Below are 68,724 nucleotides of genomic sequence, written 5' to 3' on the forward strand. Positions count from 1 at the left end.
TGCAGCTGGGGCTGGAGTGTGGCTGGGGGCGCAGCCTGAGCCCAGCAGGCCCAGGCCCCGGTTTGATTCCCAGAACTACAAGATTAATTCATTAGCTAAGGTAGCAGGGTGGCAAGCCCCTCTGGGGGGCTGTGGTTTGTCCTTGCAGCCTGGCTCAGGGCACACACTCCCTCTCCCACCTGGCCACCGTCCGCATCCAGGAGAGCATTCCATTTGATATTTGGTCTTTGAACCCAGTTCCCCACACAGGGCCCCAAGAACTCTGTGATTTCCTGGGTGGCAGGAGCTCCTGGGTTCTGTGAGGTGACTCTGGGTGGGCCCTGGCCACCAGGGACAATCATATGACCAGAGGGCTGAAGTTCAAGCTGACCACCAGTGCCTGGTGGCCTGATCCATCTTGAGAGCCCAGGAGCACTGGGCTTGGACGGCAGCTGGTGGTGGCATCCTGTGCCAGGGGCGGCGTGCCCTGCTCTCTGCCCCTCAGGGAGACGCTGAGCTCTGCCCGCCCACCCGCACGCTGCACATGGCTCCACCTGGCTGGTCACCTGTGTCTTTCCCAGCTCCTTTATGACAGACCAGTAAGTGTAGGTGTCTCTGAGTTCTGTGAGCCGCTCCAGCAGATTAATTGATCCTGGTGTGTGGCCAGTCGTCAGAGTGGAGGGGCCGGTTTACTGCTGTCCATGAGCCCCAGGGGACAGACACAGGGCCGCCCCATCCCGAGGCCTGCTCCCACTCCAGGCAGGTCGTGCCAGGATTGGACTGGACTGGAGGCCACCAGCTGGCCCACTTTGGGTTGGGTGGCAGTGGGGTGTGTCTTCTCCATGGCCAGCCTCGAGGTGGTGCCCCGATCACACTGGATGTCACAGGATGGGGAGTGGGCACATCTGAGGTCCTGCCTAGCACAGGCTCGGGGCACAGCCCAGACCAGCACGGGGCAGCCCTGGAGCTCCCCGCCCAGGGTGCCCGCTGGACCTGCCTGGGATCTGCAGCCCTGGGCTAACTGTGTGGACAGCTCAGAGGCCCACGCTGTCCCCTCGAGACAGACAGGCTCCAAGCATTTGCTCCCCGGGCCTCTCTAGAATGAGGCAGAGGCAGGCTTCATGGGTGTCGTGTCCTTGCTGCCCTCCTCCCGTCCCCTCTGAGGACCTTGGTGACCCACTGGTACACAGCCTGTCCAGAGCTAGAGCTAAGGGCCCAGGAAGGCCACCAGGGTCTGTGGGAGGGAATCTAAACCCTCAAGAACCTCAAGGTTTCAGGGAGGCTCGGCCAAGGTGGCCGCCAAGTAGAGACCCCAGGTGTTCAGACCAATGGAGGGGTTGGTGGCAGAGCAGGCCAGCGTCCACCAGGGGTTAGGGGCTACTGGTGGTCAACTTTCAAGTTCTCCATGTGAACCACGACAAATGACCCTGAACTGGGTGGCTCAGGACGACAGGCATCTGCCCTCCACCTGGGAACACACTGTGTGCACAAAGCCCCCTGCAAGGCTGGGGGGGGGGGCGACGTGGCCCCTCCTGGTCCCTGCCCTGGAAGGCGCGCTCCGTCCCACAAGCTGGGGCTGCAGGACCTGCCCCTGGCGGTGTCACTCTGGGAGGTGCCAGCTGGCTGCCTCCCGGGGGATCTGGGCGTACCAGACAGCTCTTCGGCCTGGCCCTTAGAATATCACCCTGAGGGAGAAAGGAACGTGGGCTTAAGGGGACGGTGCTTCCACCTAAGTGACCACTTGGCTGGCCAGGCTGCACCCAGAGATCACACCCTTACACCCTCACGCACACCCGCTCCCCTGTGGGTGCAGAGCCCAGCCCACTGCCCCGCCACCCTGCCCAGGGATGCACACATACCGCATCATCTCCCCCATGCATTGAATAGGCACCATCTGCATGGCACCCTGGCTAGGAGAGACGTGTGTCTTTTGTTTTCCTTCTGAGGAGCTCCCCGTCTTGAGTGAATGATCCTGTTGTTGACGTTCCTAACGGCCGGCCTCCGATCCAGCCTGGCTCTGTAATCTTTTTCCAAATGCCACTTTTGTTTAACAACCTGCCGCGGAGGGGAAGTGGCTGTTCCTCCGTTTCCTTCACGACAGGCCAACAGCGCTGCCTGGACAGCAGCGCTCAGACCAGGAGCCATGTCTGGGGGTTTCGCCCACCCAGGTCCCGGCTGCCCGCCCAGCCTGCCCCTCCTGCTGCGTCAAGAGGGTTTCTGCTCCTGAGGGAGGGCCTGTCTGCAGGACTTGGGCTGCACTGGCTCCGTCCTCCCTGCCTCTGGCAGCCAGAGGGCCCGTTCCCATGGCCTTGGACAGCGCCCACGTGGCCAGGCAGAGCCCCTCTGCTGGGCGGGGAAGGGCCCCTGCTGCTGTCGGTCAGTTCCCGTCTGGGGTGGAGCTGGGTGGAGAGAGGCTCCTGAGCCCTGCTTCTCCTCCAACTGGCTCCTGTCCCTGGGGCCAAACATGGTGACCATGCACCTGAGCAAGAGCGGGTGTCTGACGGCACTCGGCCCTTGTCCTGAGATGTACGGGCCCCAGGATGGCAGTCAGGTAGTGGGTTAGGGCTCCATCCTCTGTGACCAGCTGGACACTCTCGCAGCCTCCTGGCCCGTTCTTGTCTTCTCTGGAAATCCCGAGGCCTGATAATAGAGGCATTCATTCTGTTCCTGAGCTGCTGCAGGCTGGGGGAGCCGAGTGGAGATAATTTGCTCCTTCCTGCGACAGCTAATGATTAGCTTCCTGATAGCAAGTTGTTGGCTCCCATCGATCTGCCTACACAGCCAGGCACTGGAGAAATGGCTTCAAGAAACATAATCCCAAGGCCTTAGCGCTGTGCCTTCCAGAGCAGTCCAGATCTGTGGGGCATTCCAGCTCTGAGTGGCTCTGAGCAGCCCTCCCTGCCTGGGGCCGCAGGCTGTCCATGCTGGAGGCCAGGAGCTAGGGGCATGGGGCTCCTCCAGCTCAACACCTGAGGAAATTGACCTGAGGCGGACTTTGAACTGCCTCTGAACCTGCCCCGGAGTTGACAGCCTGACTGTCAGGCTGCGATTTGGAATAACTACCGCTGAGCAGAGAAGGCAGGAGCTGCGGAGTGTCCAAGTGGACTCAGCCCTGGGCTCGCCCCTCGCCCTCTGCCTGCCCCTTCCCCCAGTGAAGGGGACAGAGCAAACGCTTCTCCTGCCTCAGCTGGAGTGACCCTTCCCCTGAGCTGGAGGCCCTGTCATTCCTGAAGAACCCTTCAGAATCCTGGCTATGTGGCTCCTGCAGGGTGCAGGACTAATCTCCCCTCACAGCCTCTCTCCCTGCAACTCTGCAGCAGGACAAGTGGGGACTGTGAAGTGTTCAGGGACAGCAGACTCCCTTTGTTTCTTGGTGGCGGGATTTCAGCTCCCTGCAGGGAGTGGGCAAGGTCCCCAGGCCCAGCCTCCTCCCCGAGAGTGGGGTGCTGACCCACGCCCTAGGCCCCCCAGAGTCAGAGAGAGATGGATGTGAGGGGAAGGCCATGTGGGAGGAGCCCAGCACCCGGGGACTACCCAGACAGCTAAAGGCCTGACCAGGTCCTTCAGGGTCCTGCTCCTTGCATGCAGTGAAAGACAGGTAAAGGCCAGGGACTTGGGGTGAAATGAGTCTTTTGGTGACGCTGGTTTTCAAACTGCTGTATGTGTGTTCAGGCACCGGCTGACTTGCGCCTCAGGGCATCATTAGAGTCTCTCAGGACAGGGCAGCTCCCTACTCCCCGCCCACCCGCCAGCACCCTGTCCTTCTGTTAAGAGCAGGAGGCTGCTGTGCGCGCCCTCCACAAGGTAGCCCCTCCCCCGGGCCCAGCCCTGCTGGTTCCAAGGCAGCCTCCGCAGGGCAGGGTTGACTGGGTCCTCCCTGACCCTCTGGGCATTGCCAGGACCCCAGGCCACAGACCTGCACGTCTGATCTGGAACCTGCTGACACCAAACCCATGGGGCTGGCCCTTTCCACTTCCAGAGCCTGAAGCTGACAGGCAGGCCGGCCGGGGAGCCCCCTGCGACCCCAGAGCAGAAGCAGAGCTGGGCCTGCTGTGTGTACAGGCTGGGCTCCCGGGGACCCGGGGCCTGGGGTGCGGGTCAGGAGTGCAGAATGGGGTGTGCCGGGCACACAGATAAACCCCACGCCAAGTGTGTGGGAAGCACACGGGTGGTGGCTGCGGGGAGGACCTCCCAGCAAGGCCCCGAGTCACTGCTGCCCTGCCCCATGTCAACCCCTGCCTCTGGGAAGCAGGGTCCCTGCTGCCCCGAGCCTCCTGCTGCCCCGGAGCCTCCTGCTGCCCCCGAGCCTCCGGCATCCGGCTGGTGTGAGGTGAGGAGTCAGCCCCTCCGAGGACGGCCCGGGCTGTAGCCGCCTAGGTGAGGGGGACAGAGGGAGGGGCAGCTGAGAACTGTCACAGCCCTGGTGAGTTACCCAGTGCCTCAGGCCTGCCACCTGTTGAGGGCTCCCAAGGGCCAGGAGGACCCGGGTGCCAGTGCCAGCTGGTCTCCTGGCCTGGCAGCACTGCGGAGGCCGGGGAAGCAGGTGTACTCCTCTGTGTCCAGGAGTGTCCCCCTGCGAGGGCCTGTGATGCGACTCAGACCCTGCCTGCCCTGAGGGGCACACCACCACACAGAGCAGGGGTGGCAGTGTCACCCCAACACACTGCCCTGTAGCTCTCCTCTGCCATCTCATGGCCCTGACTGGCTCATGGCCAGGGTCAGTGCTCAGCTCCTCCAGTGGTCAGTGTCCTGCTGGGTGGCCCTGTTGATGCCCTCACTCCCTCCCTGATCCGTTGTGTCTCTGCAGGCCTCCCTCCCCTGCCTCCCCACAGCCCCTAGGCCCTGTGCAGTCAGTCGAGGAGCCCACGGGTGCTTGGCGCAGCTTGGCCATCCTGGACCTTTGGGGCCCTGTGAGGGTGAGCTGGCATGAGCCTCAGAGTCCAGCTGCCTGTGCCCCGTGGCGCCTGAGTCTGAAGCCCTGTTTCCTCTCCCTGCACACCCCATGGGCTCTGGTGAGATAGCCGCACAGTAACTCAGACTAAAGGGTGAGGGACGGCCAAGAAAGGCAGCTTCTTTGTTCTTTTTACTTTATAAGAAAATATTTCAAAAAGAAAGAAGAAAAACAAAACGAAACAAAGATTTGGATGTGGAGCACCCAGGCGGGCAGGTGTGTAGAGCCAGGCCAGGGCCCTCGGGCAGGACTGCTGCGGCACCTTCTGCTGCGGTTCTCTCAGATGCTGGAGAAGAGGACCTTCAGCCACACTGGGACAGCAGCAGCCAGGAGCTCTGTGGCCCCTGCAGTCTCTGCTCTGCTCCCGAGATGAAGGTCACTCTGCCCAGAGTGTGGCCGACATCCCTGGTTTACAACCAGCCTCTGAGCCCAGAGCCCCTCAGTAGCTCAGATCCAAGAACCTTCCTTCCCAGCCACAGAAGTGGAGAGAGGCTGTGGGGGCAGCATGGGCCAGGAATTGGAGCTCAGAGGGAGAGGGGAGGAGGGGAAGGAGGGAAGGAGGGGAGATGGAGGGGGAGGGAGGGGGAGGGGAGGGGGAGGGGAGGGAGGGGGAGGGGAGATGGAGGAGGGGAGAGGGGAGACTGAGGGGGAGGGGAGGGGGAGGGGAGGGGAGGGGAGGGGAGGGGAGATGGAGGAGGGGAGGGGAGGGGGAGGGGAGATGGAGGAGGGGAGAGGGGAGACTGAGGGGGAGGGGAGGAGGAGGGGAGGGGAGGGGAGGGGAGGGGAGATGGAGGAGGGGAGAGGGGAGACTGAGGGGGAGGGGAGGAGGAGGGAAGGGAGAGGGAGAGAGGAGGGAAGGGGAGGGGGAGGGGGAGGAGAGGGAGGGGGAGGGAAGGCAGTTTTCTGGAGGAGGGCTTCCTGAATGGGAAGGGGAAGGAGTAGGAGGAGGAGAGTGAGGCAGGAGGAGGGGGAAGAGGGAGGGGGAGAGGAGGGGAAAAGCAGGGGAGGAGAGAGGACAGTGAGGAGGGGAGGCATGGGTTGGGGCTGGGCTGGGGGGGTGGGCCCTCCCTGTCTGCCCAACAAGGCGTCTGCTCACTCCCACAGTCTGCTGGGGTCTCCCAGGTGGGGAATCTCTGCTGCGGCCTCCACTGCCCTCCTGGCTGCCCTTTCTCTCGGCCAGCGGCCAGCGTTGGAACGTGGGCAACAATCGCTGTTTCCCCAGAGGACAGGCAGCTCGCCCTGCGGGGCCAGCGTTCTGGAATGCGTGCTGCGGACATCCATCACGGCCCTGGCATAAATCCAATTAGAGGAGAACAATCTGTAAGTCACCGACTGTGTTTACAGCTTCCTAAATTCACTCTTCTTCCTTAAGAACAAAACAAGACAGAAGAAGAGGATCCACTGATGGGCCACAGCAGGCAGAGCAGACTGCCAGCGCCCCAGGCCACCTCCCAGCCCTCCGGGCCACCCACCTCCACCACCTCCAGCCGCCTCCCTCCCCTCAGTCTGTCCCCCGGGCAGCCCCCCCCCTCCTAGATTGCTGTGGAGTCAGAAGAGCCCTCTGGTGCACTCCTGGGCCTTGGAGGTGTAAGTACCAATCGTCATTATTGTGTCGTGCTTTCTGGACACAGTCATTAGCTGCAAACCAGCCCTTGGTGAGAAGTGGAGGACCTGAGGCCAATTAGGCTCCTAATTAGTGACTTCCAGGTGTGGCGGATGGCCCAGCTACCGACTGCTGCAATTAATCCTGGAAAGTCCTAAATTGCTCTTGAGGGAATCAATGACTGGGTGGGGCTGCTGCCTGCTCTGGAGACTTGAGCTCGGTGGAGGTTGGCAGGGCAAGTATCAGAGGCCCTCAGCGATAGCCTTGAGCCGGGGTCACCAGAGACCCCTCCAAGGTTCAAGCCAGGGCAGGCGTCACTGCCCAGCTCTGCCTCAATCCCCTTCCTGTCCAACAGGACAATGGGGACCTTAGTTGTGCAATGCACACTTGCTCTATTCTGGCTGTAAACCAGCTGCTCCAGGCTTCAGCAACCAGGATGAAGCTGAGGCTGTTGCATCAGTGGGGAAACTGAGGCAGGGGTAGGTTAGTAACCCCCTAGGCCCTCCAGGTCTGCCCAGGGCCTAAAAGCCCCCCAGGGCCATGCTGCTGGAGAAGCACCCTGTGCAGGAGGACCGCCTGGTGTTCTGACCTTCCTGCCACCCTCCCCCTGAGAGGCCCCTGGTGTGCCTGAGTCTCATGGAGGGCCTTGTCCTAATTCCAGGGTGGCACCACTGGATGTGCAGTTTGGCTTTGAGGCAGCTGGGGGAGCCAAGGGACTCCTCTTCTCCTGTAAAACAGTGAGGGAGCACAAGTGGTCTGTCCTCTAGTGCAACTACTCAGCCATGGAAAGGGAGGAAGCCATCTGCCACCCACTGGCACCACAGGGACGCCTCAGAAGCCCTGCGATCAGGGAGGAGCCACTAAGCTGACAGAAAGCCCTCATCTATTGATGTGAAGTCCTCATAGGTTCTAGGAAGTCTTCATCCACTGACAGGAAGTCCTTGTCCTTTGACAGGAAGTCCTCATCCACTGACAGGAAGTCCTCATCTATTGATAAGAAGTCCTCATCCACTGACAGGAAGTCCTCATCTGTTCTAGAAAGTTCTCATTTGTTCTAGAAAGTTTTCATCCACTGACAGGAAGTCCTCATCTGTTCTAGAAAGTTCTCATCTGTTCTAGAAAGTTTTCATCCACTGACAGGAAGTCCTCATCTGTTCTAGAAAGTTCTAATTTGTTCTAGAAAGTTCTCATCCACTGACAGGAAGTCCTTATCCACTGACAGGAAGTCCTTATCTGATCTAGGATATCTTCATTCACTGACAGGAATTTCTCATCCACTGATAGGAAGTTCTCATCTGATCTAGGATGTCTTCATTCATTGACAGGAAGTCCTCATCTGTTCTAGGAAGTTCTCATTCTTTCTAGGAAGCTTTTATTCTCTGGCAGGAAGTCTTATCCTTCTAGGAAGACTTCATAGCAGTGGAGAGCCCAGCTGAGTGGTTGGGAGCTAGCAGGACCAGGGCACGGGGTTCCAGTGTCTTTGTGGAGCACTGAGAATGTTCCAGCAGATGTGCAGTGGTCCTGCAACCACAGACACCCAGAACCTGACGGATTGTGCTCCTGGGGTGGCAGACTTGTGTGCCATGTGATATGCATGTTAATAAATCTGTTTTTTTTTTTTAAGCCACCACTCTGGTTGGAGGGGCCCAGACCCTGTCAAGGGCAGAGATGGGAGGAAAGGAATGGAAGAGGGAGCTGGAGGCAGGGCAGCTTCTGCAGGTGGTCCACCCTGTGGGGCCAGGTCAGGGGCTTCTCCCTCAGGGAGAGGATGCCAGGAAGCTGAGTGTCTAGTTTCTGCTTGGGGCTTTCCCTAGACAGGACTTGCTTCCCTAGGCTCCTTCCAGGGAATCCAGCCAAGCGACCTTCTGACCTGGGTGACCTTCCTGGTCACCACGTGGGCTCTGAATAGGACCAGCACTGATTCTCAGCTGTGGTTTCTGTGGCCAGGGAGCCGGTTGGTTTCTTGCTCACAGCTGGTCACAGGCCCTGTCCACTTCCCAGCATGGAGGGGCTGGCCCAGAGCTTGGGGAAGGCCCGCATCCAGCTTAGTGCAGAAACACCTGGGGGGGGGGGCTGGGGGAGGGAACCAGGCTGCCAGCTCCCACTGGGATGGGGGGAGCCCTGGTGTGGAGGGGACTCTGTCCCTGCTGGCAGGCTCAGGCCAGGCCTGTCCTGCCCCCTGCTGCCCACTGGTAGTAACTGTGGTCCTGCCCAATGCTCCTGCACTGGGTGCCCGCTAAGAGCCAGGACCTGGCCCCTGCTCAGAGCCCACAGCCAGAGCTCTGGGCACCTGGCCACTCATCTGTTTTGGCCACAGGGGTTCCATGTGCCCTTTGGGGGCAGGAGCATGAGGTCACCTTTGCTGGGGATCCTCCGATTGGGGATCCACCAGCCTCAAGCTGGGAAGGCAGCACAGCTCAATAGAACATCCTGGCATCCCCAAGGCCTCTGCCTCTGGCCTTCCCAGGGGTGAGAGCTGGAGGCGTCCCTGGAGGAGCAGGTGACATGGCCAGGCTGTGGACCATGGTCAGCCTGGATGTTGGATGAGGGGGCAGCAGGGGTTGCAGACGGAGCTGGGTTCCTGGACAGAGGCTGAGGGGGGCTCTGTGGGAATCCCATGGGACCTGGGGCAGTGTGGCCTGGACTGTGTGGGGTGCATAAGATGAGGCTAGGGAGACTCCAGGACCCCAAAATTTAGGGGCAGCCAGACATCCTCAAGTGGACATGTAGCCTGAGCCCCAGTGAGAGCAGGTGAGCTATTTGTGTTAAAATCTGTCTTAAGTGGAAAGGTAACCTGTGCTTGGGAGGGTGGCTGGACAGATCGGTGGTTCACTGTGTCCTGGGCAAGTGAAGAGTGCCTGTGGGTCAGGAGCAGGAGGCCTGGCCCCAGGGAACACACAGGAAATGGCCAGGTGGCTCTGGAGGAGGAGCCAGGGCGAAAAGCTGCTGCCTGCGCTTGGCCACTCAGGGCACAGATGTACTGTGTCCCCAGAGCTGCAGCTTCTCAGGGCTCACACGGCAGGACAAGCAGCTGCCCTGGAGCCTCCCTGTGAGGAGGCTGACCACAGATCTAAGGCCCTCTCAGAGGCCCATCTCCAAACACACCCTGAGGTGAGGCTTCTGCGCATGAACCCAGGTCGTGGTTCAGCCCTGCTGATGACCAGGGAGAGGTACAGGGAGTGCACCACTTCCAAGTGTTTATGTGACACATAAATTTAAGAACATATTCATACATTTGTTTCCATGTCTTTTGGCTCAGGCCAGCCAGAGTCTAAGTGGGAGCTGGTGTGTCTGTCCTGGGCACCCTCCTTGGAGGGTGATGTGGCCTGGACCTGTGCGTCCTGGGGCTCCCTGGCCCTCCTTGTCTTGCTCTGCCCTGAAGATGTGATTCCCCACCCGCCCAGCCACGCTCCTGAGGCCTGGTTTCCAGGGTACAGAAGTGGACCCTGGGGTGGAGCTGACTCAGGGAGCATCTGTCCTCCCTCTGGTTTGTGGGAGGAGAAGGTGGGCGTGCAGTAGGCGAGAGCTCTGTGAGGAGAGCTGTGCTTTCGCTGGGTAGGTTCCTAGCAGCAGCCGTGGGCCCCTCACCCCCCAGGCCTCCCCTGATAGCCTCCCCGAGTGGCAGAGCCCACTGTCTCCTCTGTCTGTTGGGAGTGCTGTGGTCCTGCACACCGGAGGGCCCTGCAGGCTCCCTCGCACCGTGTGTCACACGGGACACAGACGTGTAGCCCTCCTTGTTAGCAGCGTCTGCCCCCTAACTCTGGGCACGCACAGATGGGGCAGGTCATCTGTGGGTGGGGAGGCAGGCGGTGTGGGCCTGTCCACGCTGGGCCCTGAGGTGGAGTCTGGCCGCTGTGGCTTTGTTCTCAGGTTGCAGGGGAAGGGGGGGTGCCCAGCAGGGCACTGTGGGCCAGGCCAGTGCCAGGGACAGCCTGCACCACAGAGCTACATGAAGAATGGGAAAGCCACCAACCCTTGCAGATTCATGGAATAACACTCAGGTACAGGATGTAAGCTTTAAATATTAAAATGTATTTACATATGCACAGTTTGAAGGGGACAGAGCAGCACTCCTGGCTGACTACTGGCCTCTCCCTGCAGGATTCACAGCCATGGGAGTTGGCCCTGACGGACCCCCTGTGACCAGGTATGAAACATCTATAAATGTGCTTTATGCAAAATGTGGGTCCACAAACATATTTACACAAGTTTCTCCCCCTCCAGTGCAGAGGCCACAGCTCGAGGACAGGCGGTGACAGCAGCTCAGGTGACAGGTCCAGTAGGGGCACCCCTGGCACAGCCTTCCCACAGGTGCTCCAGGCTTCGGAAGAGGCAGGAAGTCAGGGCCAGGCCAGCCGCCCACAGGGTGCGCCGTCCTGAAGGCCCAGCCTGGACACCAGGGCCATCTTGGACAGCCTCCTGCCTTAGAGGCTGCGATCCCCCAGCCGTTGCTGGGTCGAAGCTGGGGAACCCCAGGAGGCCAGGATCCAGGGTGGGGGTTTAGTACTGGCCCTTCCGAGGGGACGTCAGGGAGCGCAGGTGGGGGCTGCAGAGGCCTGCAGCCTGGGGTCAGAGGTTGCTCTGCTGCTGGGGCTCTGTGGGGCTCTCGGAGGCGGAGGAGTGGCTGGGCAGGGAGGCTTCCATGCCATCAGAAGATCCCGACGGGGACTTGTACAGGAAGCAGGCGGCCGCGAAGGAGAGGAAGCCCAGAACCTGTGGGACAGACAGCAGGGGTCTGCTGGACCTGGCCGCTGCCCCCTCCCAAGGACCCTAGAGCCCAACCCCCTCTGGAGCGAAGACACAGGGTTCCCGGGTGACTCCCACCTGTCAGTGAGGGGAGGCAAGGATGGGGCCAGGGAGTGCTGCAGAGGACGTAGGCAGTGTCCCCCAAAGGACATGTGCAAGTCTCAACCCAGACATGTGAGGGGACTTAGAAGAGGGTCTTAGCAGAGGTCATTAACTGAGGGATCTAAGACTAGGCGTCCTGGATTTAAGGTGGCCCTGAATTCAATCACTGGTGTCCCCATAGGAGACTGGTGCACGAGGGGAGGGCCCTGGAGGCTGGGGGTGCGGGGCAGGCATCTGCACCCAGACCTGCTGCACAGAGGTGGGCGGCTCTCCCTGAGCCCAGGGGACAGCTGCTGGCTGCTCTGCTGGCACCTCAGAGCCCTGAGGGAGGTGTCCTGCTGTTGGGGCTGGTCTGTAGGACCTTGCGGGGGCAGTGACCCATGCAGGGCCTCTATTCTGTGTCAGGGTGGAGCTGGGCTTCCTTGCCTGACGCCTGGGGCCACAGGGACTTTGCCAGGTATGAGGGGCCATGTGCAGAGTGCAATCACGGGTGGGCACACCCTCAGGGGATCACCCACCGCGCTTCCTGGGCACCCCCGGGCTGCAGGCCTGAGACAGCACTCGGGAGGGCTGTTTCTAGTGGTCCAAGACCAGTGTTCCCTGGAGTCTGTCTGCACCCCCCATGCACCATCCCAGGCCCACCCAGGGCCTGTCTGCTGCAGGGCCCTGGGGCACCCTGGCAGCAGGAGCAGTGGGGGACAGTGCCCTGGAGCTAACCCCGCTCCTGTGCAGAGCTGCACAATCCCCTCCCACTTGGCTATTTTTATGCTAATCCCAAGAGGAAAACCACAGGTGGCTGAGAATCCTCAGAGGCCAAGACTCCCAGCCTCAACCCAGACCCTGAGGCAGGTTGGAGGCTCAGGGTTCTGTCCCCTAGGGAGGACCCACCGCACTGCCCCCCAGGGAGCCCCAGTGCTGACAGGGAGCTCTCCTGAAGAGCAGAAGAAAGAGGGCCAGGCTGGGACATGAGGGACTTCACCCACGAGGCCTGGCCTGGGAGCGCATTGCTGTCCAGGGGCGGCTGCTCTTGACTCCTGGCCAGGACTCCCTCCACAGCACGCTGGTCCTCCAACCCCAGCTTGTGGGATGGGGAAGACACCCCTTTTGAAAACCAGCTGTGGGAAGGTCTGTGGAGGCAAGAGCTGGACACATGGGCTGGCCTGAGCCCTAGCTCAATGCGGGGAACCACCCTGGGCCCTCTGCTGTAGCCCTGGGCCTCCTTACCTTGTATGTGAGCCCCGCGATGAGCATGTACTGGCTCATGGCCGCATTCTGGTACACGAAGCAGGAGCCCTGCTGGCCACACTGGTCCTGCCAGAGCAGGCAGGCCCTGTCAATCACCCAGCCGAAGGCGATGGGCCCAGGGATGCTGCCTGTGGACAGGGCTGGATTAGCACCCGGCAGAGGACTGGGAGCAGTGGAGACCACGTGTGTGGGCTCTCGGCAAGGCAACTCTGCCCTTGGTGTTGTCAGGGGCGAAAGGGGCGTAAGTGGCCCATTCTCTGCAGACTGGCACCGGGTCGGGAGTGCCCCATCTCCAAGCAGGGGGACTTTGTGTTAATGAGGGAGGCAACCCTCTGGGCAAAAGAAGACCAAGGGTGCCCTCTAGTGGTCAGTGAGAGAAAGGGCCCTTCCTAGCCGTGTCATGCCAGGCGGCCCAGCTTAGGGAGAAGTCACCCAGGTGGGCCCTTGTGCGTACAGGGTACATGCACTCTCGGGTTGCACGGTACCTAGGGTCCTGACTAGGATCCACTGGATTCCCAAGGCAAAGGATCTCTGCTGGTCACAGACGCACCTGCAACGGAGAACCGCAGTGTCGACACACACACAAGTGTGGCTGCACCCAGGCTGCCACCTCCCTGGGTGGTGTCACTCCAGCACTGGCCGGGGTCTGAGGGCAGGTGGCCACTCACCGCAGCGTGGCGGTCAGCGCGGGGATGCTGCTGAGGAAGGTGAAGAGGATCACCAGGAACACGAGGGCCAGCAGCAGGGGCTTGCTCGGGCAGGCGGAGGGGCACTTCCCCTCAGTGGCGTGGCCAGGCTCCACAGAGACGCTCGGAGGGACACAGCTGCAGCCTCGGTACACCTGAGGAGCCAACGGCAGCCCTGGTGGTAGGGAGCAGGCCCGGGCCTCCCCATCCCAGGGCTGGGGTGGGGCAGTGGCCACTTACCTTCTGGCCACCTGGGCCTGTCTCGGTGGCGGGGCAGCCCGCGTGGCAGGGGGAGAAGTACTGAGTGCCGTCGGAGCCGCACACGGGGCTGTAGTGCTCGGGCCGGCAGCGGCAGACAGCGTTGCAGGTGGCTGTAAGGTTCAGGTGGCCTCTGGGCAGGAGGCTGCGGGGAGACCAGGACAGTGGGAGGGAGGCTGGGGCCAGGTGCCCATGGCCCAGGGCAACCCAGAGCAGGCCACACGCCCACAGGTCTGTGCCACCCTGAGCGCCCTGTGAGTCGCTGATCAGCCAGGTGCCTCTGGTTCTCCTAGGGGGCTGGCATCAGTGCCCTGACCCGCGCTGTCTGGCCTCCCTTTCCCTGGAGGGGCCCCAGGGTGTTAGGAAAGAGCGTCAGGCACAACTGCCCGGCCTCGTCTTGCCCCACGCAGGCCGTGCACCCAGGCTTCCCGCCATCGCGAAGCAGCACCAGGCCTAGCAGGGTGCACGCCTTGCTCCACCTTTCCTCTGTCCCCAACTAATAAAGAGTCTTGGTGGCACCTGAGGACCGGCCTCCTCACTCCCTCCATGGAGAGCCCTGTGTGGGGAGGGCACTTGGGGCCTAGGCCACTCGGCAGGCTCCAGGACATCTGCTCAAGGGCTCCCGGAGACAAAGGCTGGGCGCAGGTGTGGGCTGCGTGCGAGCATCTCGCCCCACTGACACCGAGGGACAGGGCCCTGGCATCCCCTCCCCAGGGCGACCCCACCATGCTCCTGTCGGCACAGGGCCCTGTGAGCTGGCACTACTCCACCCCCTGCAGAGGAGACTGAGGCCCAGAGCATGTGACACTTCAGGGGACAGAGCCAGGACCTGGTGGGCAGTGCAGTGGACGCTCTGCCAGGGCCATCCTCACCCTTTCCCGCCTAGGGAAGCCCTCGGGGGACACCAGTGCCCATTGGTGTGGCACCCGCTGCTGGGTCTCACCTTCCACCATAGCCAGCCGTCACGCCCGCCACGGGCACGTTGGGGCAGTGTGTGAGGAAGACCAAGAAGGACAGCAGGCTGATCAGGGTGCACAGCAGGCAGAACCGGACGGTCCCAGAGCCGCGGAGCTTGAACCTGTTCACGAAGTAGCCGCCCAGGAGCGTGCCTCCACCACCCGCCGGCACCACCAGGTACCCTGGGGAATGGGAGGGTCAGGCAGGGCCCAGGTCCTGGCCTCCACTTGTGGGCAGGGAAACTGAGACAGGCCGGGCAGTGCTGGGACTGGCTGAGCTTCCAGCTGCTGCCTGGGCAGAGCCTCTGTGCAGGGTCTAAGGGCATAGCCCAGGGCAGCTCTGGTCACCCTGGGCCCCGCTGAGCCTACAGGCCAACCTGGACTGCGTCTGATGGGAGGCTGGGGTTGCTGGGCACATGGCCTCCATGCTGAGAGGTGCCCCAGGAGGCCTCGGGGCAAACTCAGCCCTTGGCTACGTGACCCAGGCCTGCTGTGGGGGCAGGAGAGAGAGGAGGGCGTGCGGGAGTGGGAGAGGGGCTTGAGGGCGTGACCGGGTGGGTCTGGGCACGTGGGGTAAGCCCAGTGGGGCCAGGTGAGGAGTGATGTCTGGGGAGGGGTCCCAAGTCTGATGTCCTCTCTGGGCCCTGCACGTGGGGACCTGGCCAGTGGGCAGCATGCTGACCCTGGCCCATGCGGCACCGCACCCGGGGCACCTGCTGCCCTGTGTGGGGTCCACGGGGCTGGGGCAGCTGCAGCCCAGGGTGCCTGTGAGCACCACTGAGGGAGCACCCCCACAGGCCCCGGAGGCCAGCTGCCTTGCCACTGAGCGGCTTAGGCTTCCACCAAGAAGCCTGGGGACACCAGTGCCCGGTTCACAGGGACAGACAGTCCCGGATCCCATCTGTGACAAATGGCAAAGTGGCCTGGGTGGTGAACTGGTGGAGCCCGCCCCACCCTCTGGCCTGGAGCGCTGCCCACTCAGAGGGACATGGTCCTTCCACCAGGCTCCAGGTTGCCCTGGGCACTTGCTTCCTGACTAGTGGGGAAGCAGGGTCCCTTTTGCAGAGCACCCCGAGATCCTCACCAAACAAGGTGGCAGCTTCTGAGGCACTCAGGCTGAACTGGGCCTCGAGGAACTTGGGTCCGAACGTGGACATGGCGGCGATGAGTGTGGCCTCGGTAGCCCCTGCCAGGCAGAGCAGGATGAATGTGGGGTTCTTCAGGAGGAGCCACAGAGAGCTAGACAGGGAAGGGGAATGGGAACCAGAGAGGAGACAGAGGGTCAGAGTTGGCCAGATCCACCCTAAAGCCATTGCCCACCCCCCTGAGCACCACGTGCCCCAGTTCTGAGGGGCAGTAGAGTGCAGTGCAGTGAGGGGGCACCCCACATTTATTCCATAGAAGCCAGGAATGGGCCCAAGACTCGGCTTGGAAGGTAGAGGGCCCCTCTGACCCTCTCATCCTGAAAGCTGCTGAAACTGATGGTGCAAGAACCCTGGCTCTGTCACGGCCACATTTCTGGCCACCCCACAAGGAGACCTGAGTGACCAGACACTGCTCAGCCGCTGGTGGTGCCTGCCACAACCAGCAGAGGGGCCTAGAGAATGACAGGGAGTCGGTGGTCACCAAGTCCAGGCTGCGTGGGCCCAGGACAGGGCACGGGGTTGCCAAGAGGTCTCGGCCTCTAGACCTGGGAGAAGGGGCAGGGAGCCTCTGGGGATGGGAAGTCGGTCCTTCAAGGAGCCCTGGGTGGGTTTGGCCAGCTCCCAATCTCTCTTGGCTTGTGCATGGGGACAGTGGCCATGGAGGGGTGGGGTGAAGCCAGGCCCTAGGGCCAACACAGCCTGCTGATGCCACGGTGGATCTGTCTGAGGATGCGGGAGGACGGGGCCTCTATTCGCGGCTTCCATCTGTCTGGCACCCGAGGCCCCTGGGCAGGTGCATGTCCCCCAACAGCTTCCCAGTGGGGAGGCGCCTCAGTCTGCCCCCCTGGGCCAGGATGAGAGCAGGGTGCCCCGAGGAGGCCGCTGAGCTGACTGCTGACCGTGGGCTTCAGCCGAGCCACCCAAGGCACTTGAGAGGGCGGGGGCGGATCCGGCCAGCAGTCATACGCCCAGCTGTCTCAGTAGCCCCATGGGGTCCCTCCCTGTTCCCAGATGCCACTGGTCTCCCGGACAGGGCACAGCACCATCTCCCGGCTCACAGCGGGGTAGGCTCTCTCCCGTTTTTGACAAGAAAGCAACTTCTGGAGAGCCCTAGGGAGGGTGGTTGTGAACCCTCTGCGTGCACGCTGGGCCTTGAGGACTCTCCGGCATGAGCCGCTCTGTGCGTCCTCTCAGGGTCCCACAGCGCCCAGGGCTCCATGGTCCTGTGGCTCCTGTCTCAGCAGGACGGGCAATGCCCTCCTGCCCCAGCCCATGTCAAGGTGATGCTCAACATCTGACACCCGAAGGTCCCGTGTTACGAGGACGCAGGACAAAAATCGCTTCTGAGAAGGAGGTGTGCACTGCGTAGCCGCCGTCGCCTCGGAGCCGACTCTGCCAGCAGGCATCTCTCGGAGCCCAGGCAGGCGAGGGGGTGGCACAGGTGCCAGGCAGGCCCCAGCAGCAGAGGCAGGGCTCCTTCCACGTGGAACAGGAGCTCGCCAGACTTCAAGATTGTATGACTTCAGGGTGAAAAAGGCTTCTCTCCGTCAGCTACTGAGCTCCCAGGGCTCAACACGGGGAAGAAGAGAGTGCTCAGGAGACCCTGTCCCAGAGCAGGTCCAGGTGGGCACGGGGCACGGCCGGTCCTGCAGGTCCAGGTGGGCACGGGGCACAGGCTGGTCTTGTAGATCCAGGTGGACATGAGGCACGGCCAGTCCTGCAGGTCCAGGTGGGCACAGGGCACAGGCTGGTCTTGCAGGTCCCAGTGGGCACAGGGCACAGGATAGTCCTGCAGGTCCAGGTGGGCACAGGGCACAGGATAGTCCTGCAGGTCCCGATGGGCACAGGGCATGGGCTGGTCTTGCAGGTCCCAGTGGGCACAGGGCACAGGCTGGTCTTGCAGGTCCCGATGGGCACAGGGCATGGGCTGGTCTTGCAGGTCCCGGTGGGTGCGGGGGTACGGGCTGGTCCTGGTGCTCAGGGACTGAGAGTGGGTGGTGATGCCCTGAGAGTTGCCCAGGCCTGCCCGGCCGTGGGGGGCCTGGCTGGGGAGCAGTGCTCTGTGCGGAGGAAGGCAGACATCCTGTCTCTTCACCCAGCCGCAGGCTGCTGGGCAGACTCCGTGTTGACTCTTCCAGAGAACCAGCTGTGACCTGAGTGGAGAGTGTGCTCACGGCTGCTCTAGGAAACTAGCCCTGACGCACTGAAGAGGCCCACGGGGCCCATGTCCACCTGGATGAGGCTCACTGCTCTGTGCTAAGCTGGCTGTCGGCCTTGGCTCTGAGCCGTCATTGCTGGGAGTGGGGAGCATGACCTGGCCTGGCCTGGCCGCTCCAGCACCCCTGTCCATGGGGCCTGCTTGGCTATGCCATGGGTCACCCCTCCTCAGTGGACAGCTCCCCCTTCCCTGTGGAGAGCCCCATGGAATGCAGAGTCCTGCGAGATGAGGACCCTGGGTATCAGGGGTCCACAGCTCCCCACTGTCCCTCTGAGGCCCTAGCAGCTCAGGCCTTGTCCCTTTGTGCACAAAGACAACGCAGCCAGACCACAGAGAAGGAGGAGGGGGTGGAGTGAGGACAGGAGCCGAGGAAGTGACTGTGGGGGGAGGCGGGCTGGTGGCCAGGAGGGTGGCAGCAGTGTCCCACAGAACCAGGGCCACCTGCAAGCAGCGGGGCCCAGGCTGTGGGACAGGGCTCTCAGGGGGTCTTGGGGCCCGACGCAGCTTCCTGGAGACCCCTGGGGCACACAGGCCACAGGGAACCTTGCTGGTATGGAGTAGGTTCTCTACAGGGCTGCAAGGTGCACAGGGTGTCCTTGGGTGTGGGCTGAGGCCCCGGCCCCTAGTAAGGGAGCCATGGTGGCCGCAGCCCTCACTCAGGGACGTGACCTTGGCCCAGGAGGCTCTGCCTCATCTTTGCCCATGTTTTGGGGTAGGTGGGTCATGAAAGAGGCTCAGGGGCTGAGGGGTCACCATGTGGCCCAGGAGGGCCTCTGGGGGTCTTGAGGACCAGGCCGTGCTCCCCAGGGCCTTACAGGGGCAGGTCTCGGATGGTCCTCCCGCGGGCCGGGTTGCTCGCTGCCTCTTGGCCGCGCTCTCTCTGCTGTGCTTCTGCTGCCCTCATGGCCACGTAGCGCTGGGAGCCTGGAGGGAGAGTCAGCAGGTGGCCGCAGCTCCCAGAGGGCACAGGCTCTGCGGGCCGACCCTGACTGCTGCTCCACCCCAGGTCTGGGGGCACCTCCTCTGACACCTTCGCAGCGACTCCTCGGAGGGCAGACAGTCCCCCAGAAACCCAGTGCCACCTGGGACTACCTGGGGCCAGCAGGAGCACCAGGGCCTGCCCTGGGCAGGACAGGCTGCTGCATGGCCAGGGGCGGTGGGAGGAGGCCACGGAAGGAGGCCACAGCTACGGCTGACCAGCCTGCCCAGCCTGCAGCACGGTCCCTCCTCCCAACAGGAGGGTCGGATCAAGGACCCTGAGACCCCCCTCGCTCCCCAGCAGTCAGAAGGACCTGGAGGAGGAAGTGGACGGGGAGGCAAGGGGGTAAACCCACCTGGTAGCCGCCGGGGGTAGCCGAGGATAGGGATGGCAATGAGGAAGGCCGCAGCCCCAGCACCCAGGAAGCCGATCCACCAGGCACCAACCCACTGCGGGCTCTCCGTGGTCAGCTCTGTCCTGTCAGGAGGGTGACGGCATCAAGGTCACCGACTGGCTCAGTGGTACCCTCCCCGCTACACACAGGCCAGGTGACTGACTGGCTCCTCCTCTGCAGACCCCCAGAGTCCCTCCACACATGGTCAATAGAGGCCCACACACTGCAGCTGCCAGTCTGTCCCTCCCCTGCAGACTGAAAGCTGGCCACTCGCTGGCTTGGACATCCCCTGGGACAGCTGGCTCCAGGTACAACCTGCACTCAGGACCCGGAAAGGGGGTCTGCAGCCCAGTCCCAAGGGGCCCAGGAGGGGAGGGCTCTCCAAGCAACAGCAGAGTGTCCCACACCCAAGCCAGCACAGAGGGGGACAGATTGCACCCCTGGGCTCCAGAGGGCTCAGCTGGAGTGCACTAAGCTCCGCAGAGACCCCTGCACATGTGACTGTGACCTGCACAGGACATGCAGATTACAGTGCACGGGAAGCATCAAGGGAAGCAGCAGCTCTGGAGCCCCAGGCTGGGAGGAGTCAGAGCAGGGCGGCCTGCCGAGGGGCAGAGGGACACGGGCACCCAGCAGAGTGAGGAAGCCCCAGGCAGCCTCTCTGCTCTGTCCAACAGGAGACACCACGGCTGCCCTGGGGGGACCTGCTCTGCCTCCCACCTTTGCACAGGGAGCTAAGTGTCAGACGTGGGGACATGAGCCCCGGCCCCTCCAGGCCCTGCACTGTCCAGTCACACTCAATGTGTCACCCTACCCTACCGCTAGAGCTTCTGGGAGGACAGAGCTCTAGAGGCCCCAGCAGGTGCCATCGGCAGAGTCCCAAGGGATACTGGCGCCCGAGACACATTGTGCCCTCTGTGGACAGGACAAAGGACTGGAGCCACCAGAGCCCTGTGGCCCTGGGTGGCAAGGGTGGGCCTCCCCCTTCTCTTCCATCCCCATCTCTTTCTCTCCACCATTCTTGCTTTCTCACCCTCCAGCTTAAAAAAATCATTTTTTGGTATTGGGCATTAAACCCAGGAGTCACGTCCCCAGCCCCCGCCCTCATTTTTTTGAGACAGGGTCTCACTAAGTTTCCAGCTGTCCTGGAATTTGACTCCTGCCTCAGCCTCCAAGGGGCGGGAATGACAGGTGTGGCCCTGGTGCCCAACTCTCCTGCTTTAGTCACAAAACTAGCATCACAGACAAGATTTGGGAAACAGAGGGCACAGAGCACCCTGGGCTGGCAGCAGAAAGGGGCTGGACCCAGCAGGTGGGGCACAGGGAAGCCCTCTGCCCTGCCTCCCCCAGGCTGGGCTCCCAGAGCCGCCCACAGACCCCTGAGTCCCTAGCAAGGCCGTCCCCAGCTCCTCCTGCTCTGGCTCTGTGCAGGGACCCAGGTCACTCACCGTTGGCCCAACTCTGTGTACACGTTCAGCATGGCACCTCCAACCAGATAGCCAGCAGCAGGGCCCAAGATGGCCGCGGTGTAGAAGATGGCTGGGGGGACAAGAGCTGGGGGCTCAGAAGCCACCCTGGGCACTCCCAGGGGCCTACAGCGTGTGTTTGCACCTGCTGTCCATCATGGCCCGTGGGCCAGGTCCGTCCACAGCCTGAGCCAGGCCTGACACCTGGGCAACATCACCTTCTCAAGATGCCCCAAGGTGAACCTAGACTCCCCCACGAGGGCAGATGTGCCCAGGACTCACTTTGTAGGTGAGGGAGTCAGCCATGGCCTTGCCCAGGTGCAGGAAGGGCCCAGCCCCCAACCAGGGTTTGGGAGGGCCAGCCAGGCAGGCGTCCACTGGTGGAGTAATGCAGCCCCAGCTTGCCTGGCACCCAGGGTGGCAACCTCTGGGTGGCTGAGGAAGCCTGGTCCCCAAAGTGCCACCCAGCTGCTGGGACCATCTCTAAGCTGCCCCTCCTGGGAAAGCCAGGTCCCAGAGGGGGACATGGAAAAGCAGGCCAGGTGGGCAGAGCGAGGCTCAGGCGTGGGAGGGGACTGGGTCCATGTCCCAACACAGGGACAGCTGGAGGCTGCAGTCGAGGCCCCAGCAGAGGGCCCACCTGGGCAGGGTGGGGAACACGCCAGTCCCGGACAGCTGCAGAACCCAGGAGCTGGCCACTTTGTCTCAAGTCCTGACTCTCCTGGTTCCCTTGCTCTACTTCCTGCCCATGGGGCCGAGCCGAGCAGGGCTGGGCTGGTGGGGAGACTGGCAGGGCGGGGCCTGCCCTCCTCACCTGCCCGCAGGGCTCTTCATGGGGAGGCTCTGCGGCTCCTGCTGGGCCCCGTCCACGTCTAAGGGAGCCCCACAAGGAGGGCAGACCCCATGTGGAGCCTTGGCTGGGTTCCCAGGTCCCGTGGCCTGGAGCCCCTGCTGGGGGCCTCGTGGCACTTGGGTGAAGCCACCACTGGCTGCCATACCAGGTGGGGCTCTGGGGTCAGAAGAACCAGGGAGCCATGAAGGGCTAGACCCCCACCTACTCTCCACAGGGGCCGGCTCAGGACTGGCTGTCCTCACTCAGCTAACACCAACTGGCCTCTCGCGCCCACCCTGGCCCCTCAGCCAGCCCACTCACCGATGTAGACGGGCGAGTAGCTCGACTTGACGTTCTCGTCCAGGTAGGTGACACCCAGCGTGTAGAGGGGCGTGGCACCCATGCCGTGCAGGAACTGGCCCAGCATGAAGACCAGCCGGTAGCGGGACAGGCCTGAGGTGCTGTCCGCACACACCACGCTCTGGTTGGCCGGGCACGTCCTGGCCCCTTCATCCACCTCCACCTCATAGTGGCCGGCAGTGAAGTGGGGCAGCGCGAACACCAGCGAGCCACTGCCCAGCACCAGCACGCCCCAGCCCAGCCAGCGGGGCTTGTGCCCGTTGCCCCCAAAGTAGCTGACGAAGGTGAGGCAGAGGCAGGCGGCGATGTCGTAGCTGCTGGCGATGAGCCCGCTCTGGTAGCTGTGCAGGTCGAAGCGGCGCTCGATGGAGGTGATGACCGTGTTGATGAAGCCGTTCACGGTCATACCCTGCAGGAAGGAGGCCACGCACAGGAAGAAGAGGAGGCCCTTGGGCGTGTTGAAGACCTGCAGGCACCGGGGTGCGAAAGCCCGCCAGCCACACTCTGTGTCCTGGGGACCCTCGGAGACAGAGATGTAGCGCACCTCACGGGGCCCCAGGCTGCTGTGCTTCTCAGCCCTGGGCTCACACAGGAGCTGGCCGCAGGAGTCCAGGGGGCTGTGGGTGGAGCACAGGGAGACGGGGGTGATGCCAGGCAGGGTGGGGTCAATCCCGTTTTCAGTGGCCGAGGGCATGCTGGGAAAGAGGAGCTGCGGCATGGAAAGGAAGCCCTTGTCCACCGTGACATGCTGGGGCATCCTGCCCCAGGGCGAGGGCTTCAGTAGGTCCCTGAGACAGTCGCAGGCCAAGTGGCTGAGCGGAAATCCAGTGACCAGGTTGATCCTGTGGGAAGAGGTGCTGGTTAGCAAACCTGGCCTCCGGAACACGCTGACGTCCCTGTGTGATGGCCCAGCGGCCCCATCACAGGTGCCTTCCCTGATCCTCCCCAAATCCAGGGTGGCCTCTGAGCAGACCCAACCTTGGGGCATCCTGCCTGGCCCCCATTCCAGTGCTCCTGTGAGCACCGCAGGAAGAGGCTGTGTCCTGGGAGGGGAGCCTGCAGGGCTGAGGCTGAGGGCAAAGTGCCAGGTGGAGGCCTCTAGGTGGGAGTGGGTGGGACATGGCAGGACTGCACAGGGACAGCGGACCCGCGCTCCCCGCCCACAGAGCTCTTCCTGCACACAAACTGCCTTTGCCGCCTGCTGGTGCAGCGCCCGGATGGACCCAGCCAGGGTGAGCAGCAGACGCCAGCCCAGCCCGATTCTTCCTGAGGTTCATGCATGGGTGGCCCTTGTGCCTTGTGGCACAGAGCAATCATGTGGCTCCAGGTCTCCGCATGGGAACTGAGATGGGCCTCTGAGGCCCCAAGGAGCCCTGCACACTGGGGACAGGCCACGCCAAGGTCACAGCGACTGCCTGTGCTACACGGTGGGTCTTCCGAAATGCTTGGAGCGGCACTCGGCTCTGTGGAAGCCCGCTGCCCGGCTCAGCCCTCCTTGCAGGAGCAGCCCCACGTGTGTGTGCCCTGGGCTCACAGGCTCCTCACTCTCCCATGCCACCCAGGAAGGGAGGTGCCCGAGTCCAGGGGCACAGGTTCCCCCAGGCCCAAGTCTTCCCAGGAGCACAGGTGGCAGCTACTCTGCAGGGTACAAGGCCTGTTGCGGGCTTCCCTCCAGAAACAAGCCGTGGCAGAGCACACCACGGCTCGGGGACCCTGGCCTCCAGCATGCGGCTCCTGGGCCTGCCTGGCCTCCTGTCTCAGCCCTGAGAGAAGATATGCTGCTGCCCCAGGACCTCGGAGCAGGACCAAGTGTGGACATTGGGCCTTCAGGAGGGAATCCCATTTGACCAGGTCCTTGCAGGAGGGAAGGTTGGACACCAGTCTGCTGTGGGGAGGAGGCCGTGAGAACACACGCAGGCCACAGGCCAAGACGGGGCAGCTGCTCCTTGCGGCTTCGGGGACCCAGTACTGAGACCGTCCATCCTGGACTTGAGCCCAGCAGCAGGAGGCAGCAAGGTTCTGCTGTCTGTCCCACCCCCTTCCCTCCCCACCATCTGGAGTCTTCATTACAGTGGCCCCAGGAGTCCCAAGGACCTCAGGCTGCCATAAGGGGCAAGGAGGTGCCTTGGAGCCCCCAGGACCCAGGGGGTGACGAGCCTGGGGAGGCCCAGAGTGCGCCGGGCAGGGCAGAGCGGCAGCTCACAGACATGCTGTGGGCCATGGGTGTGGGCGCTGCTTCTGGAGGCCTGGCTAGGATGGCCTTTACTGACAAATCTCCTCCGGCACTGGGGACAACAAATTCCTCGCTTTGTTATACTTTAAATAAAGGGTAGGACTTTAGGCAAACCAGGGACAGGCCCAGGGACCAGCCCCAGAGCCAGAGTGGGGTCTTGCCAGGACTGGGGGTTGCTCCTAGGTTGGTAGAGACCAGGCAGTGTGGCCTCCCTCACTCCCTTCCGGGCCCCACAAGACGCCCCCTCCCCCTCCTCTGCCAATGCTGGTCCCTCCCCCACACATCTCACAAGTGCCACAGCCAGAGGCCACAAGTGCCAACCCAAAGGCTCACTCATCTCCTGCCTCTTAAGGGCACGGAATGCTACAGACTTTGAAGAAGCCCTCTGGCTGGTGACATCTGGTGGGTGCCGACTGTACCAGGCCTGGCCTAGCTCTCCAAGGGGGTGCATGGTTTGTCCAAAGCCACGCAGCCAGAGAGCAGCAATCAGGCCCTGATCCGGGAGGCCGGCTTCGGAGTGTGAGGAACCACGACTCTCTTACGAGGCAGCATTGAGAGAACCCTGACCGTGGCAGGCGTGTGCGCACAGGCCCTGTGCTGACACTGGAAATGGGCACTGCTGGGCACCGGCAGCTGTGTTTCGATGCCAAGAACAGCAACTATTTGACCGCAGTCATCCCCGGGGGCTTGTTCTCAGTGCCAGTGACCAGGCCAGGGTTTTTTCTCCTAGTGCCAACATCTCTCTGCAAGCTGGCTGCCAGTTCAGCCCTCAGGGCAGTGCCAGAAGGAAGGAGGGGGCCGCGTTTACACAGCGGAAATAACAAGCCTCCCAGAGGAGCCACAGGTGGTCGCCTGCAGCGCCAAGCCACCGAGCAACCAGCCAGGGAAGCCAGTGAGTGCATTCAGTGCTGCAGGGGTCAGGGCAGAGGGCATGCTGGAGCCAGGGCTGGACGGGGCAGGGTGACAGGGAGGGCCATGCACCAGCCCAGACACTGTGGGTTACCAGCAGGCTCAGGATGGAGAGAAGAATGGAGGTGGCATGAGGTCCCCCCAAACTCTGGGGGGGACCTGTGGCTTTGCCTTCCAATGCCAACTCCAGTGTGGGCTTTGGGCTTATCCCACGCCTACTGAGCCTGCTCAGCCCTGGCCTTGGGGTGGCTATGGCACAACACAGGTGACCCAAGGACCAGTCTGCAGGGTGTGGAGGAAGTCAGGCCACAGAGCTCCTGTGACTAGCAGTGGCCACAAAAAACCCAAGAACTTCCTGCTCAAGAAAGAAGCCATCCTGCAGAAGGCTGTGGCGGCCCTGCTCCGGGCTCAACTTCACCTTGAACTGAAAACTCTGACCCAAGTGTGCGAAGTTCGGCCTAGAACTAGACTTTGCTCCTACATTCAAGTGAGTGCTTTAAAGTCCTATTTCAAATACTAGCCAGGGACCTTCTGGGCTTACAACCTGCTCCTTTTAGGAAGGCCAGTGAAAAGCATTCTGTGGCCATTTGGAGGTGTCCACCATTGGGCCTGCACAGCATCCCTGAGGGGTCAGCTCTGTGTGCTCAGGCCTCTGGTGGCTGGGCCGAGGAGCGTGCCTGTGTCACCTGCAGCCTGTCCTGCCTCAGTCCAGCCTGTTCTCCCAAGTCTGGACGCCTCTGCTCGAGCCTCTTTTTTTTTTTTTTTTGTACGAGTAGCGGTCCCCTCAAAGGAGGCTGAGTCCTGCCGCTGATTGGGCAGAACCACAGCCCCTGCAGGGACCTGGCTGTGTCCTCCACCAGCAGGGTGATGAGTGGGAGGGGACTCTGCCAAGCCCTGGCCTTCCCAAGGTCTCCCACAGATGCCTGGCACCATGGATGTGGCCCTGTTGAGTGAGCAAGCCAGAGGGAGGTGCCCTGCTCATCTGCCTTGGTCTGGACTTGAAGGAGCCACACTGGACACATGGCACAGGCCTTGAGTCCTGAGGCATCTTTCCACTGCAGACACCGGACCCATTCAGGAAACGAAGGCCACAGCCACGAGAACCACACAGTGACAGAGTGGCCAGACACGGCTGGGCGGATGTGGCCAGCCTCACCTTGGTCTTGTGGCCACAGGCTTCCTCAAGACAATGCTGGTGAGGCCTGGGGCAGGGCCTGGCCCCTGAAAAGCAAGCTTCTTCCTGGGATCTGCCAACTTCTGGGAAGCCATAGCAGATCCTGCCGTGGCCTTCCTTGGAGGTGAGCTCAGGTCACCAAGTGCAGGCAGCACATGTGCCCACTGGCTCTCATCTCAGTCTCGGGCCCTTTGTGGAAACCTGGTGAGCCAAGGAGGGTGCCATGGATGTGTGAGGCCCCTGGCCCAGCCCCTCTGCAGAGGGCAGACGCTGCAGCTGGGCTGGGGTCGGGCTGACCCTTGTGAACTGTGTCCTCTGGGGCCGGTGAGTATGTGCATGTGTACATGAGTCTGTGTGTGCACACACACAAGCGGGCCCATGACTTTTCTCCTGTTGGAATAGGATTGGACAAAGGGGTGCCAGCTTTGGGCCTGCTAACTCACAACAGCAGGAGACAAGCCCCAGCCCTCCAGGCTCCCAGCACTGGTGTGCTCGGGGCACCTGGCAGCATCCCTCAAGATGGCACTTGGCTGGGGGATACAGCCTGCCTTGACCCTTGACCCCCGTTCAAAGGACCTGCCTCTCCCAAAAGCTTCCCTCAGAGGGCCATGGAGATCTCAGGACTGCCCCCTCATCATAAAGCTGGCCACGTGTAGCAGGGCGGTCAGTGCATAGATGGACGACACCTGCTCTGTGGCCAGCGCAGGTGAGCTGAGGTGACACTGCTTCTCATGGGCCTGAGTTACAGGCCGGGCTGATGCTGAGGGGGGCCTGAGCAAGGCGAGGGCTGCAGCCGGGCAGCTGCGGACAGCAAGAGGGAGACCTGGGCCCTGGGGATGGGCAACCATGGGGGGAGGAGACCACACCCGCAGGGGAGGGTCAGCAGCTCCTGCCAGTGTCCCTGTCCTGTGGAACTCTCATCCAGAAAGCCTCCTGCACTGAAGCCTGGGTCTCCCTGTGGCCTTTACAGAGGTACCTGCTTTCTGAGGCCAAGCGCAGTGGTCTTGGAGCTGGGCCGCTAGCCCCTGGGGTACTGTGCGTCAGCTTGGCTAGGCCATGGGTGCCCTGTCCGACACCAATTTGGACGTGTCTGTGAAGGTGTTCTGGATGAGACGCACTTGACTCTAGACAGGGTCCAGCAGGCCACCCTCTCAACATGGGTGGCTGCAAGTGGTCTGTGGGAGCTGCCCAAAACAGAAGGCTGCATATGAGGGGCCTCTTCTGGGAGCCACTGCTGCCCACCTCTGGGCTGGAGCTACGCTGCCAGCTGCCCTGGGCCTCGGGGGGCTGTCTGAGCTCCAGGACTTGCTGGTCTCTATGACTGCTGAGCCAGGTCCTTACAAGTCCCTTTATGTGTGTACCACTGGTGGTTCTTCTCCCACATGCTGTCTTAACCTATGCAGTGGTCACTCTGCTCCTTTGTTGCATGCTGGACACTGGGGTTCAGGCCCTCTAGAATGTGGTCCCCCAAAAGGGTCCCATAGAACCTGCACCTGGCTACATCCGGCTTGTGCCCTGGGTCCCAACAGCCCTGGCTGTGGAGAGCAGGTGGAACTGGGAGTTCACCCTGGTCCCCACCAGGGAAGAGCCTCTGACAGCACACCCAGCACCATCACACTTACCAACAGCCCACGGGCCCACGCTGGCTGGCACCTTCCTGGGCACACAGACCCTGTGACATGCAGCCCGTTGTGGGAGGTGGGTCCATGGCCCCTGCCAAGCTGGGCACACTCTCCACTGCCCTGTCCCTAGGACAAACTCTCTGCTGGGACTTCTGCCATGTGTGGCCACTGAGCAGCCAGTAGCAGGGAGCCTGGGTGAAGCCTGCCCATGTGCCCAGACTGGGAGCCACCACTGGTGCTCTGTGCAGTAAGGTCCCTGGGGCGCTGCTGGCCTCTGGGCCCCACTGTCTCCCACAGCTCCGCGGCCTTCATTCCAAGGGAAAAAGCCAAAGCTGGAAGCACCTGGCATGGTGCCTCGGGTGGCCTCCTGGGCCTGAGCAGAGCACAGACTGAACTCCACTCCTCGGGGCAGAGGGAGAATGCAGGGCACTCGCTCTCTGGAGAGGCATGGGCGCCCCTCAGCCTGCCCCAGCTCTGACCAGGACAGCTGGCGGGACAGGAGGAGCCCTGACAGATTAGGCCAAGATGATTAGCTGGGGCCTGGTGCGTGTCTTGGAGCCTGCGGCCAGCGGCTCACTGGGGGCTCTGGGGTACACACGTGTCTGTGCCTGCTCTTTCAGGAGGGGGCTGCGGGAGACCACAGGTCCCTGCTGAGTCCCCCGCACTGTGTCTCAGGGGTAGCAAGTGCTGACCTTCCTCTGTGTCTGGTCAGTGTCTAGGAAAGAACCCAGTGGCTCCCTCAGGAGAGCCCTGTGAGAAGCCAGGGGCCCCTGCGGGTGGCCACCAGATGGGGAGCCTGCAAAGCCTCCACTTGCAGCCGGCATGAAGGACATGGCCTCCCCACAGTAGCCCTCAACTGGCACAGTGCTGGTGCTTGCTCCTGACTCCCTGCCCAATGGCCCAGGGAGGCCTGGAACCTTCCATGTCTGGGGATGCTCCAGGCCTGGTTCCTAGACCCACTTGGGCCTTGGTGGCCAGGGCAGAACCACAGGTCCCATTTCTCCTCTCTTTAGGCACCAGCCTCAGCCGACGGCCTGTAGCTGGCTCCCTGTGCTGCCCTGCCCCGTCACCAGCCCTCAGGAGAACCGGACACTCTTTTCTTGCCTCCGGAACCACCCTGGTGTCTTCCCTGGGCGGTGAGGAGAGGCACTTCCACATCCAAGAAAGGGCTCGAGGCACTTCCAGGGCAGGCACAGGGAGGGTTCAAGGCTGCTGCACACCTGGCACAGCCTAGCATGCACACCTGGCGACCACAGCAGGTGAGGTGCAGGAATCCAGCTGCTTTGCATAAAGGCCAGCAGGGAAGGACAGATGACGCAGAGCCCCTGCTGGGGCACAGGGCTGGCTCCAGAGGACCTGCCCCCCCAGCTCCTCCCACTGCACCTGGGAGTGTGGGGAGGGTGGGACCAGCTGAGGGAAGCAGCACATTGTCCCTCCTCTGCCTCCTGACCACTCATGGACCTGGAGGACAGGCAGAGGCTGTCTGCACACCATGCAGGTGCTCCCACCTTAGGCAGGCCACTGACCTCTCTGGGCCTCAGTTTACCCCTGCAATGTGGCACAACGTCATGAGGGCGAGGGCCCAGCCCCTCTACACCCACAGGCCTGGGCACCACTGGGGCTCATGAGGAACATATTCCTAACCCAGGAACTGGCACACCTGGGCCCCCCCGCCTGTCCTCACACCTGCCTCCCAGCTCATTTGATGGCTAGGGACACGAGTGGCTTGCATCGTCCTCACGTCTGGCTCCCGCTGCAGCACTGCCATTGTTAGTAAGCAGGTAAGTGCTGGTCGTGACCGGGTTTTCCTGAAGGTGGGGTTCACAGCCCCATGGTTTTCATGGCTCTCCTGGGTCCTGCAGGACCAGAGGCTTTGTGCAGATAAGGAACCCGCCTGGCACAGCTGGGTCACTTTGTTTTCAGATGTCTTCTTAAGCCCATGGGTCTCCTGAGGGATGGACTCCAAGGACAAAATCCAGCGGCCTTCAGCAGGTGGGGGAGGGAGGCCTGCTGGTTCGGGCACTCTGGCTCACATCCAAGGGCGATACCTCAGATACCCAGGACCTTCCAGATGAAACCACGGGGAAAGGCCGGCCTGGGTGGGCGAGAGGGGCCTCAGAAGCCTGGGCTGGTGGGGTGGAGAGGAGACAGCGGAAGTACCCTGGCCCTGGAGTCTGGGGTCTCTGGCACTAACAGGCGGAGCCCTGGCTGAGGTGGGCAGGGGGTTTGAAAAGCACTCGCCCTCCCCCAGAAATGTGGTCTGAGATGCCGATTCTGCGTGACGCTGGAGGGAAGGAAGCTGCACCCTGGTTGTCCGGGGGAAGGAAGGGGTGTGCAGGAAAGCTGGAGGCCTTGGCATCTGAGGACAGTGGCTGCAGGCTGACAGAGGGGCAGGAGGTCCCCAGGCCCCAGCTCCCTGCCCTCACCTCCTGTTCCCTCTGCCATGACCCCCCAGGAGGATGCAACCCAGGGTCCAGCGAGCCCATTTCCCGTGCTCCCTGACCGATGGGCTGCTGGTGCCTCCCCCTGCCACGCCTGCAAGGGCACGATCCCTGAGGGCCTCTCTGATTACTCGCTGTGGTAGAGGACCAGGGTTCTGCCCCCACTGAGCCCAGACAAGCAACAGGTCCCAGAACAAAACAGCAACAGGGTTTCAAGAACTGTCCAGTGATGGCCCTTGTCCACACTCCACTGGACACAGCCATGGAGGAGCAGGCGTGTGCCAGCACGGCTCCCCACCTACCCCTCCTGTCCACAAACACAGGCTCACATGGCCCCTCCTGGGGCCCATCTCCTACCATCTGGAGAGAACTCAGGGACAACTCAGTCCTCTGAGTCTATGAAGTCATACAATTATATGGACTCAGTAGGACCACCTGGGTGACAGAGTAACACTCGCAGACACTTCTAGACCCAGGCCGTGCAGGCCCAATACTAAGCTCCACAAGTGAACTCTGATCTCACAGTGAGCAGGAAGCCTCTGCATCTGGACATGAGAGCTCAGCCACTAGGCGTCTACTGCCTGCTGCTAGGTCCTCTCACACCACACTGCCCTCATCCTGCCTGCCCTGCCCTCTGCAGTGGTGGGCAGGGATCTGGTTGGGACTTGCCCAGCACCTGCTTCAGGGCCACGCCCAGTGAGGCACAATTAGGTCATAGCTCCCTTGGAGGGGAACAGCCCATGAAGATTTTCCAGGCAGTACCTGCTGGCCTTGCCCAGCGGGAAAGCAGGACAGTTCCTGACACAGGGCAGTCAGACTGAGCTGGCTCCAGATTGGCAATCAAGAGGCCCCTGCCCTGGCCCCCTCCGCAGCACATGTGTGGCCTCCCTCCCTGAAAGACACCCTTCCTCCTGTATCCTTAGGTCACAGACTGGCCTAGCCAAACGCGATGACCCCTTAACTGTGAGCCCTCCCTGGGTGCCCTGGGTACTGGTCTACCCCCTGCAGAGAGTGATCAGAGACTAACGTGGAGGTCGGCAAGCTGGGCAAACGTCTCATCTCACCCCTTGGGCGCCCTGGTGCCTGGCAGGTCCCCTGGGCAGTAGGAGTGTGGACAGTGCCCCCTGTAGGGGCACAGAACAGCACAGAGCACCTCCCTGTGCAGGGGACAGCCACCTGCTGTCAGTGATGGTATGACCCAGATTCTGGAGCCAGGAGACCCAGGTGCTCTCCCCTCTGAAGTCCATCTGCCCCAAGTGCAGAGAGGAACTTGTCAGGGCTGGGAAGAGCCAGCTTTGGATTAGGCAGAGGTAAGCTAAGTTCTGAACACACGCTTCAGAATCAGCGATGGAAAGCAGCCCCATCGCTGTGGAAAACTACTGGGGTTCCAAGTCTGCAGAGGGAAGTACACCCCTTGGCCACGAAGGAGGGAGGCCACCCACGCCACACTGGGCCTCACTGGGCCACACTGAGCCACATCAAGTCAGAGGCGGGAAGAACCCCGTCCTCAAAGCAGGATCACGCTGGTCCCTCCCCTTCTCTCTCAGAGACCTGGTAAGCTGGGGCCGACCTCCCCAAGGAGGTGGAAATCCGGGGCGTCTGATTTGTCACGGATTTCCTGGTCCCCGGCCAAATGTGCGCACAGAGCACCGGTCGGCGGCTGGCACCCCGGTTTGCATCCTCCCAGGCCAGGGGAACCAAGAGCTGCACCAGGGTGCCGGCTGTGGGAACCATCCCACTCCTCCTCCCCTCCCTGGACAAAGCCCCACGAGAAACTTCGGTGCCTGACGATTTCCTCCTAGACTCGCAGCAGCATCCGGTGCAGGTGGGTGACCTGCTGCTACCCTGAAGCCCTGGGCAGTCGCATCTGTCCCCGGCCTGACCCACCGGGTCTACACCTGCGTGGGCTCGCAGCCACTTGCCCAGGTCACCAGCTCCGCTCTCCAATCGGCTCTAAGCTTCCAACCACCACCCACCTTTCCTTACGCACCGCGGCAGCGGGGGACCCCTTCACCCTCCTCCCGCCTTCCAGAGACTCGGGGCTTCCTGCCTGGGAAGCCGCGGAGAGAAGGGCGAATTTTGCATCCGGTTCCCCTCGGTTCTGCCTCTCCCGGAGGAGGAGCTCGGGCGCACTGGGGATGCCCGGGCCTGCCGCCCGCCAGCATCCCACACCTCTCTCTCCGGACTAACGCTGCCTCCATCTGGCTGGGTCCCGCCCGGCCTCCGCCGGCACCTGCCGTGCTCCTGACGTCAGCAGGTCTGGTCCCTGCGCACCTGGGCCGCGCCCCACCGCGGCGCCCGCTCCCGCCCCCAGTGCACTCACCGTCCTGTGGGCCCGGCCGCCGCGCTGCGCTCCGCGCTCTGAGCGCAGCGCGCTGCCCACACCGGCTTCATTCATCACTCGGGGCCGCCCCCGCCGCGGAGGCCGCCGGGCCTCACCACGCTGGCCAATGGCAGCGCGGTCCGGACGGGGCCGGGCCCTGAGCTGACAGCTGCGGGAGCGCGCGCGCGTCGCGTCGCGGGGCGGGGCCGGCGGGCGGAGGCGGAGGCGGGGCGGGGGCAGGACCAGAGGCGGTGGCCCAGAGTTTCGCGGAGCGTGTTGCGGAACCAAGGGAAGCCGCGGTTTCTCGCCCAGCTCGTCCAAAAGGCCTCCGGGGCTTCGAGAGGTGGCGGCCCCGCGAAGGTCACCGCCGGCTCCCAGGTCCCACAGGCGCGCGGCCCCTCGGCCGGCCTAGGACGCTCCTGCGCACCCTCTCCCGGGGAGACCACGGTTCCTGCCCACAGCTTTTTCCATAAAACGATGTGGCTTTTGACATGAGCGCTGACGTGGAGGGGAGGGTACCGGATGCATTCCCATGACGTGCGCCCTGTTACATTCCTACCAGTGGTTCCCTGCTGCGACCTCGAACACCTCACAGAACCCCTCTGGGCCTCAGTGTCCTCTCTGTGAGTGGGGGCAACGACAGCGCGTCCACACAGAACGTTGAAACTGCCCCGAATGAAAAGGGAGGCTGTTGCATAAGAACAGGATGTGGAGTTGCCAGGTGTCGGCCGCCGATGGAAATAGCTCTCCAAAAGTTTCTCCTTTTTGGTTTCAGCAAATTTATGTAGGAAGACGTCTATAAAAGTCACCCCTGGTCTGGGAGTGTGGCTGGCTCAGCTGAAGAGCCCTTGTTTGTCAGGTGTGGGGGCCTGGGTTGGATCCTCAGCACTGCAAAGAAAGAGAAAAAAAGCCGACTCTGCACATGAGTGTGACTCCTGAGATGAGCTGGGTGAGGGAATGACCAGACAAGGTCCGGGCCAGTGAGGGAGCACAGGAGCCTCCAGCTCCCCGACCGGGAGGGTAAGGCAGGGCCCTGTGGGGGTGTCACTGCACAAAAGAGAAGCAGGTGCAGGGACTTGGGAATGTCTGCCTGCCCCATTAGTTAACAAAGGGTCTTCCTTCCTGCAGCAGGTGTGGTGAGTGCCCACTGGCACCTGGTCCTGTGGGTCCCTGCTAATTTCCACAGGGCCCCAGCCTGTCTGTGTGCCAGTCTGCACTCCCAGAATTGAGGTCAGGTCCAGCTGCTCCAGGCACAGCGCTGCAAGAGAAGAAACCCACCAACCTTTGTTCTGGACCTGGTAAAGGACGACGCACTGCAGGGGGCCAGGCTCTTCCACCTGAAAGGGGAGGTGGGGTGGACCTGGAGAGAGCGGGAGCAGCCTGCAAATGTCTCCCCAGCTGCAAGGACCTGCTCAGGTGTGGAGCCCCACAGCCGACGGGAGAAGCCTCAGAGGTGGTGAGCTCCCTGTCAGGAGCCCTGGGAGGAGTCCGCCTCCTGTGATGTGATGCTGAGGAAGGGCTGGACTCAGTGTTCCCTCAGCTTAGTTTTGGATTATATCCCCTGAAATTGTTATTTGGACAAAATTTTTCCTTTAAACCACTTGTATTTTATTAAAAGGATAGGTTTATTTTAAAGAAGGCAACTCAGTGTCAATTACAGACAGGTCACCATGAAAATAGATAAAAGAAAACAAAAGGGTATTAAATTCTCACCAAATACTGCTGCCTGCTGAGGGCCTGAGCCCCAGGCTGACCTCAGACACCACCAGATATTTCCCAGGATTCCTTGCACCATCTTAAAGGTAAGTCCACAGCAAACATTTCAGGCCAATTCATGCAAAACACAGGCCCTGTCCTGTCCTCAAGGCTAACCCTGGCATCCATGTACCTTGAAGAGCCCTAGGGGCACCCGCCAAACCCACATGCCTCGGGGGACAGAATGCGTGGCACTGTGAGGTCCAATGATGTCCTCCTTTCAAGAGGCGGCTTTGCCTTCTGTCTTACCATGGAGGAATTGGGAGGAACAGGGAGGAGGCCCACAAGAGGTCAGTCACAGAGCACTGCAGCAACTTGGAACAGGGCAGGCTGATTATGTGCCCTGGAACATTCTGAACTCAATAAGATCTATCCCGGCGGGGTTCTTTTGGAGAGGAAATAATTAAAAGAAAGGAAAGAACCCGAGTCCCAGGGCTCCCTGTGGACTCGTGGGGATGTTGCTACACACTGGGCATCTCTGGGAATCTTAGAGCAGGACTTTACCTTTCATGGCCCGTTACTGTTCTCTGGTGTCATCTCGGAGGTGCCTCCGGGGAACTGAGAAGTGTGCATTTGCAGTCACACATGTCCTTTCTGCCTAGGCTCCTGCTGGCTCATGGACACTCTCACTTTCAGGAAGATCTATCTCAGCACAGAAGTGAAGAGACAGTTTCCCCAGGACTGGGACAACCAGGATGGTGGCTGAGCCAGAATGGCCTGGGTCCTTGGCCTGAGTCTGGAAACTGCAAAGGTGACCTCTGTAAAATCTGACAGCACTCCTGGCCTCTGACGTCGGCGCCTGAGGGCCAACCGTGTTAGTGCTTTATGGGAGACACAGTGCTCAGTGCTTGTGTCTGTTGGTGAATCTGCATCTGCATTAGTCGAAGCATTTGAGACTGTCCCCATTTTTCCTTTTTTGACTTATAGAAGGTGAAAAGAGATCAGGCTCCAGGAGCACCTGGAGAGTGCATGGGTCATGCTTTAATCTATCAAATTCTGTGTCCAGTAAGGAATGACCACCCCAGAACAGACCAGAGCTGGGCTGACAGCAGGTACAGGGACTGCCAGAGAAGAGAAGCTAGAAATCAGGAAAAAATTCAGCCCAGAGTTATCCAAACTTCTTTGAGGAATTAAGACTGCTGGGTAAGGAGGGACATGGGTGGCTGTGAGAGTCTTTGGCAGCAAGATTCCCGGATGTGAAGGCACTCTGTCTTCAACATCGTGATTCTGTCCTGGGGGAGCCCCGCTGGAGCAGGGCGTGGCTGAAGCACTGCTCCACGACCTACATCCTGCTCCATTAGCTTGGCTGGGCCATCCTCTCCTGTGCCCCTCCCCCCCAGGGCTGGGCCTTGTGCAGGCCACACAAAGCCCTCTGTGCACACTGTCCTCCTCTCCACCCTCTGTCCGTGCCACTCTGCTGAGCCTCTGGTGTGAACGGAGCTGTGGGGACCCCAGCTGGTTCTGCTTCAGTGCTGTGGAGGGCCTGAGCAGTGCACAGCTGCAGGAACCTCCCGACCTGTGCTTGTGCCATCTCCTGGAGCGAGATGACCCTGGGAAACGGAGTGTGACTAGACCTTTGTGGTTTCCAGAGAACTTGCCACCACATAAAGCAGCTACCCGTCCGTCGGGCTCCAGAGCACTAGGTCTCACTGTTCCTCCACAGTGCCGGTGGCTGGGCTCACCAGGTGTACCCGTGCAGAGGACTCCATGTTAGCTGCTGGCCAGGCTGCCCTCTTCAGGGCACTGTGGACGCTTTGGCTGGGAGAACAGAGACCACTGTTCACAACAGGGGGGTCCAGCTTATTCTGTGGGCAATCGGTCAGGCTTCAGCATCCACCTCACTTGAGAAGCCACAACTGACTCCTCAGTGTCAAAGCTTGATGCAGATTAGATTTGGGGTAAAAAATAGTTGGAGTCTGGACTTCCTTGAGCCCTGAGATGGGATTTGAAGGCACTGAGGGCACCCTATGTTCCGGGGAGAGGGGAGAAGGCCACTGCCCAATGGTGGCTCTGTGGCGCCAGCCTCCAGCTGCAGGCCTGCAGAACCCGCCAGCCCCTGGCTCCTGCTGCCCCAGAGCTCTGGCACTGCCGAGCACTCCCAGGGCTGGTTCCCTCAGAGGGTCATTTGAATTTTTCTGGTGAGCCACTTGTGTGGTCTGACTGCTTGACTTTTATAAAGAAGCAATGTCGTTGCCAGCTTGAGGGCATCCAGAGCCGCCCTGGCTTGCCCATCTCCGCCTGCTGGCCTGGGGTGGAGATGGTTGAAGACCCATTGGCTGGGCCCTCGCATTCCAGAGAGTCCTCAGGTTAGGTAAGGATTGCATTAGTGTCCAGTAGACCCTGCAGTCGTGGGTAGCGGAAGGGCAGGCAGGCTCTGTCAGGCCTTGAGCTGGCTCTCCTGGCCCACCCACCTGTAATGGCCTTGAGACAGGCAGGGTCCTGCTGCACGGGGGGTTCTTGGAAGAAGCATCAGATGCAAACACTCAGATTACCTGTGACTACTCACAGCCCTGTTGGGCATCTCTTCCTGCTTGGCTCTGCTGACCTGCCGGTGGCAGTGGCCAGGCCTTCCCTGCCTCTCAGGCCCAGCCCTTACCTTCTCCGATCAGCTCCCACTTCCCAGAGCAAGTCCTGGAGGGCCACAGCTGAGGGACTTGGCCAGGGAGACATGTGGGGCCAGCCCTGCCCTTTAGAAGTTCCCTGGCTGTGTGTGACCTGACGGCCTGAGGTCTACTCTGGATGGCTGCAGGGACGCTGGGGAGTGGAGGGGGCTTCGGGCGAGAGAGCTCTGTGGTCTCCAGGAGCCTTCAGAAGTGTGGGCTGTCCACAGGGCACAGGGACCCTGGAGGATGCCAGGACCATGCCCAGCTTGTGCCTACTTAATCTCACCTGGAAGGTACTGCCCAGCGGCCAGCGAGCCCAGGTGGGTGGTCTAGGTGTGAATGGCAGTGACTGGGCCCAGGTGGGTGGTCTAGGTGTGAATGGCAGTGACTGGGCCCAGGTGGGTGGTCTAGGTGTGAATGGCAGTGACTGGGCCCAGGTGGGTGGTCTAGGTGTGAATGGCAGTGAGTGAGCCCCAGTGACTGGGCCGTCTTCTGGTCTTGACAGTGCGTGAGGCTGGCACCCTCCCCGTTTGGAAGATGCAGAGTGCTCATTTTCCCGTCCAGAGGAGAAAAGTGATTTTCTGGCTCGCCGAGAGACCTGGATGTCCCAGAAGGGATTTGAAGACCCAGAAGGGATTTGGATGGCCGGCTTAATTTCCTGACCATAGAAGTCTTGTTCCATCCACAGGAAGTAGGGTGGCTCGGGGCTTTGCCAGGACCCAGGGGCACTTGGGGCTGCGTGGCCGTGGCTGGGCCTCCTCTAGGCACTCAGGAGGGCCAGCGTCTGCAGCTGGCTCCTGCTGTCTCTTCCCCGACTGCCCCTCATCAGGGTGGGCCGGGGCCAGGCCACTCCTCTAGGCCACTGCAGCTCCTGATTCCACAGAAGTGGTTTTTCCCGGCTTCCAGATGCTTCTGGCTGGAGCAGCAGGTTTTGCCTTCTGAAGTCACCCTGTCCTGCCCCCGAGGGGCAGCAACCTCATCCTCTCCCCAGAGCTACTGCAGCTCCATCCAGCCATGCCTCGGCCCCCATCCCAAGTGCCATTAACTCCGTCTGCCAGGACCCTTTCCATTTCCCACCCACACAATTCCAGCGCAGCTGCTGGGCACTCTCTCCCTGGCCCTCAAGTTCTGCTTTTGCTCTGGCTTCTGTCTCTGCAGCCTCTAGGGGAGGAGCTGCGGTGCCAGCCTAGGGTGCTCCTCTCCTCTCCCCAGCGCCCACTGGGGGGCTGTCCCACACCCAGGCTCCTGTGGCCATCTGTGTCCCACCACATCTGAGCCAGGCTTCCTCCAAGTTCCCCCTTGAAGACCGGCAGACGACCTTCATGGGCCTGGGTGTCGAGGGTCTTGCATCTCCCCAGATCAGGCCGAGGCCAGGGCTTCCTCCCGGGGCCTGACTTGCTCCCCAGGGCCAGTGACCCTGGCTCAAGTGCTGGCCTCAGCATGGTCCATCCTCTGCGCGGGGTGCCGCGCCTGCGTGAGCTCCCGAGAGCTTCGCGAGTCCTCCACGTCCTGCTTCCGTGCGGTGCTGTGCTCTCCACTGCTCGCTGGAGTTCCCTCCACCACCCTCGCCCGCTGGTGCTACCCTCGCCCGCTGGTGCCACCCTTGCCCGTTGGTACCAGCGGATCTCCTGCCTCAGCTGTTCAAGCCGCAGCTACAGAGCAGAAAGGAGTGGAACTAGGCGACAGGCAGCAGCACATGGCCTTGTCACTGTCACTTGAAGGCTGGCTAGGCTGTGCACTGTCCTTGGACCAGGGCTGCTCTTTCTACCTGCTCCCACTTGGGCCACCCCCAGCCTCCGGGCACCCAGCGCTCTTCCCTAAGCCCAAACCCTCCAGGCTGGCACACCGCTTCCCTGGGAGGCAGTCTGGCCCCACCCAGGCCAGGGGTCACCAAGCAGCTTGCCCTTGTCCTTTGTCTGCCCACCTGTCCCTCATGAGGTCTGTGTGTGTGTGTGGCCCGCTCCTCAGGAACGTCAGCTCCACGGCGGCTCCTGGCCATGTCCCAGGCCTGACGCAGACCTGCACCGGAAGCACTTAATAAGTGATCCCATTCCACACCAGCTGGGAACACAGCCGTGCCCTCACAGCTCACCATGGCCCTCCACCCTCCACACCTGGTGCCCCTCACAGCTCCCAGGGAGACACAGACTCTTCCTAGTTCTCTGCTCAGACCCCAGCCCCATTTGTAATCTCTCTCCTGCTGCTGGGCCTCTGGGGGGGTGGCAGGAGCTGACCTTCCTCCTTCCTCCAGGGCCCCTTCTTCCCTGTCTGGGACAGCTGGTGCACGCAGGCCCCTTCTTCCTCCCCTCCCTCCCTCCTCCCCTCCCTCCCTCCTCCCCTCCCTCCCTCCTCCCCTCCCTCCCTCCTCCCCTCCCTCCCTCCTCCCCTCCCTCCCTCCTCCCCTCCCTCCCTCCTCCCCTCCCTCCCTCCTCCCCTCCCTCCCTCCTCCCCTCCCTCCCTCCTCCCCTCCCTCCCTCCTTCCCTCCCTCCCTCCTCCCCTCCCTCCCTCCTCCCCTCCCTCCCTCCTCCCCTCTCCTCCCCTCCCCTCCCTCCCTCCTCCCCTCTCCCTCCCCTCTCCCTCCCCTCTCCCTCCCCTCTCCCTCCCCTCTCCCTCCCCTCTCCCTCCCTCCCTTCCTCCTCCCCTCCCCTTCCTCCCTTCTCCTCCCTCCCTCCCCCTCCCTCTCTCTCCCCCTCCCTCCCTCTGTCCCTATCTTTCTGTCTCTCATATATCTCCCTCTCTGCCTCTTTTCTTTTATCCCTGGAATTTTATTTATTGCAAAAACAACATTGTAACAGCATCAAAGGAATTTTTAAAGGAAGAGCCTTCATGGTGGCCTGTGGCACGAGCAACGGCAGGGAGGCTGGTTTCCTGGTCTCCAGGCTTTCCGCGCTGAGCCCTGGGCACTTACGTCTGTGGTCAGCGAGAGGTGGGCCTCCCTGCACGCCTGTCTCCATCTTCCATGCTTAGGTCTTGGTGGCCACCCTCCCATGAGGCCCCGTGTGGACGCTCGTTGCCATCTCTTTGGCCAGCACAGGCTGCCGTGGGGATTCTCTTGGGAACTGCCTCAGGGGCTGGACCGAGCTGGTGGTGGCCACTGGGCTCAGGTGGTGTGGGCCTTTCGGGAGAGCAGCCTGCTGTTACAGCCCAGCCCAGCCCAGCCCAGTGCCGCTGCAGCCGGCCGCCTGCAGGAGGGCGCTCAGGAGGCAGAGGTGCATGGACTCCCACTGCCGGGTGCCAGCCGAAGCGGCAGGAGAGGCTTTCTGCCGTGCTCTGCAGGCCAGGCTGGTAGGTCCTGTCTTAAAGGCCCCCTGGCAGAGAGAGGCCTCGTAGGGTGGACGCAGTCCTAAGGCAGGGTGCTCAGAATGCCTTTGTCACCAGAGCCACCTCCTGGGGCACCTCGGTCTTCTCCAGGCCTGGCCATGGCTGGGATCTCTGGGGTGGTACCCATCAGCAGGCCAGAGGGAGGAAGCTGTCCTGCGACCAGCCAGCCCCCAGGCCCGACCCTGCCTGCCGGAATCCCACTCCCTGCCAGAGCTGGCCTTCCCCCTCTCCATCCCAGCCAGGTCCCCCTCCTGGGACCCAGCTCTCCCCTGCCCTGCCCTCCCTGGGCTCCAGCCCAGGCCTCCCCCCCAGGTTTGTGTCAGCTGGAGGCTGCCCCCCGCCCCGTCTGGAGGGGACACAGGGAAGTCCTGGCATCTCCAGAGTGGGCAGAGGGCACGTGGGGGCGGGGACAGCTCCTGGCCACACACCCTGCTGGGCTGGGCTGGCTGCTCCCTGTCGGGCTCCCTCCTGAGGGGGTTCCTTCGTGCCAGGCCCGGCCTCTGGCTTCTGGTGGTCCCAGCCACCATCGAGGCCCCAGGCCTGTGGTTGCCCTCCTTCCCTGAGCTGAGCCAAGGCCCTGCCCTGGGAGCCTCCTCACCCTGACTGGACCCCAGGAACCTGCAGGAGAAGCCTGTTCCTGGCTCAGGACTGACTGTCCTCCCTGCTTGAGGTGGTGTGGGCTGGCAGCCAGGAGGCCCTGTGCTGGTGAGCGTCCAGGGCCCCTCTCAGCGTCTCTCAAGCTTGAATCTGGGGAGACCATGACCTCCCCGTCCCTCTCTGTCTTCTGGGGACTCTTTTTTTTTGGCACCAGGATTTGAACTCAGGGGCACTCACCCATGAGCCACACCCCCAGCCCTATTTTGTATTCTATTTAGAGACAGAGTCTCACTGAGTTGCTCAGTGCCTCACTTTTGCTGAGGCTGGCTTTGAACTCGCGATCCTCCTGCCTCAACCTCCTGAGCCACTCAGATTATGGGTGTGTACCACTGTGCCTGGCTGGGGACTCTTTTTTTTACTGAATTGATTCTCAAAGTTGGCAAGTAAAATGAACTGTGTTTGCAAGTGTGCATCACGATGCTTTCACGTGTATGCACACGGATGAACTGAGCCAAGCTGATTAGCATATCTGCTGCTTTGCATGCCTCTTGGCGTGGTGAGTTCCCAGCATAGGGTGCCCTGGCCTTGAGACAGCCTTGCTGCTGCTGCCCTCTAGATCCTGGGACTTTCCCATCTTAGCTGCACCCTTGACCTTCACTCCCCCACCCCCAGCCTCGGGTTTCCGCCACTCCGCTGTTTGGGAGTCTGACTTGCTTAGAGACCATGTAGAGCCTTTCTGCGTCTGGCTCACTGTACCAGGGCCATCTGCATCTCTGGAAGGACAGGGTTCCTTGCCTTTCCAGGCTGAGAGGTACTCCACTGTGGGGGACCAGAGCTGCGTATCCCTGGGCACCTGCATTTCCCTTGGCCACAGGTGAACTCCCTCTTGACCTGTGCCTTTGGGTGTCCACCCAGGAGCAGAGGAGCTGGATGGCCAGGCTGTTCTGCCCTGTCTCTTGAGGAACCTCCCTGGTGTTTTCCATAAGGACTGTGCTGATTTCCATCCCCAGCGCCTGCCGGGCCCCTCTTCTGCACACCTCGCCAGCCCTGGCTTCTTGTCTCTGAAAGTCGCCACCCCACAGAGGGGAGGCTGCTCATCCTGGTGTTGATTTGCATCTCCCAGATGAGTGGAAATGTCCTTCTTCATCCGCCTGCTGGCCATGGTGTGTCCTCCTCTGAGAAATGTCTGTGGAGGCTCCTTGGTCCACTTTTCAGTGGGCTCTTTATTCCCCAGCCTGCGGGTTGTTAGAGTCCCTCGAACATCTTGGACACGCGTTATCAGATGGGCAGTGGTGGGTTTTCCCCCGTGACCGAGCATCCAGTGGCCCGGGGCGGGGTCGTGTCTGGCTGCCGAGGTGTGCAGGTGCCTCTCTGTGTGCTGGAGTCCACCGCTCCCCTCTTGGCTCCTTTGCTGGGCAGAACCTTTTAGTTGGGCAGTCTTGTCTGACTCTGCTCCTGGTGCCGTGTTTTGGGGGTGTCTGTTTCTGGACTTCCTAGAGGACCCCTGTACACCCGGCTGTGGGATTGTTGCGTGGTGTGGCTGTGTGGAAAAGCAGTTCCTCAGAAAACTAAAAATAGAGCCACTGTGTCATCCAGCAGTCCTGCGCCTGGGGACATATGCAAAAGAACTGCGGGCGGCCAAGGAGACGCTGGCAGGCTGCATTCACAGCCACCAAGAGGTGGAACCCGCCCAAGCACCTCCTGGGGCTGAAGGGTGAGCAAGCCGGTCACCCGCTGGTGGAATAGCATTCAGACGTCAAAAGGAAGGAGATTCTGACCCACAGAGATGAGCCTCCAGGGCGTCTCACCAAGGGAAAGAGGCCGTCACCAAAGAAGCAGCCCACCCACAGGAGCCCCTAACTGTATGAATCATGCCTGATTTTAAAGACAGATTTAAAATGCCTGCAGTAGGCACGAGTCTTGAGTCTGTTGCAGGCTGGGCAGTGTGTACAGCTGCTAAGAATTTAGGCTCTGGATTAGCAGACCTGGGTCAGATTATTGTCCTTGTGAAATATCTGCTGTGTAACCTTGGGCAAATGTCTCATTTCTCTGAGCCTCAGGGTTTCAGCTTTAAAATGAAGTTATTAGGATGATTGATCTCAGAGGATTGTTGGGAGAAACAGATAACACGTGGAAAGGGCCACGCCAGGCCGGCAGGTAACACGGTGTGGCGATGGTCTATCAGAATGTCTAAGGAACCCTGCAGTAGGCGGTCCTAGCTCTGGGAACGTGGGTCTCCCATGGAGTTTGGGGAAATCTCAGAGAAAAGTGAACCTGAGCCGCAGGCAGGCGGGAAAGCCTGGAGCGGGGCCTGCTGGGCAGGGCTGAGGCAGAGACAGGGGTCAGGCTGTGGACGGCCAGAGTGTGCTCTAGCCTGAGGGAGCAGCAGGAGCACAGGCCTGGGGGCCGCCAGAGGTGGCCCCAACTGCAGGAGCAGAGCAAGGGGGGCCAGGTAAGGCCGGGCTGACTCCCGCTCTCTGGCCGCTGTGGACCTTGCTGGGGGTCGAGGGTCCCCTGCGCCTGGTTCTCGGCCCTGCGCAACTGAAAACTGGTGTGGGCATTGCGCCAGTTGAGGCTCCGGACGGCAGGCTTCATACTTGGCTGAGCCAGGTGGGGCCCACACTTGGCCAGTTAGCCCAGCTCCTAGCGAGCAATGACTCGGCCAGTTGCTTCAGATCAGGGAAATGGAAAACCCCCAGAGTGTCCTTCAGTGCCTCTTCATTGCCCTCATTATTGTCTCGAGTGGCCTGAGAGGCTCCGTTACCTTCTATCCAGGCAGTGTTCCTCGATGGAACCTAAGGGTGTTCAGGGCATCCTGCTTCCAGTGTCCCTGCAGCCACTTCTAGGGGATGAGCTTAAGTACCCAGGTTTGCTTCCATGAAGCTGAGACTCTTGCTTTGTGGGCAGATGATGAGGATGGTGATGAGGTGGTGATGACATCATGATGGTGGCGATGATGTCATGATGGTGGTGGTGATGATGGTGGTGATGACATCATGATAGTGGTGAGGACATCATGATGGTGGTGGTGATGGCGGTGATGACGTCATGGTGGTGGTGACATCATGATGGTGGTAGTGGGGATGATGGTGGTGGTGATGGTCATGAAGTTGGTGGTGGTGATGATGGTGATGGTGGTGGTGGTGGTCATGTTGGTGGTGATGACATCATGATGATGGTGGTGGTCATGGTGGTGGTGATGACATCATGATGATGGTGGTGGTCATGATGGTGGTGGTGATGGTCATGAAGTTGGTGGTGGTGATGGTGATGGTGGTGGTGGTGGTCATGTTGGTGGTGATGACATCATGATGGTGGTGGGGATGGTGGTGGTCATGATGGTGGTGGTGATGGTCATGAAGTTGGTGGTGGTGATGATGGTGATGGTGGTCATGATGGTGGTGATGACATCATGATGATGGTGGTGGTGATGGTGGTGGTCATGATGGTGGTGGTCATGATGGTGGTGGTCATGGTGGTGGTGATGGTGGTGGTCATGATGGTGGTGGTGATGGTCATGAAGTTGGTGGTGGTGATGGTGGTGATGGTGGTCATGATGGTGGTGATGACATCATGATGATGGTGGTGGGGATGGTGGTGGTCATGATGGTGGTGGTGATGGTCATGAAGTTGGTGGTGGTGATGATGGTGATGGTGGTTATGATGGTGGTGATGACATCATGATGGTGGTGGTCATGATGGTGGTGGTCATGGTGGTGGTCATGATGGTGGTGGTGATGGTCATGAAGTTGGTGGTGGTGATGGTGGTGGTGGTGGTCATGTTGGTGGTGATGACATCATGATGATGGTGGTGGTGATGGTGGTGGTGATGATGGTGGTGGTCATGATGGTGGTGGGGATGATGGTGGTGGTGATGGTCATGAAGTTGGTGGTGGTGATGATGGTCATGGTGGTGGTGGTGGTCATGTTGGTGGTGATGACATCATGATGGTGGTGGTCATGATGGTGGTGGTCATGGTGGTGGTCATGGTGGTGGTCATGATGGTGGTGGTGATGGTCATGAAGTTGGTGGTGGTGATGGTGATGGTGATGGTGGTGGTGGTGGTCATGTTGGTGGTGATGACATCATGATGATGGTGGTGGTGATGGTGGTGGTCATGGTGGTGGTGATGGTGGTGGTCATGATGGTGGTGATGACATCATGATGGTGGTGGTCATGGTGGTGGTGATGGTGGTGGTCATGATGGTGGTAGTGATGGTCATGAAGTTGGTGGTGGTGATGGTGATGGTGATGGTGGTCATGTTGGTGGTGATGACATCATGATGATGGTGGTGGTGATGGTGGTAGTCATGATGGTGGTGGGGATGATGGTGGTAGTGGGGATGATGGTGGTGGTGATGGTCATGAAGTTGGTGGTGGTGGTGATGGTCATGGTGGTGCTGGTGGTCATGTTGGTGGTGATGGCATCATGATGATGGTGGTGGTGATGGTGGTGGTCATGATGGTGGTGGGGATGATGGTGGTAGTGGGGATGATGGTGGTGGTGATGGTCATGAAGTTGGTGGTGGTGGTGATGGTCATGGTGGTGCTGGTGGTGACAGTGGTGGTGATCACAGTCATGACCATGTGATGATGGTAATGATGTGTGGTCCTGACCGTGACAGCCCTCCTTCAAGAACGTAGGAAAGAGTTTGAACTTTTCCTGTAGAACGACGCAGAGCCATTGAGAGGCTTTGATGCACTGTGACACGAGTCATTGTGTATTCTTAGGAGATCTTGCCAAGTCCCTCTTGGGGAGGGCCTGGTGGGGGCAGAAGACCAGAATGGCTCCAACGAGACCTGGAAAGTGGTGACAGGCTGGGAGTGATGGGAGGAGTCAGCAGACAGAGAGATATCCTGGAGACAGGGCCCGGCACTTGCTTGGATCAGAGGTGGTAGGGCGGGAAAGCGGTCAGAGACTGCTGGGTCAGGCTTAGAAGCTCTTCTGTACCTCTGAACACCAGAGGTGCATGTGGGTCAGCAGCTGGACTCAAGCCCTGGGCTTGGGGAATGGTCAATACTGGAGATCAGGAAGGAGCCTATCTGTGGCATTAGGTGGTATTTATCTAGAGCAGGGCTGGGGCCTCTGTATGGGGTTTGGTAAGCAGCAGGAGACTGGGAGGGAACCATAGGGGGTGGGTAGGTCTGAGTGGGGGCTGCTGGTCTCCCTGCTGCTTCTGCCTGGCAGCCCAGCATCAGGAGGAAGCACTTGGGTCCTGCCGACCCTGAAAGCTGCCTGGCCAGTCTCAGACCCTATACCCTGGATGGTCAGCAGGAGGGGGCATGTGCCAGGCCTGAGTGGAAAGAGCCAGCTGGAGCTTGGCACAGGCAAGGGGGGTCCTGCAGCTCCTGGAAGGGGGCTGCAAAGTCGGAGCCTCAGGCTGTGTCCTTGCTCAGCCTCTGAGGTCCACAGGGGGCCTGGGCAAGTCACAACCCTCCTCGGAGCCTCAGTTTCTCTGCTCGTAAAGTCAGGGGCTGGACTGAGGGACTCCAACAAGCAAGACGCACATCAGCAGAACCGCCGTGGGGGACGTGGGCAGGACCTGCTCCTCTCTTCCAGCCCGAGCCCTGCCAGCTGGTCACAGTCCTGACGAACCCCACCTGGGTTTGGGGTGTCAGGAGGGGGCCGTGGAGGGTGGGGCACCCATACAGGAAGGTGGGAGGGCTGCCGGGTCCCAGCACCACCCAGCACCCACTGTGCCTGGGCCCCGCGTGACCCACACGTCCTCTGCTGCTGTGTCGCACAAAGCCTCATCCGGCTCGAGGAGCCTGTGAGGGCGAGGTCCTGGGCAGCAGGTCCTGCCACGCTGGCAGGTGAGGTGCCAGAGCCTGTGGCTGCTCCGTGTCACAGGGCCCTGTCCTCTCACCCCGTCCAAGCTCCCACATCACAGTCCAGCGTCACAGCCAGATGCCCCGGCAGCAGGTGCGCATCCTGCTCAGGCTGGCCAGGTGCCCCAGGTGGCCCCCGGCACGGCTGCCCTTGGCAGGGCCCAGCAAGGAAGCCAGGTCCAGGAGCCGCCCCGGCTGGCCTTGCCCCAGCCTGAGGAAGGCGGCCCCCCAGGACAGCCTTCCCACCTGCAGTGCTGGTTTGGTCCAGACGACATTGACCTGCAAGCTAAGGGTGAGAGTGAAGCCAGATTTAAAGTTAGGTAGTCAGTGTAGTTAGGTAAATCGGGTCTAATACCGAGTGAAATCTAAAATGGAGGCCATGCTGGGAATGACTCAGGGAAAACAGGACAACTCATGGAATGTTAATGAAGTCCCGAAAAGGCCCTAGGCCAAAGTCCATCCCAAAGAAGTGATAATGAAGTCCTTCCTGCCCAGATCACTTGTTTGGCCCACCTGTGTCCCACCCCTCGGGCCTTTCAACCCACATTCCATCACCAGAACTATAAAAAGGGGAAACAACCGCACTTCCACGGATTCCACCTCTTGGGTCCCCTTCTTCCCCCGGGAGAAGTCTTTTCTGCTGTCCTTTAATAAACTTCTAATTTCTACTCTGACCTGGCCTCGGCCTGCTTCTCTGGTGTTATTCTTCAACATGGGGAAGCCAGGACTCGTCACCCGTCAACAGCGGTAACAACAGTGTGGTGTCGGATGGCGTGAGTGCCTGCCACCGAGGAGGGAACAATCCTTGGCCCCAGAAGTGGGTCATGCTGGGCCCGGGCACTGTGGGGACACTCAGCACCCTGGGACCGCATCTCCTGTGCCCCTGTGGCCTCTACGGCCAGCTGCCCTTTCCCAGCTGCTGCACACCCAGGGCAGTTCCTGCAAAGGCAAGGTGCTCTCCACGGACAGGCTCCTGGGGTGGGCTCCCGCTCAGCCCTTCTTTACCCTCTTTCCTGGGAGGAGAGCAGAGGCCTCTGCCCGGGCGGTTCTGGATAGCAATGAGCCTCGGAGCACACTGACCCATCTGCCCGCCCTGGGCCTCGCTGTGGGCTCAGCCCCACATGCCGTGGCTCCTGCAGGCTGGGGCCTGCTGTAGCTCCCTGTTGACGCAGGGCTGCGGACACCAGGGTCCTCCCCTGGGAGCTGGGGACCTCTTCCCCTCTGTCTAGACCGGAGGGCTGGTTCCAGTCTTTGTGGACCAAGTTCTGGGGCCTGACCTGCTCTTTATGGGGAAACTGGCAGGAGGGTTTGGTTGGTCATTTCCCTTTTTTGATAGTGACATATTTGAATAATAAAAGAGCTTTCCTATAAAATATTTTCAAACGCAGAATTGCCAGGAAGCCAAGCCGTTGGAAGAGGGGGTGGGTGGGGGTGCACCGGGCCTCTTCCACCCTGGGCACTGTTGGTCATTACCGCCCAGGCCCAGCGGCTGTCACGGCTGTCACGGGCAAGCCCCTGGCCCTGCAGGCTCATCTGGAGGTTGGGCAGTAGCTGCCAGGCAGGGTGTACCTCACGCTGGCCCCAAGGTACCCACCAGTCACCTCCAGGCAGCCAGGCGGCCCTCCTGTCCCAGGGGAGGGGAGTGAATTACGGCCTCGGGCCCCAGAGGAGAAGGAACGTGGGTCTGCCACCGGGGCTGGGGCTTTGGGGTGTGGTACGGGCTAGCTCACAGCACAGCTCCCTCCATGCTGAGTCCTCAGCCCCAGGCCAAGAGGTGGCCAGGGCACGCATTGCCAGACCTCCTGCCTCCCAGGGCCCCACCAAGGGTCTCTGAGCCCCCGCTGAGACCCTGCGCGACGCACGGGTTTTCTTGCCGCCCTCTTCCCCTGTGTCCAGGAACCTGAGTCCCTGTCCCCTGGAGACCCCATCCTGGGACCTTCCCCACCTCAGAGGTGCTGCTTATGATGGCCAGGCACACTGCGTGGGCTGGGGGCGAAGGCGCCTGAGCTGATGGCCGCGGTGGGTGGCCCTGGCTGCTGATTGGGCAGGAGTGCGTCTGGTTGGGCTGTCAGCATCTGAGTGTCCTTCCTGCCCCGGGAGAGGAGGTGGAAACTGGAAAGTTACTGGGCCAGGAAGCCAGGGAAGTTGTGCCCTGGGGCAGTCGAGACGCTTCCTGCTTCCTGCCTTGGTCTCAGCTTGCAGGGACCGCAGGTCCCACCACATCTGTGACAGCCACCGCCTGAGGCTGGGGCAGCGGGGAAGCCACACCCGCGGCTGACTTCCTGGGCCCCAGCCTCTGTGGTCAGAGGCTCACAGCCCTCGGGGACTTCCCTGGGGGGCAGGCTTCTTCTAGAATCCCAGCAGACTCCTGGCGGAGGCAAGCCCCCCCCCCCACCTTCTTAGCTAGGCTGAAGGTCCTAGGAGGGCTGGGGGCTCACCAAGCATCCGCCTTCCCCGGGGGAGGCACTGGCCCAGCCCACCCAGCCCACATGATGACAGCATTGCCCCCAGCCCGCATGGTGACTTCATCGCCTCAGCCACCCAGCCCTCATGGTGACCCCAGCCTGCGGGGTGAGGCCACTGTGGCGTGACGTCACTAGCTGTCTCAGCCCTCCTGCCCACAGCTCCTCCTTGATGGGAGTGGGCTGACCCCTCAGGGTCTCTCTCGGGTGGGGCCTCTCGGCCCTGTTCACCCCCAGCACACACGCCCCCCAGGTGGTGTGGACAGGTGAGGGCCCGTGGGCAGCACAGCCAGGGCACCTCCGCCTGGTCCACAGGCAGCACCTGAGGCCTGGGGTCCCGGCTGTGGGGTGTGTCCACCTCCCTCTCACACAGGGTCGGCTGTGGGCTGAGGAGTGTGCCTGGGACTCTGGCCTGCTGCAGGGTCTGCCCTCCTCCCGCCCCACCCTGTGCGGGATGTGGAGAGCCCAGCAGGGTCAGCCGGTGGCACTGTGGATACCAGCAGATAAGATGAGCACTCGGAGAGGCCGGATGGACGCCTTGCAAGCCCAGACCTGAGTCCTCAGCCGTGATAGGAGCTTCAGGTACGGCTGCCACAGGGCTCAGCCCGATGGAGCCTGGGATTCCCTGAGAGCGGCTCTGAGCTGAGAGGGGAGGGTGAGGAGAGGGGGTGCTGGGCCTGGTGAGCAGCTGGGCCACTCCCGGCCCAGACGGAGCTGCGGAGGACCAGGAAAGAGGGCGGCGGCAGGGAGATGCCAAGGCAGGGTGGGCCCAGAGGCCCCTCTGTTCATTACCCCAGGGCAGGTGGAGGCCAGAGATGGTGTGGGAGGGCACTCCTGGACACAGGGTGGTCACTGACTTTCTTCTGGTCATCTAGGCAGCAGACGGGGGGCTGTGCCTGGACTTGGGCCTGGGCTGGGCTTGCGGTGGGCCTTGCCATCCAGATGGTGTCCATGGTGGAACCCAGGAGGGATCATGGGAAAGGACTCTGGGAGGAGGGGAGGCCTGGGGAGCCTGGACCCACAGGCCAGCCGGCCAGTGCGACACTCCAGGGAGCGGAGCTTGTCTGTGACCCAGCCCTTGTCCTCCCCGCTGCGGCTGCTGACCCACCAGGGCTGCCTGCCTGTAGGGACTGTGACCAGGCCACGGCCCAGCCCACCCCTCCCGCACGGCGACTCCACGTGGGGGTGGCCACGGCCACCTGCTCCGTCCTACAAACAGCCTCGGCCCAGGGTGGCCGTGGAGCTCTGGGGATGTGCACAAGGTGTTTTCTCCTTTCAAAATTAATACTTTAAATCTAAAATTCAAAACTGGTGCTCAGCTCCACAGTTAGAAGCATTCCAGTGTGTTGGGTGACTCAGGTGGGCACCTCATTGTTGGATTTCATGAAATCTAAGTCCAGTGGAGGATTCTGATAAAAATTCAGTGCCCAAACTGACTCAAGTGAGCAGATTTTGGAGACTCAGAAGAAAGAGGAAAATAAGAATTGTCATTAGTAATCCCTTCTGTGGACCACGTGGTAAAGATGATATTTCGGCTGTCTTTTTTTTTTTTTTTTTTTAAAGAGAGAGTGAGAGAGGAGAGAGAGAGAGAGAGAGAGAGAGAGAGAGAGAGAGAGAGAATTTTTTAATATTTATTTTTTAGTTCTTGGTGGACACAACATCTTTGTTGGTATGTGGTGCTGAGGATCGAACCCGGGCTGCACGCATGCCAGGCGAGCGCGCTACGGCTTGAGCCACATCTCCAGCCCCTATTTCAGCTGTCTTGATCCCTCATGCATCGTTGGTGTTAGGCCCAGAGCTTCACACACGCGAGGCGAGCTCTTCCACTGAGCTGTCTCCCCAGCCCTTTGCATTTTATTTGGGGACAGGGTCTTGCCAAGCTGCCCGGGCTGGCCTCGAACTTGCCATCCTGCTCAGCCTCCCGTGGGAGGGTCACAGGTGTGGCCGCTGCACACAGCTACGTTGGATTTCAGTAAAAGATACTAAGATGAAGGTCACATTGCCTTTCCCTTTTCTTGGTGTGGCCACCAGAACCTGAGAAGTGACCATTCCGCTCCAGGTGCTTTTGCCGGTGAGCTGTGTTGGGGGCACTGAAATTCTAAGATCCTGAAGGTTGAAGGCACCACTTGGTGGCTCCCAGAGAGGTGCTCACGGCCAGGCACAGACTGGCAAGCACCTCTCAGGCCCCGCGGTGAGGAGCGAGAGTGCTGGGTGTGGAGCCTCAGTGGTGTGGCCGTGCCTGTGTGTGCACGTGGACTCTGTGTGTGACAGATATGTGTACCTGTGTGTGTGGGGGGGCGGTGAGAAGGACACCATGCACAGTGCCAGCCACACAGCTGGGGGATACTGGTCTTGTCCCAGAGGTGGTCGGGCCTTGGTTCCCAGTCCCAGGGCCTCTGCTGGAGCCCTGAGGAAAGGCCACAGACCAAGCTGACACCTGGTGGGGACAGAATGGACGGGCCCTGCTCACCAGCTGGGGTGCCAAGGGGAGGCTGGCCTCCATCCTGAAATGAGGGCCCCGCCTTGCTCCCTCTGAGTGTCCCTGTCGCCTGGAGCTCTGCGGAGGTGCCTGGGGTCAGATGTGGGAGGCCCTGGTGGCCTTGGGCAGGAAGGCCAGCGTGTGCAGCTGGCACCTCCTCGAGGGGGCTTTTGCCTGGAGGATTCTGGGACCTGGAGCCCCTGGGCCCGGGGCCTTGCTGGTCCCAACTGCTCTCAGTTCCGGCTGCTCTTGTCCAACCTCCCTCTCGGGGCTGGTGACCACACGGTCACTCAGAGCCCTGCCCCTGGGCTCAGGAAGTGCAGGTCCTGTGGGGTCACTGTGGCCTGTCACGGGAGCGAGAGTGGAAACGTTTGAAAGGCCATAACTCTTCACCTCTGTGTGGACAGGGCTCTCCCAGGTTCACACTGGGTGTTCAGGGGGCAGGGCTGTCTCTGAGGGCCAGGGTCAGGTGGGGGTCAGCCTCACCCTCAGCCCCTTGTGCACCATCTGCAAACCCCGCACCCTGCGTCCCTCCGACTTCTGGGGCTGTGGGGAGGGTGCACAGAGGTCCCCGTGAGTTGCTGACGTGGAGGGCTGTTGGCCCTCAGCCCAGGCCACAGGACTCCCACAGGAAGTCTATTTTGGGCAAGCAGCAGGCCCGAGGGCCCCTGGGTCACAGTGGAAAAGTCCGGCCCCGTGATAAGGCCCAGAGCCACCACCCTTCTTCCTGCAGTGGGCGCAGTGGGCCAGGGCCGTCCCCCAGTCCGGCTGGGCTGAGTCATGGGGGCAGGCAGGCAGGTGGAAAATCCCAGCTGGGGACAGGCGCCGCGTCTTCTGGTCCTCGTACAGCTCCCCCCCAGCCTCCTGCTCCCCCCAGCTCTCCAGAGATGGCAGAACCTCTAGGAGGAGCCAGCTGTGTGAGCCACTGGGGCCAAGAGAGAGGACACCATAGCGGTACAAAGGGCCACTTTACTGTCCTGTGCAGAGGGACGTGGCTCTGGCACTCAAGAGCAAGGATGATGGCAGGTGTCTTCACAGCCTCGTGAGGAGCTGGAAGCAGGCAACTCAGCCAGAGATGACCCAGGTGGCTGCCTCCTGGGATCGGCAGACACCAGGCCAGTCCACGTGGCTCTCGCCACTGCGCCCCAGCTTGTGCTAATGCAGACACTGGGCACTCGCGAGTGGAGGAGTGTGTGGGCGTCCGCTCTGGTAGGTGCAGGGCCCGCCCCAGCCCCTGCCCACCCAGATTATTAGGGAGCAGACTCCGATCCGGGCTTGCTCCTCCTGCAGAGCTGCACCTCTCTCCAAACAACACGCTGTGCTGCCGTCACGCTCAGCAGGACGAGGACTCCGGGCGGCTTCCCGGCACCTGGGTGTGCATGGCCCAGTGCTCCCTGTCTCATCTGGCTTGTGGCAGGCAGCCAGGTCTCCTTGTGTGTTTGGTCGAGGAAACCTGCGTCCAGAGCACACAGACATCCCTGCCTTCGCTGTGGGTGCCGTGGCCTCGTGCCACTGGAGCTGACCCGGCTCCCAGGTCCTGTCTGCAGGTGTGCCTGCTCAGCACATTTACACCAGCGGACCACGCGGCGTGGGCCTCGCGTCCAGCTTCCAGTCCACTGCAGCCAGTCTGTGGCAGGTGACCACCATTGCACGGACACTGGGTGCCTCCTCTGAAGTCACTGGCCACTGAGAGGAGGCCCTCATCACCTGGACCACGAACCCACGGGGAGCGTGAGTTTGATGTCCTCCCTGTATCAGGCCTTTCCCTGTGTGAGGTGGGACCCTTCCACCCATGCGTCTGCCCCTGCCCCTCCACGCTGCCCTGAGGTACAGTCCTGCCTTCACACTCCTCGCTCCCAAAGCCCCCATGGCCGGGAGTGGCTCGGGGGTAGAACACTGGCCCAGCAGGCCAGGCTCCTGGTCTCCGTCCCCAGCACAGGGCAGGCACCTGTGGCTTGGTTCCTGGAGCTTTGGCTTGGGGGTTCTGGGGCTCACTGTGAGCTCAGCACAGCAGACGTTGCAGTGGTCAGCCTCAGGACCCCTCAGTCCCCTTGGGACTCCCAAGCCCTCCACTGAGCGCCTGAGGGCTCCCAACTCTCTTTCACCAGACAGGCCCTGCTGAACTCCAGGTGGCCTTGTGGCAGGTCCACCCTGTCCTCCCCTCGCCCCCGCCTCTCCTTGTCGGGAACCTCCCTGCCCTATCCCTGGCTGCTCCGTCCCAGTTCACCCCAGGGTGCTGCAAACATTCTCCTGTGCATGGATCATATTCTTGTCAAGAAGAGAAAGAACGGAAGGTGAAGCACCGGGGCCCGGCCCTCGCCCCACCCAGTTCGTTATGGTCACTGTAAACAATGAGGGCACAGTCCAGGCCTGTCGAGCCTTGTGACATGCATTCCTGCTGCCCAGGAGAGAGGGGCCAGGAAAAGCAAGGCACCTGCAGTGCCCCAGCGCATAGGCCAGCGGGGCAGAGAGCCAGCTTGTGGTTGCTCGGGACAGGGAGGGACCAGGACAAGACCCAGCTGACTGCTGGTGGCTGGCGCCTCACAGGCCCCGCTGGGAACGCCTGTAGGAACATCTTCCATGGCCACCTGGGAGAGGGCACCTGCAGCCCTGCTGCAGGGATGGCATCTGGTAGCCTGGCCAGTTGGAGCCATGGACACAGAACATTTCTGCCCAGCAGTTTTCCATTCTTTTGGAAGGAGCCTGTTCCACTGCGGGTGTGTCAGCTGCGGAGGCTGCCCCTTCAGGGTCTGTTAGAGGAGTCTTTTCTTGACTCTGGTTGGTTCTGTGTGCATCGAACTCGTGGGCCTCACATCGTCACCAAATGAGACTCGGCCCACCCTCTCTGGTCCGGGATTGGGCAGCATTCTGAGCATGCTGCAGTCTGGCTCAAACAGTCTGCTGACATGAAAACCTGACGGGAAGCAGGATCCAGCCCTGGCGCTTCCCTCCCGGCTCTGGCTGTGGGTCCTCGGGCCTTGCTTCTGCTGCATGCCACTCAGCAGCTGCGACACACATTGGGGACTCGTCTCTCTGTGAACCCGCCTGGTCAGCACGGCAACAGGGACCTAGGACTCCCTGAAGCCTGTGTTAAACTGACCCAGTGGCCTCCATGTAGAAGCAGTGGGCAGCGTGTGCCCTGGAGGAGGCCGGGCCTTCCTTTCTGAAAGCCCCCGGGTGCTCTCATGGTCAGCCAGAGCCCAAGGCTGAGAACAGGGACCCTGAAGGCAAAACTGGCACACTTCCTGTCCGGCCTTGTTTGAGCGGCTAAGAAATGGTGTACCAAGGCCAGGAGCTTGGGTTCCAGGGTTGGCAGGCTGGCCTGTGGGGTCAGGGTCATGGGGGCATCCTGTGCATCCCATGGGCCACGCAGACCTTATAGCCATTCAGACAGGACAAGGACTGAAACTCCCCGCCTCAGGGACACACCCCTCCCCGGCCCACCACCCACTGTGTTCTGTGGCCTGGGTCCACGTCTCCCGAGGGTGGCCCCAGGGGCCTGGGGTGAGCATGGGGTGGACTGCTGGCGGCTCCAGAGCCTCGAGCCAGTCCTCGTCTAGATCCTTGACTCCTCCAGGCCTCAGTTCTCCTCGCTGGAAAATGAAGGAGCTGGACTCTAAAGTCTCCCTCTCTGCTAACGCCTTCTGAAGTTTTCCACTTGTGTCCTGAGAACACGGGGTACCCGGCAGCTCAGAGAGCCCAGAGGCTGATCCTTGCAGGGGTCTCACTCCCTTTCTGCTGGTGTTGGACCCTGTGAGTCCCTGTCACTAGCCTCTGGGCAATGCTTTGTGGGATCTGGTCAAGCCTGAGCCTCCTTAGTGCCCTCATCCGAGTCCCTGGGGCAGTGCCTCTCTGAGCCAGCAGAGGGCGGCAGTGCCCCAGCTGAGCCCAGCCAGGCCGAGGGAGATGCCAAGGTGTCCTGCTGAGTGCACTGAAACTTCCGGAGACTGGGACTCCCCTGAGCCAGAGGAGCCAGGAGGTCTCGGATTGGCTGTGTCCCCCACAGCCCTGGCTGGGCACCCTGAGGTCCCAGAAAGCTAGCCTGGAGGGGAGCTGGGCCTCGGCACCTCCTGCAGGCCCTGGGTAGGTGGGGGTGGCGCCAGGTGCAAGGCTGGGGAGGCCCTGGCGTGGCAGGTGCTCAAGTGCCTGGGGAAGCCATAGGCATGAGTCCCTTTCCCTGCTTCCCATTGGGTGGCCACTCGGGGTTGCTCTGGGGCCCTGCTGCCTGGTGGACAGGTCCCCTCTGGACACTGCTCAGGCTGGGGTCTGGGGCCGTGTCTTCCCAGCTGGGCCTCCTGCCCTGGCATCTCTGGGTGGGACGGGGACTGGCTTCAAAGGCAGATTCTGTCCCCACCCAGACCCATAGGGGTGGGCTCCCAGGGGTGGCTGGGAGCGGCAGACTTAGCTGCATCCATGCAAGTCTGAAGGCTGAGTCTGCGACCCCCATGGGCTCAGCTCATGCCCCTCCGCATCCCACTCCCCACACCCAACCCTCGCTCTGGTTCATCTGGCTCAGCCCCGGAGCTTTGAGCCAAGGTGCCTCACACACCTGCCCTAAAGTGCTCTGTCCACCGAGGCTGGGACCCCACAGGGCAAGGTCCTTCCGTGAGTTTCAGGTCTTGTTCCCATCTGGTTCTGTCCCTCACCTGGGGGCTTCTGTTTGCCGACAGTGACAGCCCCATTGGCTAGCGGGGTCTGGTTTGCAGGTGAGATGCACGTCCCCCAGGAGCAGCCTGAGCTGAGCAGTCCCCCAGCTCCCGCCTGCGGCTTGAGCTCCCAGGTTCAGAACAGAACTGTGGCCCTCGGCAGCCGAGGTCTTGCAAGCCCGAGGCTGGGCGGGACTTGAAGGAACCCTAACAGCTGTGGCAGAAGGGACGCCCTGTCTGGATGTACCCTGATTCTGATCCTCACAACAAGCCCCCGAGCCGGCAGCTCTTCCTCGGCTGCACAGCCTCCTGGATCAGAGGCATGGGCCCGAGACCCAGCTGGTGAGCAGAAGGGCTGGGTGCAGTGCCTCCCCCTTCCTGAGTTCACGCTGACCAGCACCCACCCACACAGCTGGCAGAGGGGGTCTTGGTTGGGTTTTTGTTGTTAAAACATTGATTTGGTTGTATTACCATAAGGCACACGTGACATAGAATCTACCCTCTGACCAGTTTTGAGTGTTTGGTTCTCCCACCTGTCGGGGCCGCCCTCCCTGGCCCCCAGGTTTGCCAAGAAGTCCAGGTGCCCACAGGTTTGCAAGAGGATTCAGGAGAAGTTAGTTGAAGTGACCCCCGGGACAAAAGCAGCAGAGGCAGAAAAGTAAGTCTGCAGGCCAGGGAGAGACCGACCAGCTGCCTGTCCTGCCCTTTGCTTTGAGCTAGAAGCTCCTGAGTCCTGGGCCCAGCGGGGGCTTCCAGGCCCCTGTGCTCAAGCAATCCCTGCTCCCTTCTTGCGCACACAGGACGTCTGTCTCCTGACTCCTCTTTACCCCTTACCATGTGTTTTGGACACGAAGTCTTCTCCCGTGACACTTCTCGAGGCCACGTACCTTCCTACTGTGATTGACTTGACTTTGCAGACTGTGCGGCTTTTGGCACCGTGTGTGATGGCGAGCCTATGTGCAGATCTTGGTGCAGCAGCTTATCTCCCTAGGAGAGATTTGTATTCATTTTATTAAGATTTTGGTGTCTCCCCGCAAAAGATGTGCCAATTTATGGTTCTGCCAGCAGAACTGTCTTCCATTCTGGGGCCAGAACTGGTTTTCCAGTTTAAACAGCATTCGCCAGCTTCACAGAAGAGAAACTGCCCATCATCTAAGATTCCTTGACTCACGTGAAGGCCAACAGTGGGCATAGGCTTATTGGCCAAGGAACAGTTTAAGAAAATGCCTGTTTAAGATTCTGCCTGTTTTTCTGCCGTGTGCCTGTCTTTTAGAGGAATTCTTGCTTTACGACAGCACTGCTGGCCCTTTGCCATTTATACCAAAAGTGCCCTCTCCCAGCTGACCACTTGGTCTTAATTTTGGCTTATGGTGTCTTTCATCACCAGATGTTTTAATTGTGGTCAAATATATCCCTCTTCTCCTTTCTAACGCCGGGAAAGACCCCGCCCAGCCGTGCGCTCCCGCTGCCCTCCGGTGGGTCCAGGTCTGCAGCTGTCTCACCTTCACTCACAGTAGCATAAACGAGGGACTGTTGGACGGTCAGACGGTGTCCCCCTGGTGGGAGGAGACTGCAGGGGGAATCTGACTCTATGGCATTAAAATGGAAGAAGCCTGAATTGTCTATACTTTTCTGACCAACCCCCCAACACAAACATGTCGCTGGAGCTGGGAAAATCGCTTGTCTGCCATCTCCTGGTGAGTGGGCGGAGACCCCAGGCCAGGGCCTGTCCGAGTCGAGTTGTCAGATTCACCTGCAAGGGCCCCTGAGGATTCGCTGGGCAAGGCGGATGATGAGCACAGGGACAGGGTCCCCTAGAGGCGGCAGAGTGGCCCTGGAAGTCCCCTTGGGAGAAGCAGGTGCTTCTTTGCCTGTGTCCCATTTGTGGCCAGTGTGTGAGGGCTGGGACCCCATGCATGTTCCTAGGAGGGTCTCAAAGTGGCCAGGGGGGCTGTCAGGAGAGCTCTCCTCTTTGCTGTTGGTAATACAGGGGGGACACAGAGAGATCTGACTTGTGGATTTCATAAATCACAACTGTTTAGCTCCGAGGGATGCAGATTGATTAAGGCCTGAGCGTCGAGCCCTGTATGGATTGGAAGCCCGTCTCTCGTAAGCCCTCTCTTTCCCAGACCCGAGTGTCAGCAGTTTTCCGGGAAAGCAATCTTTTTATGTGGCATCATCATGTGGATTACTGGAACGAGGCTTGCTGGCGGGGCTGCTTGGGCTGGGCCTGGGGGCAGGCAGGAAGGAGGTGGCTGAGCCTGTGTGTGCTCGGCCTGGCCGGGGCATCCTGCACCCTCCTGTGGTCCCTGGGGAGTCAGGCCTGGTCCTTCTGTGGCCTCTCAGCTGGGGCTGCGCCTCCTCCTGCGGCTGTTCCTGGTGCCGTGGCCGGGTCTGCTCTGACGCCTGGCACGCCCAGGAAGCAGCCTGTAGAGTGAGGGGTGAAGACTGCCATGACTCCAGGCCCAGCACCACCCTCGTGGGACCCCCTGGACCCACGGTGGAGCTGGGGGGTGCTTCCCCGAGTCACTGGGGAGAGGACGAGGCAGCCCTGGCCCCGCTCCTGGCCGTGGCCCCGCCCTCTGCAGCAGGACATCACGTGGGACCTCGTGGTGGAAGAGCCTCTGTCCTGGTCCCCGGCGGGCACTTGGCTCGTGACTCCCGTTGGCCAACAGGATTTTGCAGTGGTGACTGTGCAAAGGCTGTGCTGTGTCACTGTCAGGAGAAGAGCTGGCCCTGGTGGGACACCCCCACCCCAACTGACCCAGGGATGCAGAAAGAGAAAGACATGCTGCCAGGGGCTGCTGCTGTCCCCTGGTGTCCCTTCTGGCCACACCGCTCCCACACCCTGCTCCTCCCTCCTGGGTCAGCTCAGACGTCACCTCCTCCAGGAAGCCCTCCTGTTGGGCCTGTCTCCTCTCACGGCTCTTGCCAGGCTGCATGAGGGGGACCGTTGTGGAGGCAGCCCCTCTGAGGAGGCCCCTTGCTCGGAGGGCTGGGACCAGAGCCCCATTTGCTCTGAGACCTGTCCCTGGGCCCTGCCCAAGGGTGAGCTAGAGAAAGCCAGTGGCCCCTCTGGCTGCCCTGCGGTGGGTGCTCACGGCCCCCTCCTCCTGGATGGCTGCCTGAGCCTTCGTTCTGGGAGTGCCACCCTGGGGCTCTGCTGGTCCTGTGGGTCTTCTGGGTGTCCCGGCTCCCTTTATCCTCTGCCCTGGGATTGCTGAGGAGGAGCTGGCCTGGTCCACAGAGGGCCTCCTGCAGCCGCTGTGCTGAGCCTGCCTCCTGGCCCTGACCACTGCGCCCTCGTTCCACAGGCCTGTCACCAGGCGACCAAGGAGACCCGGCCTGCGTCCTGGGGCGGCTCCACCCCGTCCCCGGGGTCCCTGCCACAGCCCTCCATACTGCCTCTCTGCGCCCTCCTGTGGGCTTCTGGACCTGGGGGGCCCTGTCTCTGGTGTCCCAGCCCTGCGGGAGGAGCCTCTCACCCACCTCCAGCACCACGCGCCCAACCTGGGCTACCCACAGCCCGCCAGCCCTGTCTGAATCAGAGCTCTGCCCTGATGGCCTGAGAGCGGGTGACAAGCAGGTGTCTTCCTGAGCTTTACGAGCTGTTCTCAGCCTGCGCTCAGAAGGGCGCGGGAGGTGGTGACACAGGCTGCAGTCGCTTCCAGGCGAGAGGAGGGATCCGGCCTGGTCCGCAGGCAGCCCCACACGGGGCTGAGTGACAGTGCCTTCTGAGTCTCATCTGCGATAGGGGAGGGAACCCTGGGAGCACCCTCTGCGTGAGGCCAGTTATAATCCATCAGAAGCTTGTTTTAGGAGGTGACAGCCTGCGGCTCCCTGGGATGCCATTTAAGGAGCACACCAGATGGCTTGATATTAGCTGGACAGCAACAGACACAGTGGCCCTGTGGTCCCCAGCCTGTGACAGCAGGGTGGAAGGGGCTGGGATCCTGGCTGGGGCACAGCTGGGAGAAGCCACTCGTGACACTGAGGAGGCTTCCAGGCCAGAGCCTTCCCTTGGGCCAGGGTCCTGCTCAGTAGGGTCAGGCTCGGGGTCAGCTCTTCCTGCCCAGGCAGTCTTGACATCAAATCTACGGTGATGGTCCATGTCCACCCATCACGCTGACCCCTGTCGGGCGCAGGCTCCCAGGGAGAGGAGTCTCTGTTCCCTCTTTTGGAACCGGTGGCTTTGCAACAGATGGAAGCAGTACCGCGTGGCCCGTCATGAGTCGGGGGCTCCGCTCCCCGTCCTGGATGCTGCTGAGGAAGCCCGTCCATGTGAGGGCCAGGAGAGCCCAGCCGCAGACCCAGCTGAGGTCCCAGCCAGTGAAGTGCTGGCGGCAGGAGACGCCCACAGACGACCCAGACCTTCCTGATGAAGCCATCGCGTCCTCGTACAGCCCGGGCCTGCTGCTTCCTGTGCATGGAACCGGAGCCACGTGCAGGGTGCAGGCGGTGCCTCGGGGCAGGGTGGGCGGGTTCTGGCACATTCGGGGCCTATCTCAGTAGGTCTGAGGCCACGGGGCTTTGGCCTGTGTCCTAGCACTTCATGGTGACCTTTGCCAGGCAAGCGTCCTCTGAAGCAGCTCAGCCGGCCCTTTGGTGGAGGTGGATGCCAGCCTGGCCTCAGCTGCTCCCTGCTGCCCCTGGATGCACTCGCTCCCCGACTGGACCCTGGAACCTTCTGGTGCAGAACCTTCCTTGGTATCTGAGGTTGACGACGTGCCCTGGGGGCTGCAGAATACCCCTCCCCCAAGAAAGGCCGGGCTTCCTACCAGTCTCTGGTCAGGAAGGGACTCCCACCCACGCCTAGGGCCATGCAGTCTGGGCCTGGGGCCAGCCCCGCACAACTGTCCATCCATGTCAAACTCCCATGTCCCTAATGTCCTGGGAATTTTTGAGAAACCCCCCTCTTCCCTCGCATTCGACCAAGCCAGAGCCTGACGCCAAGACCCCAGGAAGGCTTCTCCTCTCCTGTCAAAGGACCTGCCAGGGGCCGTCCTCAGGGAACACCTCCCTGTCCTGTATCGGGACTCTCCTCAGGCCAGGCCCTGTCTCTCAGTAGGGTCAGGCTCTGGGTCAGCTCTTCCTGCCCAGGCAGTCTCAACATCAAAGCTGCGGTGATGGTCCGTGTCCACCCATCACGCAGAGCTCAGGCCCTGAGCTCAGATGTGGGCAGCTCTGTGAACAGGCGGAGGGCAGGCCAGGTTGAGCACCGCTGCCTGACCAAGTGGCCTGTGAGTCCCTAGGCCTGAGGTGGCATCGCTCAACCCAGAGGGCTGCTTGATGGGCAGGTGTGCACACAGGTGTGCAGGGCCCTGGGCAGGGCTGCTCCACTCCAGGCCTCGATGTCCTCATCCGGGAAGTGGTGGTGGCCTGCCCACCCCCTGGGGAGGACACTGGAGCTGCCCCTGGGATCTCTGGTGAGCAGGACAGAGCTGGAGGCTCAGGCCCTGAGCTCAGATGTGAGGAGCTGGGGTAAGTACCCAGGGACAAGCAGTAGCCTCTGCTGACGGGGCTGAAGACCCCACCTTGTGCTCTGTCCTCCCCGCAGTCTCCCACCCCTTAGGAAGCCTGGCCCCGGGCTGCTTGTCCTGTTCTGGTCCCTTTGGGACATGCTCCAGCCTTTCTCCCCAAACCAAGGGATGCAGCTTCTGGGAGGACGTGGCGATGTGAGCGCAGGGTGGGCCCCAAGCCCTGCTCTGGCTGCCCTGTGCTTCCCAGTGCCTTCTGCTCAGTCCTGGGGGTCCCGTGGGAAGACGGGCAGCTCTGTGAACAGGCGGAGGGGAGGTCGGGTGGAGCAGCACTGCCTGACTTGATGTTCCCCTACCCAGGGTGCCCACTGTCCCCTGAGGGCTGGGCAGGCGCTGGAGCTGAGGCACTGGGACGGATGGCCACTTTATCTCCCGTCTTGGCCCAGCAGGCTGGGCTGGGGTGGCCGGCACAGAGCCAGTGCAGCTCAGAGCCTCTCCCTGACCAGCACATCCGTGGATGCGTTAACCAAAGGCCATTAAGCTGTCACAGTGCTCGCAAGCCTTCCTGCTGGTGCTGATGGCGAATGTGGGCAGGGTGCCTCCGGTTCCCGTCTCTCCCTCCGGGTTGAGTCACCCACCGCTGTCTGGCCAGACTGCCTGCGCCGACTCTGAGCTCATCGGCTCCGCCATCAATCATCCCTCTGGGTTGGAGCGTGGAGGAGACTTGGGTCTGACCAGGACTTTGCTGCTGAGGCGGGGCTCAGCAACGCTAGACGGGCCCGGTCCACCCCCACCAAGCCCCCGCCAGCTGTGCCTCCACTGGCGCATCTCCTGTGACCATGGCAGGGACCTGGTCCTGAGGGAGGTGCCCTCCTCGCCACGGTCCAGCATGCAGTGGGCTAGCAGCCCCTTCCCCCTGCACCTGAGGGCGTCACCCCATTCCGGCACAGGAGGAAGCTGTCGTGTTGACGTGTGGCACATGCGTCTTGCTCTCCCTGGCCTGGCGTCCAGCCCCAGCCTCCCCCACCTGACAGAGGACAGCACAGTCAGAGCCCAGTCAGAGCCCAGCTGCTCATGGCCCTCCCAGCTCCCAGGCTGGGCACTGCCTCCTGCCTGGCACAGAGCCGAGGGCCACATTTGCTCTTGTGGCTCATGAAGCTCTCCACCAGGGACCCTGCAGGAGCCAGAGGGGGGTGTCTTCTGCTCAGGCTCTGGTTCTGGCCCGGCCCTCGGAGCCACTAACTCTGAGCAGGGTCTGGAGACGTCACAAGCAGCTTCTGAGCAGACGGGGCGGGGGGTGGCGGAACTCAGCAGAGCAGCCACACTCACTTCAGGTGTTTTGCTTGTGGCTTTGCTGCAGGGGGAGCCCCATCTAGGTCACAGCACCAGGGGAGAATATTAGGACGGAGCCCCATCTTCCTGGCCAGAAGCAGCAGGAAAAGGATTGGGGGTCCTGGGAGGGAGAGAGCCAGACAGGATGATCGCCAGGTTCTGAGTAGGACCCAGGCTAGCCCCCTGGTGGGACCAACAGCCCAGCAAAGCTCTGAGAACTGATCTGGAGTTTGAGCCACCACCACAGAGGTGATGGAATTCAGGTGACGTGGCTGCCCCAACCACGCATCAGCATTCTCCAGAAGATAGGACAGCACCAGAGTCTGTGCAGCATGATACCCACAGTGTCCAGGCTCTGAAACAAAACTACCCAACAAACAGAGCTAGGAGACATGACCACCTCAAGAGGAAAGACAATGACAAGAGGGCAGCCCAGAGCAACCCAGACACTGACCGCAGTGGTCACAGCTCCACTTTGTGAGGTAGTATGTGCACTACACACACACACTCTCACACTCACACACTCTCACACACACTCACACACACATACACACTCACACAGACACACACACTCACACACACACTCACACACACAGACACACACACTCGCACACACACTCACACACACACTCACACACACATACACACTCACACACACATTCACACACATACACACTCACACAGACACACACACTCACACACACACATACACACTCACACAGACACACACACTCACACACACATACACACACACTCACACACACATTCGCACACACACATACACACTCACACAGACACACACACTCACACACACATACACACACTCACACACACACACACTCACACACACATACACACACTCACACACACACTCACACACACATACACACTCACACAGACACACACACTCACACACTCACTCACACACACACATACACACTCACACAGACACACACTCACACACTCACACACACATATACACTCACACAGACACACACACTCGCACACACACTCACACATACACACTCACACACACATTCACACACACATACACACTCACACAGACACATTCACACACACACTCACACACACATACACACTCACACAGATACACACACTCACACACACACTCACATACACACTCACACACACTCACACACACATACACACTCACACAGACACACTCACACACACACATACACACTCACACAGACACACACACACTCACACACACATACACACTCACACAGACACACACTCACACACACATACACACTCACACACTCACACACACATTCACACTGATGAATGAATGCAATATGAAATGAAGAATTCTCAGCAGAGAAATAGGAAATATAAGAAATGAGTATTTTAGAACTAAAAACCCCCACAATATCTGCAGTAGAATATTCACTGATGAGTTCAATAGCAGAACAGAGACAAAAGAGAAAAGCTCATGAACTTGAAGATCCGTACCTGATCTGAAGAAGGAGATAGAAAGAAGTAGGTGAGCAAGCCTCAGGGACCAGAGGTACCATCAAAGTCCAGCCCATGTTGGGCTCCAGAAAGAGGAGCCAGATTGGGGCAGAGGTTATTTGAGAGGATAACCCCAGAGCATCCCCAGTGAGCGGGAAGACGTCACTTTAACATCCAGAACTCAGTGAGCCCGGAGAGGAAAACCGCCCTCCAAAACCTCATCGATGAGCCACAGAAAACCCCCTGAAGGCAGCTGGGAAAACCCATGCACTCCTCCAGAGAACATGTCCCCAGGACTGCAGATTTCCTGGCAGACACAGGAGGCCCGAGGACAGCGGAACCACCTCAAATAACAGCTCTCAGCGTCCCAGGCTTCTGTCCCCTACTTCTCAAGGGCTGAGTGCACAACCAAAAAACAAACACAGTATCCTCTTCTGCTCCACAGGTCTGCAGTCTGAGCCATGTCCCTTTCAATTTCCATATTGTAACGTGTATGTCCTCTCTTAGTTTCTTTTTCTTTTAAATGCATATTTTTTAGTTGTAGTTGGATACAGTATCTTTAATTAATTAATTTATTTTTATGTGGTGCTGAGGATTGAACCCAGGGCCTTGCCCGAGCTAGGCGAGTGCTCACCGCTGAGCCCCAGCCCAGCCCCTCTCGTAGTTTCCTGATCAGTCTGGTGGGGAGTTTATTGATCTCAAAGAACTTGAGTTGATTGGTTTTCTATGTAACCACCATCTGCCCTGCTCTTGGGTGTTTCCTGTTTTCTGCTTGCATTGGGTTTAATTTACAAGGTTTTTAGGTGGTGCTCATGTCCTGCTCAGCACACTGAACACTTTGGGGCTGTGAGCCACTTGGTGTCGTCTGTCATGGCCACTTACTCTGCTGCCCTAGGCTGGAAGCCACTGCAGAGGGCATGTGAATGGAAAGGTGTGGCCGTCTTCTAACAAAGCTGTGTTCTCGTAGACGGGATGGGCCGGATCTGGCCTGTGGGTTGTGGTCGGCTGACTCCTGGTTTAGAGAATTTGTGACCTTTTACCTTTTCTCCTGTAAGCAATTAGTGCTATAAAGTGTCTCCTAAGTGCTGTTTTACCTGCATCCCATAGATTTTGGTATGTTGTAATTTTCATTGAATCAAAAATATTTTCTAATTTCCCTCTGTATTAATCATGTAGCTGGTGCTTTGACGTATGGGACCTTGCTGACCCTTGCAGGCTGGCTGATGCCTGGTGACAACTGGATTGGCCTCCAGCACACCCTTCATGTGCAAACCAACCCCCAGCCTCACACCCTCCGTCCTCTGTGGGGCCCCCACACATCTACCTGCCCTCATGGCCCGGGCCGGGCTCTTCTCCTGGGGCCAGCTGGACTCATTCCCACTGGCCAGTCCCGAGCAGCTCGCTCACGCTGCCTGCTCCTTCCTGCAGACACCACTGCAAAGGCTCTTGCCAGGCTCCTTGCTGCCCCTGTGTCCTGGCCACCTAGTGCCCCTGTGGGCCCTTCCCCAGGTGTGGCCTGCCCCCTACTCTTGAACCGTGAGTGACATACTGCCTCTTGGTGGTGGCATCTCTGGCCTGCTGGCCTCACCACACTGAGGGTAACACTGCAGTCTACCTCCTGACCTTCTGCCTCTCCCTCCTACCCCAAGCATTACCCAGGAGTGAGTGGTCTAATGCTCCCTGTTTCAGGATTTTCTGTCCCTTCTGCTGTTGGTGTCTAATTTAATCCCATCATGGTCAGGGAACTCTGTGTGACTTGCATCCTTTAAAACACTGAGGTGTGTCCAGTGGCCCAGCACCTGCTGGTCTTTCAAATGTCCCTGAGCACTTAAGAAGGGTATGCACTGCTACAGGGAGGTGGGTGGCCTTTCAGTCTGCTAGGCCGAGCTGGGCTCTGGCCATGCCAAGGCTGTCTTCTCCCCAGTACCTCCAGATTGGGTCCCATGGGTGCCGCACCCAAACCTTGAGGGTTAGGCACAGTAAGGGGATGGCCACCAATGGATGTCTCCTCCCCATTCCTAAAATGCGCCTAGTTGAAAGCATTGTGGTCCCAGGTGGGAAGTACCTGGGGTGTCTGCCAGGACTGACCAGTCTCCCAAGGCCACCTTGGTGATTCCAGCGGGGAGGAATGAGGTGACGGGGCTGCAGACATCTCAGGGCCTCTACCTTCTCCAGTGGCGTCTGTGAGGAGGAGCCGGAGATTCCCCAGGCCCCCAATTTTCCCAGTGGCCTGGGCCAGGGCAAGGCCTGCTCCCTGCCACCAGAGAGTCCCTGCTGTGCAAGCCAAGGGCCTGTAAGTGCTTCAGGGCCACCGGCTGAGGGGGCTGAAGGGTGGGTAGGAGGGACAGACCTGTCCCCTCCTGGCCTGTAGCCAGAGAAACTCTCTTTTTATCCATTTTCAGTGCATCAAGCATGTACAGAAAATGGAGATTGGCCGAGGGTTCCATTACTAAGGGTCTGAGAATCTCTTAGTTCCATTGGACTAAAACATGTGCAGGTACCAGGCAGTACCCCAGCGAAGAAAGGGACAATATGCAAAGGCAGTGGGACTGGGCAGGTGTACTCCACCACGGAATGGGGGACATGGGGGCAGTGGGTGTCTCACAAAGGAGGCTGCATGTGTGCCTAGACTAGACCAGTTCAGCCTGGCCCAGGGCAGCCATGCCCAGTTCCGTGAGCCACGCCCCCTCTAGTCAGCCACACCCACAGTGATAAGCCACACCCACTGTGATAAGCCACACCCACTGCAGCCGACCCCCCCCAGGGCAGTGAGCCACACCCATCCCAGTTTACCAAGCCCAGGTCAGCAAGCCACCCAGATTAGTGCAATGAGATTAATCCAGTGTAGTAAACCATGTCCAGTCCAGCCCCACCCAGATTAGCACAACCACCCACTCTGCACACACTCACACACTTCTCCTGAATGTAGTGTTGGATGTGAGGGTGATCTGGCTGCGACATCTGTCGCCCCATTGGTCGCTAGGGTTGATGAGGCTGATCTGTCTGGCTAGGCGGGTGCCCCCTTCCTCCCTCACCGCTCATGTGCATCCCTCCCGAGGCTGCGCACTCGGTCCAGGAGGAACCTTCTCCAATAGAGGAGGACCATTCTTCTGTCAAGGGTATGTGAGTAGCTGCGCTCCCGTTAGAACCTCCAAACAAGCTCTCAAGACCCAGCCTCACCAGGGCCTTTCATTTTCCAAAAGGAGGTCCATTTTGCATTACTTTGAACTTTGCTTCAAGCATCTCAACCAGCTCTGCTGTGGTACACTTGGCACACGAAGGCACATACTTGAAGAGTGCAAATTGGTAAGTTTGGGCACAAGTCCACACCCACGAAATCATCACCACCCCAGATGCTTCCTCCTGCCCTTTGTTCCCCAGCCTCCCTCTGTCCCTCTCCCCACTCCCCAGGAAGCCCCAGGTGCTTTCTGCCACTGTGTGTGATTCGCATTTTGCAGAATTTTATAGAAACGCAATTCTGCTGCACGCTCTCTGGGTCAGGCTGCTCTGGCTCAGCTCAGCTATCCTGACCTTCTGTGCTGCGTCTCCAAGACTCGCTGCTTCAGGCTTCTGCGCTGTCTCCCACTGGGTGCTGTGTCATAGCTGCCTCTCCGTTCACCTCTTCACCCCAGGGCCAGGGTGGCTGCACCATCTTGTGCCCCACCAGAGGTGTGTGCCATCCTTTCAAAAGCAGCACACAGCCCAGAAAGAGCGGACCTGTGGGTACATCCTGGCCACTGCCACTACTCCAGGCCATTACCCAGAGGGATAATGGGCTGTGCCAAGATTCACCACACGCTGCCAGCTGAGCCCAGGCCCATTCCCCGCCACTTCGGCTGCTGCTCTGGCCAGGGCAGTTGGGGGCACTGGTTGCTGCTCCCAGCAGGGCCACACGGAGGCTCATCATCCTGGCTTTTCTGTGTCCGTACCCAGGGCTCCATCAGGCAGGACTCTCATCATGCCAAGAAGGAGGGCGCCCCTGCAGAGGGCTGCTGCAGTCCCAGGAAGGGAGGCTGCTCAGGACCCCAAGACTCCGTAACAGGGGCTCCTCCAGGCCTAGGGCGCCCCTCTCAGGCAGCATCCCCAGCGAGGAGGGCTGGGCATGTGACTTCTGGTGTTGGTG

At 60.8% G+C, this 68,724-nt stretch overlaps 1 protein-coding gene and 1 long non-coding RNA gene across 3 annotated transcripts; one reads left to right on the forward strand and one right to left on the reverse strand.

Annotated features, from left to right (window-relative positions):
• Positions 1-10,659: 10,659 nt before the first annotated feature.
• SLCO4A1 (solute carrier organic anion transporter family member 4A1) lies at positions 10,660-32,747 on the reverse strand. Of its 2 annotated transcripts, none has more exons than XM_081291095.1 (12): positions 32,623-32,747; positions 21,882-22,762; positions 20,711-20,801; positions 19,224-19,345; positions 18,705-18,813; positions 15,611-15,765; positions 14,514-14,709; positions 13,553-13,715; positions 13,295-13,467; positions 13,112-13,176; positions 12,606-12,754; positions 10,660-11,246 (listed from the first exon to the last, which is right to left on the reverse strand). In XM_081291095.1, the coding sequence occupies exons 1-12, from the start codon at positions 32,691-32,693 to the stop codon at positions 11,103-11,105; spliced, it is 2,319 nt and encodes a 772-aa protein (XP_081147221.1). In that variant the 5' UTR covers positions 32,694-32,747; the 3' UTR covers positions 10,660-11,102. The 2 variants fall into 2 exon arrangements, 1 of the variants encoding a protein (XP_081147221.1); XR_014021604.1 differs by having other exon boundaries at positions 11,114-11,246; positions 12,606-12,750.
• A 16,095-nt stretch (positions 32,748-48,842) lies between these two features.
• Positions 48,843-58,843, forward strand: LOC308647083. The gene is made up of 3 exons (XR_014021584.1): positions 48,843-49,773; positions 52,709-52,879; positions 53,218-58,843. It is a non-coding gene; the product is annotated as an uncharacterized lncRNA (long non-coding RNA).
• Positions 58,844-68,724: the final 9,881 nt, after the last annotated feature.

The sequence above is a fragment of the Spermophilus citellus genome (assembly GCF_964194105.1).
Source record: "Spermophilus citellus genome assembly, chromosome: 4".
NCBI classification, from domain to species: Eukaryota; Metazoa; Chordata; class Mammalia; order Rodentia; family Sciuridae; genus Spermophilus; species Spermophilus citellus.

Excerpts from the sequence above, each read along its gene's own strand:
- SLCO4A1 (XM_081291095.1), bottom strand. The coding sequence starts at position 32,693 with ATGAAGCCGGTGTGGGCAGCGCGCTGCGCTCAGAGCGCGGAGCGCAGC. Across the intron at positions 22,763-32,622 it reads GCGGCCGGGCCCACAGGACG|GATCAACCTGGTCACTGGAT; the intron begins GTGAGTGCACTG and ends CTCTTCCCACAG. Across the intron at positions 11,247-12,605 it reads TCGCGGGGCTCACATACAAG|GTTCTGGGCTTCCTCTCCTT; the intron begins GTAAGGAGGCCC and ends TCTGTCCCACAG.